This window comes from Grammomys surdaster, unplaced genomic scaffold (genome assembly GCF_004785775.1).
Source record: "Grammomys surdaster isolate TR1022 unplaced genomic scaffold, NIH_TR_1.0 125368, whole genome shotgun sequence".
Taxonomy (NCBI): domain Eukaryota; kingdom Metazoa; phylum Chordata; class Mammalia; order Rodentia; family Muridae; genus Grammomys; species Grammomys surdaster.
This window is the reverse complement of record NW_021620240.1, coordinates 169289-239697: the sequence shown is the minus strand read 5'-3', so window position 1 is coordinate 239697 and position 70409 is coordinate 169289. Positions and strand designations below refer to the sequence as shown.

Sequence of the window (70409 nt, the reverse complement as noted above, 5' to 3'; positions counted from 1 at the left end):
GTCTTTTTTTTTCAGTTTACATCCTGTTCACTGCCCTTCTTTGTCACTCCCTCCCACAATCCTCCCCCTTCCTCTTCTCCTCTGAGAAAGTGCCCCCCCACCCCCCTCTCCCCACCCTGGCACATCAAGTCTCTGCCAGGTTAGGTGCATCCTCTCCCACTGAGGCCAGACAAGGCAGCCCAGCTAGAAGAACAAATTCCATATACAGCTGTATAGCCCTGGCTGGTTTGGAAATCACTGTGTAGACTAGGTTGGCCTTAAATTCACAGAGATCCTCCTGCCTCTCTATCTCTGCCTCTGTGGAGGGTTGGGATTAAAAGCATGCATCATCATGCCTGACCATTTCCAGAGTCTTAACAAGCTTACTCCAGGATGGAGTCTTTCAATATGAAGAAAACTGTGATACTGCATGCCGCCCCTTCCTCCAGCTCTAACATCCTTTTTGCCACCTCTTCTCCGATGTTACTGAGTCTCAGAGGGCGAGAGACAAGCTCGTTATGTAACTTTTCCTTGGGAGGCATGAAAAAAGCATCTGTTTGCAATGGATAGAGCACCAACAACAGGTAAAGGTTCTGCCTGTCATAGAGGTTGGAGTATTTTCCACCATCTTTGCTGAGTGTTGCTCTGCTATGCCCTAGCTATAGACAGCCTCAGGAGCTTGGCTGCTCAATGAGTCCATTTATTACACCCTCATAGTGCAAAGAAGAAGTGTCCTTCTGAAGTGGGTGGAGATATCTTAAGGCAAGGTGGGAATAGTAGAACACTTGTGCTATGAAAGGGGCGGGGTTTCTGGGAATGGATGATTTAAGTGGGGATCAGAGTGGGGAGAGTGTGGAGGCACAAGGTTAACCAAAACTAAGAATGTATCAGAGCTTCATGGAAACCTACTACATTATAAGCTAATAAAAATGTACAGCTAAAACAGAGTTTAAGTGGAGGAACCCTGAATAGTGGATAATGCTGATCCCAGAAATCATACATTACTAAATGAAAATCCTGATACTAGGTATGGAGACCTCTCTGTGAGTGGTTGGCTAGGAAATCCCCAGAGTCCCCACTCCCCAAACAGCATGGGTCATTACTATTGCTCTTGGTTTTCTACCAGAACTAGATCGTAAGACTCTATTGCTGAAGATACCACACGCTTTGGATGCAGCGCTTGGAGACGTCACGCTGCTGTCTGGAAGCTCCCTGTCTGCTGGCCAGCTTCTGTAGTGATGCAAGTTGCCATGAAGGTTTGTGAGGGCTAAATTTCACAAAAAGTGGTTTTCGGTTTGTTTGGTTTTGGTTTTAGACTCAGTGTCATATAGTCAATGTTCTCAAACTCACTGTGTAGCCAAGGATTGTTTTAAACTTCTGATCCCTTTGCCCCTTCATCCTAACTTACAGCTGTTCCAAATAATTGTCCTGTATAGTTTTTGCTAGTTTCTGAAGCATTTACAACCAGGTTAATGAAAAGGAATCTACTAAGTTTTTTGGTTTTTGTTTTTTTTTTTTTTTGGAAATCTTTCATTTGTTACCTGTTTGCTTTTTCTTTTAAAAATATTTATTTATTTCACTTTATGAGTATGTGTGTGTACTTGCCTGTATGTAAGTCCACCAAGTGCATACAGTACCTGAGGAGTCGGAACCCCAGGAACTGTAGTCACAGGCAGTTGGTTTTGAGCTGCCATGTGACTGCTGGGAACTGACCCAAGTTCTCCGCAAGAGTAGCAGACGCTGTTATGTACTGGGGCCTCTCTTCAGCCCTAATAAGTATAACTGTTTGCTGAAACTAATCTTATTTAACAGACAAATTGGTTTTCCTTCTGATTATCAAATTGGACTTCTTTTTTAATATACAATTATAGAGTGTTTATCTTGTAAACACACTCTGTCTGTACCACTTAAATAATTTTAAATCATATTTATTCTTCAGCATATAATAGCACAGACAATTACTTCTATTTAAAAACTCAAAAACAACACAATAATTTGGCCCTTTTTTCCACAAAAATGGGAAATATTTTAGTTAGGTAGAATTTTAAGTGTGTCTTCATGCCAGTTGTTGTGACTTATAAATTATGATGCTAACAAAAATATTTAACAACAACTGATAGTAAGTACTGAAAGGTAACTAATCAAGTTACAGTGATGTGGTAAAAGGAAGGGACAAAAGCTCTTTAGGAAACTACTTAAAGTATTGTCAAATGGAAAATCCAATATAGTATAGTTGGTCCCTAACAACAGGGAGCCCATTAATAGAGCAGTTCCAACTCTACAAAAATATAACAAATGATACAATATTGATTGCAGCAACAATAAATTAAAGGCTGTCATAATGTATGCAACTTAGATTCCCCTCTGCTTGATAGAGTGGCTTCTTATTCCTTAGACAAAGACACTCTGTTCTTCAGTAGGAATATGAAGTCTTCTCATGAAAGGCACATTCTCATTGTCTTAGTTACAGTTTCATTGCTGTGAAGAGACACCATGACCAAGGCTGCTACTCTTATAAAGGGAAACATTTAATTGGGGCTGGCTTACAGTTTCAGAGGTCCAGTTCTTTATCATCATGGTGGGAAGCATGGCTAAATTAGAGGGACATCTGGGACAACTTCATCCTCCCAATGGAAGGCAATCAAACTCTTTGTCAGGACTTCATCCTGATTCTGAATTCTGGTTTAAAAATACTCCCTCAGAGACAAGGGGAGGGAGAAAAAGTACACATTTTCAGGATTACCAAAGAATAAATGAGGAGAATGATAACTGTTATAAAAGATGCTACCTCGATCAGAAGTTTTTACTGGCCAGTTTGAGCCTCATTCAACAGACTTGCTAAGGCCTACATCTTGAATTTTATTCAGATGGGAACAGTTTTAGGGATGAAAGCCTGTTGCATGTACCTTTTGCTAACCCACCTTAACTCTGGGAATGGACTGTGCAACCAGCCCCTCCCCAGAGAATGTTGAATCTGTGGATGAAAAACACAGACACACATGCCAATTAATTTTAAAATGCCTTTGCTAACTCAATGATTAGGCACTGCTATACCTCTCCTGCCACCCCATGCATAATCAGATAGAGTGGCCATTGGCCACTCAAAACCAAAAGCTCACATGACTAGTTGGCTTTATCTCCTGGCTTCTCCCCTCTCGAGCAACCCTGCCCTCAGTCATTGGTTGTTGGTATCTTTATTGATGGATAAAGAACCAATTGGGGTACAGGACCTTAGCATCAGAACCAACCACTACAAAAGACACCATGGAATAATCCAGAAAAAGACACTGCAAAGTTACTTCTACGAAGTAACTACATGGCAGACATCACTTGCAGCTCTGTAGGGCTCTCCTTATAGGTATAAACTATACAATGTTCATTTTCACAGATTCCAAATATGTTGTCTTTCCCAGTGGTCCAAACCTGTGGAGCCATTTACTAGAAAGAGAGGTCCCTCCCATGATTTATCTAATTAGATGCTTTCTGGCTTTGGCAATCTTTTTTATTCTTACAATTTATAATGTGATTTGCTTTGTATCCTAGACTGGCCTCAAACTTGCCACCCTCTTACCTCAACCCTCTGAAAGCTGGGCTTACCTGTATCCACTATCACATCTGTATTATAATGCTATTGTATATTTTTAACTTTAGGCTTAAGTATCTGACATTGTTTCATCTGAGACATGTTTTGATTGCCCAGGCACAGTGACAGACACCCAACACATCCTGTCATTGTAATGTAAGCATCAGTCAAATCATATAAGAAAACAATGTAGATTCAAGTCCAGCTACTCATGCCTAGGACATGGCTGAGAGAGTGTTGCCAGATGTGGTGGCTGGGATGAGAACGGCCCCAATAGGGTCATATGTTTGAATACTTGGTTGGAACTGTTTGGGAGGATTAGGAGTGGGACCTTGTTGGAGGAGGTGTATCACTGGTGGTGGGCTCTTGAGTTTTAAAAATCTCATGCTGTTCCTAGTTAGCTCTTTTTTTGCCTTGTGATTGTGTCTTGAGATGTAAGCTCTCAGCTCCTCCTCCAATAGCATGCTTGCTTGCTCGCTGCTATGTTCTCCACCATGGTGGTCGTGGACTCTCTGAAATTATAAGCCTCCAGTAAACTTCTTGGTCGTGGTGTCTTATCTCAGCAATAGAAAAGTTACGAAGGTAGCAGCCATCACCTGGTTTCTGCCTTTTGTGATCTCTGTGGTGATCTTGCTCCTGTCCTCCTGCCTCAACTGTCTTCTTGCATGAGTAAAAGTTTGGAGCCCATAAAGTTACAAAAACTGCAACCATTCAGGGAATAGAAAAAGACACTGGGTGATATCTATGTGTCTATCTGAGAGAACTAAGCTCAGATCCAGGCTGACTCCATGACAGTCTGCAAGATGACAGCTTGGGAGACTAGGCCTAAGTTTCTGTTTTCCAGAAATGAGAACCCAGATCCAACCACAGCTGTGGGCAACCAATCTGAGGACACCTTGTCATCTGGCCTGAAGTAAGAATCAGTAGCTAGAATGAGTAAGTGACCCCTCAGGGAGGTCTCCAGAGCCTATCCAATGGTAGAATTAGTCAGACTCCTAGAGATAGAGCTAACCAATCAAGGTAAAAGGCACATACCCCTCCCTGCAATTCCCCTAACTGATAATAAAAGCCCACTCGGTGTCTCCATTCCCAAATGGGGAGACCCCCTGCATGCAGGAAATTCAGCTGAATAAACACTTTTTACTTTTGCAAGCTATTTGAGTCTGGGGTATCATTTTTTCTGGTGATTTTGGATCCTAAAATATGTCTGTCTGTCTGTCTGTCTGTCTGTCTGTCTGTATGCATGTATGTATGTATATGTGATAACCAGAGATACTTAAAGTTAAATGGGAAAAAAATGTCATTCTTCCATCAGGCACCTTACAGGTTCTCTACTTGAGCTTGAAGTTGTTGTAGAACACACCACACCCTAACCCTTCCGCTCCTCTCAAGAATGAAGAGGAAAAGTAAGGAGAGGCACCATTTGTAACTGCCATACAGCCCGAGTGAACTGAGTCTGCATTATTATTTAATCCCCTAAGTCTTCTTATTTCCAAGGACAGGATAAAGATGGACTAGAAGGCCCTTGGGACTAAACCAGCTAAAAATGGTTGGATCCAAGATGATTACCTGAATTGTAATAAACCTCAAATGCTTAGAATTGAGGGATGAACAAAACGAAGAAAGAAACTGTTACTGATGGGGAAAAAAAAGTCCTGTCCAAGCCCCTGTGGCTAAACTCCATAATTGGTAGGAGGTAAGACATTCATTATCCACAGGACCTTACTCCAAAATGGCTGAGTTTAGAGGCTGGAGAGATGCTTCAGGTGATGGACACACACTCCTCTAGCAGGGGACCAGAGTTTCGGTTCCAGCACCTATGGACAGCTTGCAACTGCTTGTAACTCCAGCTCCAGGACATCAGACATCTCTTCTGAGCACCAGCAGCACGATCACTCACACATGTTTGGGCCTTCCCACCCCATGCACACATACTGAAGTTTACACGGAGGGGAATAGTTCTGAGAATAAAAATTAAAAATAAACATTAAAATAAATAAATGCTGAAAACACCTGAAAATCTTAAGAATAAACAAATCTTTTAAACTACTTTAATAAAACAAAAAACATTTGGCAGAGCACCCTTGCAACGTGTAACAGAATAATGTCCCATATTGTTACCAAGGGGAAAAAACCTAAATAAACCTAATGACTTCATTTACTCTTAGTTGATTTAAAAATCACGTATTTTATAGGTCACAAAGATGCACCAAAACATCATTAGTCTCCCACTAACATTGCTTTTGATAACACCTCTGATGTGTGGATTGAGATGATAACGGTTGCCTAGGTTACCTTTCAATAACTCAAAGCTGTTTGTGCTGAAAATACCAAATGTTCACTTGGACCTGCAAGCAAACGCAGCTAAATGGGAGGAAACACTCAGCCCTCACAGTGTGTCTGTCTCGTCTGCTGGCCTAACCAGTGGGTGAGATTCTACTTAGCTTTTTATGTAAACATGTTGATCATTTGAGAAATGTTTTGTCCCAAACTCTAAATCAGGGTTAACCTGACCTAGGCTTCCTCAGTCTGTCTCTCTCTCCTTCAAAGGTTAAAGGTAAATACCAGACATCACAAATGAAAACACTAGACTCTAAAAGCATCAAAAAGAAGTAGCACTGAGCTCCTGGAAGACCTCTACCCATTTCTAGAAAAGATTTGAATATTCCTCATCTTTATCAGCATGTCTCTCTTCTTCGGTATCTATATCCCATGTCCATGACCTGTCAACTCCCTGGAGAAGAAGGAGGAGGAGGAAGAGGAGGAGGAGGAGGAGGAGGAGGAGGAGGAGGAGGAGGAGGAGGAGGAGAAGGAGAAGAAGAAGAAGAAGAAGAAGAAGAAGAAGAAGAAGAAGAAGAAGAAGAAGAAGACTTTAAAGGGTCTTACTATGTAGCTCTGGCTCTCCTGGAACTCACTATGTAGACCAGGCTAGCCTTCAACTCCAGAGATCCACCTGCTTCTGCTTCCCAGTGCTGGGATTAAAAGTGTGTACCAGCATGCCCTGCTATGATTGACCTGTGAGCAAAGCTTATGTTCCTCTGTTCTTCAGATACTGCCTTAACATTCAGTTTCAGATACTGTTCCCCCACCCCCACCCCATGGGAAGAAGTTCCTGATGGAGGGTGTCCTGGCTAGTTTTATGTCAATGTGAGACAAGCTTTAATCATCTGAAAGGAGGGAACCTCAATTGAGACAATGCTTCCATAAAATCCAGCTGTAGGGCACTTTCTTAATTCGTGATTAATGGGAAGGTCCAGCCCATTGCAGGTGGTATCATCTCTGGCTGGTGGTCCTGAGTTCTATAAGAAAGCAGGCTGAGCAAGCCGTGGGGAGCAAGCCAGTAAGTAGCAGTCAGCTCCTGCCTCCAGGTTCCTGCCTGTCTGAGTTTCTGTTTTGACTTCCTTGAATGATGGACTGTGATGTAAAAATGTAAGCCAAACAAGCCTTTTCCTTCCCAAGTTGTTGTTGTCGTCGTCTTTCTTACTTTTTTCTTTCTTTCTTTCTTTCTTCCTTCCTTCCTTCCTTCCTTTCTTTCTTTCTTTCTTTCTTTCTTTCTTTCTTTCTTTCTTTCTTTCTTTTTCTGGTCATGATGTTTAATCACAGCAACAATAACTCTAAGTAGGACAATGCCTACATGTCTTAATAATAACCAATATACAATTTTGGTGATTAAAAAATAAACCTTAAAAGAATTTCTAGGGGGCTAGTGAGATGGCTCAACGGTTAAGAGCACCAACTGCTCTTCCAGAGGTCCTGAGTTCAAATCCCAGCAACCACGTGGTGGCTCACAACCATCTGTGATGAAATCTGATGCCCTCTTATGGGGTGTCTGAAGACAGCTACAGTGTACTTACATATAATAAATAAATAAACTTGAAAAAAAAAGAATTTCTAAAGTGTTCTTTCTCTCTGTCTCTCTGTCTCTCTCTGTCTCTCTCTGTCTCTCTCTCTCTCTCTCTCTCTCTCTCTCTCTCTCTCTCTCTCGTTCTCCCTCCCTTTCTCTCCAGTAAAATAAGACTATAGTGTGGCTCCTGAGGTGCATTGGATAGGCCTGTGGCTGACAAAGCAAAACCACAGGGTTAGTAAAATCATGTACAAAGAGTTCCTGCAAATTAGTCAATAGAGACAAACAAACAGGTGAAGGACACATGGTTAACACGTAGAAGCTGGGTGTGGTGGCACACGTCCCTGCAGTGGTGGCACACGTGCCTGCAATCCTGTAACCGCAGAACTCAGGAGACTGAGGCCAGAGAGTTATGAGTTTGAACCAAGGCTAGTGTACTGGTTTGAATGAAAAATGACTCCCCATAGGCTCATATCCCCAGCAGTCAGAACTCTTTGAGAATTAGGAGGCGGGGCCTGTTTGGTGGAGGTGTGTCACTGGGGGTGGGATTTGAGGGCTTTAAAAGTGCGCTCTCTGGCTCCTATATGTGGGTCACAGAGGTGAGCTCTCAGCTGTTCTTGCTGCCATGTCCTCCCTCTTCTGTGATGGACTCCCACCCTCGGGAACCATACAGCCAGTTAAATGTTTTCTTTTCTAAGTTGGCAAAGGTGGGGTTTTTTGTTTGTTTGTTTGTTTGTTTGTTTTAAATCACAGCAATAGAAAACTAACTTAGACAATGGGACCACCTAGTGGTTCTGTACCTATGTGCTCTGTAGACCAGGCTGGCCTCAGACTCAAAAGATCTGCCTGCCTCTGCTCGCCTAGTGCTGGGATTCAAGGTGTGCACCACTACCACCCAGCTACTCAACAAATGTTAATTGAACACTTTAAAAATAAACATTTATTTATTTTTATTTTATGTGTATGACTGTTTTGCCTGAATCTATGTTAAGAGTAACCTACCACCTGCTCTCAGACTGTGGAGATCACAAGAGGACATCCTCCAGAGTTTGGGTTATAGGCAGTTGTGAGCTGCTATTTTGCTCCCTCTGCAAGAACAACCAGTGGTCTTAACTACTGTGCAATCTCTCTAGACCCTAGAACACATATTATGTACCATTTATTTGACCTTAGTGCCAAATAAATAAATAGTATAGCATTGCCAGTCATTTACACAGGAGTGCTCTACGCACTGTATACTCTCAGTAGTAACTATATTTAACTTTTTCCTTTTGTTTTGTTAGATTAGGTTTCTGTGGGGGTTTTTTGTTTGTTTGCTTTTTTGGGTTTTTGTTTGTTTGTTTGTTTTTTGAGACAGGGTTTCTCTGTGTAGCCCTTGCTGTCCTGGAACTCACTCTGTAGACCAGGCTGGCCTTGAACTCAGAAATCCACCTGTCTTAGGAGATGGAAACCAAACAATGTAGAAGAAGAAATGAATCCTTTCAGGGTGTTTGTTTTTAGACAGGATCTCACTGTACAGCTTTGAACTCACAGAGATCCACCTGCCTCTGCCTCGAGAGTGCTGGGATTAAAGGTGTGGATCACTGTGATGGTTAGGCTAGGCTGTCAACTTGATCACATCTGGAATTAACTAAAATCCAAGCAGCTGGGCACACCCATGAGGGATCTTTTCTTAAATCATTTGAAATGGGAAGACCTACTTTCTTCTTCTTCTTTTTTGTTTTGTTTTATTTATTTATTTATTTATTTATTTATTTATTTATTTATTTGAGACAGAGTTTCTCTGTGTAGTACTGGCTGTCCTAGAACTCACTCTGTATACCAGGCTAGCCTCAAGCTCAGAGATCCACCTGCCTCTGCCTCTACCTCTTATGTACTGGGATTAAAGACTAGAGGACCCACTTTCAATCTGGATGTTTTGAGGTGTGAAAATACAGCTTTAATCCAGATCTTTTGCTGTGGGAAGAACCAACTTTAATCTGGGCCCTACTTTCAGTTGGAAACCTGTATAAAGGACATGGAAGGAGAATGCTGTTGATCTTTGCCTGCTTGCTCTCACTTTTGCTAGCAAGTCCATTCCTTCACTGGCATTAGAGCCTGCTTCTTTGGGATTCCGGCATACTGAAGACCTGATTCGACGTTCATTCTGGACTGAACGACTGCTAGATTCTTTGACCTTTCACTGATAGACAGCCATTGTTGGACTAGTTGGACCACAGACTGTAAGTCATTCTAATAAATCCCCTTCATGAATGCATGCATGCATGCATACATACATACATACATACATACATACATACATTTCTTAAGTTCTGTTCCTTGTGAATTTGTATTTAAACACTAGAGATTGTCAATCAATTAGAAAGTAGTTTAGTCCCTCCTTCCCTTCATCCTTCTCCTTCCCTCCCTTCCTTTTTTCTTTTCTCCATTTCTTGAGACAGAGTTTCACTCTTTTCTCCTGGTTGGCCTTCAATTGGTGGGCAAATGTGACCCTCCCACCTCAGTCTTCCAAGTTGTAGGGACTACAGGCACTCACCACCAGATGTAAATATGTTTCTATTAGTAATATGTGCTACAGAAAATTTATATGGTTGGTGGAGAGACAGCTCAGTGGGTAAGAATGCATACTTCTTTTGCCGAAGACCCCAGTTCAATTCTTAGTACCTATGTTGGATGGTTCACAACCTCCTATAACTCCAGCTCCATGGAAATCTGCCCTCCAAGACACCTCTACTCATATGTACATACCCACAGACAGACAGACAGACAGACAGACACATATACAAGTTAAAAATAAAAAAATCAAATAATTAAAATAAAAAAGAATATTCATATGATACATTTGAAGAAAAGCCTCTTTAGCAAATAGTGCTGGGCAAACTGGATACTTACATGTACAAAAGTGAAACTAGATCTCTCTCTCTCTCTCTCTCTCTCTCTCTCTCTCTCTTACTCTGAACAAAAATCAATTAAAAATATATCAAAGCCATCAGAGAAAAATGTAGGGAAAACACTTCAAGATGCTGCTAAGCATAGGCAAGGACTTTCTGAACGCAACTCCAGCGTTAGTGAACAATGGGAGCTGATGAATGGTGCCAGGTGTGGGGACTCATGCCTTTCAACTCAGCCCTTGGGAGAGTGAGGCAGGAAGATCCGGGCTTCAGGGTGCTCTTGGCTATACAGTGAGTTCAACAAGGCCAACCTGTGCTACATAGGACTCCTGACTCAAGAAGGGGATGGATCTGGAGAGATGGCTCAGCAGTTAAGAGCACTTGTTCTTCCAGAGGACCTGGGTTCAGATCCTAGCACCCACATGGATCCCAGATCCCCACATGATGGCTCAAAGCCATCTGTAATTCCGCTTCCATGGGATCTGATGCCCTCTTATCACCTCTGTTGGCACCAGGTATGCATGTGGTACATAGACATACATGCAGGCAAAACACTCATGCACATAAAATAAAATAAATCTCAAAGTCAGTCTGCTGGCGATGGTTATGGAGTTAAGTGCACTTGCTGGACAGCCATGAGGACCTGAGTTCCGATTCCACCAACCAAGCTGGGCGTGGTCTTTCACATATGGTAACGCTAGAGCTGTGGGCACAGGAGGATCACTGGTTGCTAGACTTGTGTCGGTTTGGTGGTGGTGGTGAGGCAGGCAGTTAATTCCAGGGTCACTGAGAAATCTTGCTGCAAAAGAATAAGACAAAGTGCTGGAGGAGGATGCCTGCTCTGGCCTCTGTGAGCTTGTGAATACACACACCTAAACACATGTGAACATACACCCCACATAGCAACCAAACACAAATAAATCACAAAGAGATTTAACTACATTATAATACTTCTGCACAGCTAGATGTAGTGCCACACATCTTTAATCCCAGCAGTTAAGAGGCAAGGACAGGTGGATCTCTGTGACTTTGAGACCAGCCTGGTCTATGTAGCAAGTTCCAGGTCAGACAGGGCTATAAAATAAAGGGTTTCAAAAAAGGAAAGAAAGTAAAGCTTCTACACAGAAAGGAAAACAACAGAGTGTGATGTCCACCGGACACTCATTTGATAGGAGTTTACTATCAGGAATATACATATAAGACCACCAAGCTAAGAGCTGGGGAGATGACTCAGTGGTTAGGGGCACTGGCTACTCTAATTTCGAACCTTAATCACAAACGTCTGTAACTCCAATTACAAGGGATCTACCGCCCTCTTCTGGTCTCTGTGTGCACTGCATGTATGTGGTGCACAGACAAAAAGTCAGAAAACCACACAAATTAGTTTCCCAGCCAATCAGTAGGAGTAGAGAGGGGCCAAATTGGAGACCTCCCTCGGTCCCTCCCCTTGGAGCTCGGGAAAGTCCATGGCAAAGGGGAAGGAAGAATTGTTGGAGCCAGAGGGGTCAAGGACACCAGGAGAACATGGCCCACAGAATCAACTAAGCAGGTTCATAGAGACTCACAGAGACGACATTCAAGCAGCCTACATGGGGCTGCACTAGGTCCTCTGAATATACATTATGGTTGTTAGCTTGGTGTTCTTATGGAAACCCTAACAGTGGGAGTGGGGCTGTCTCTGACTCTTTAGCCTGCCTTTGGAACCCTTTTCCTCCTACTGGGCTTCCTTGCCAGCCTTGACATGAGGGTTTATGTCCAATCTTATGTATCTTGTTATGCTGTGTTCAGCAGACATCTCTGAGAGGCCTGTTCTTTTCTGAAGGGAAATTTCAAAGGAGGAGTGGATCTGGGGAGAGGGGAGGTGTGGAGGGAAGGGAGAAGTGGAGGGAGGGAGGCTGCAGTAGGGATGCACTGTATGAGAGAAGAGGAGGAAGAAAAGGAGGAGGAGGAGGAGGAGGAGGAGGAAGAAGGAGGAGGAGGAGGAAGAGGAAGGAGAAGGAGGAGGAGGAGGACCCTTAAGCTGAACAGACAGTTTTCAACGGCAGATAAATACCAGAATAGATGTTCAGCCTCTTAAGTCATTAGGGTAGCACAAATTGAAAGAGAGGAGAGGTGTCCTGAATGCCTATAATTTAATCAGTGAGGTGGTAGAGGCAGAAGAATCAAGGTCATCCTCAGCTATGGGAAGTTCAAGGTTAGCTTGAACTATGTGAGCCTCTCTCTCTCTCTCTCTCTCTCTCTCTCTCTCTCTCTCTCCCCCTCTCTCTCTCCCCCCCCCCACACACACAGAGAGAGAGAGAGAGAGAGAGAGAGAGAAACATATGCACACTACCAGGACCACCACCACCAATACCCAAAGTATCAAAACCTTACAACAGTGAAAATGTATTTCATCCCAGTCCAAATAGTTATTATCAAGAAAGCAGCAAGCCGGGCGGTGGTGGCACACGCCTTTAATCCCAGCACTTGGGAGGCAGAGGCAAGTGGATTTCTGAGTTCAAGGCCAGCCTGGTCTACAGAGTGAGTTCCAGGACAGCCAGAACTACACAGAGAAACCCTGTCTCGAAAAACCAAAAAAAAAAAAAAAAAAAAAAAAAAAAGAAAGCAGCACACGCCAGCATGCTGGCGAGGAAGAGGAGGAAGGAAGTGTGCAAGTGTACCCTTAAACACTGCCAGGAAGGAATGTAAGTTAGTCCAGCCATTACTGAAATCCACACAGCGGTGTTTCAGAAAGTAATAACACAACTATAAAGTGACTCAGCTGTACCACCTCTGAGCACACACACACTGCTGAAAGCTGTGGCAGAAGAGCTACCGGGAACCGGCATGCACCATGGCACTCCTCACAGTAGCTAAGTCACGGCATCTAGGTGCTCATCAAGGAAGGATATTCAGCCATGATGAAGAACAAAAGTATATCGTATGCAGGAGTCAGACCGGAGATCATCATGTTTAGTGAAATAAGGCAGATCCGGAACACGAAGGTCACGTGTTCTTAGAATTTAGGTTGTTGTTGTTTTTCCAAACCATGAAAGTCATTGTAGCTGGGTGGTGGTGGTGCACGCCTTTAATCCCAGCACTTGGGAGGCAGAAGCAGGCGGATTTCTGAGTTCAAGGCCAGCCTGGTCTACAGAGTGAGTTCCAGGACAGCCAGGGCTACACAGAGAAACCCTGTCTCGAAAAAAAAAAAAAAAAAAAAAAAAAACAAAAAAAAAAAAAAAAAAGAAAGTCATTGTAATTGGGAAGAGAAAGGGGACCAGTGTTTAGGAATAAGAAAAGAGAAGGTGATATTTGTGAATATAAATGAAGAACATCGTTTATAGAGAGCCGGGTATGACGGTACATGCTCGGAGTCCCAGAACTTGGAAAGCTGAGGAGAGGGGATGCTGGTGAGTCTAGAGTAGGATTTATAGTAAGATTCTGTCTGAGGCACTGGGGGCAGGCTGAGAGCTGGGTGTGGTGATGGATCTTTTAATATCAGTACTCAAGAAGCAGAAGCAGGAAGATTGTATTTTTACCAGCAAATGAGAGTAAAGACTGTTATCCAAATTCTTTTAGTTGAGTTGAGCAAGGTTGTATTAGCCCCACAAACTCCAAGAATAGGGGATTTTCATGGGGTTTTTGGTTGTGTAGGAACTTGCCAGAACATTTCAAAACTATTTGGCAGAACATCTCATCAGGGTGGAGATTAGGGTATAGGGTGTGGAACATGTCAAATTTCAGAAAATAGGTCAAGACATGGTCAAACCCAAGACTTATAGAACACAAGAGTGAATTTATTTTGACCTTGTAATAAGATGGCTCTTAATCTTAAGATGGAGTCAGGCTGGCTCATCAATTGCTGCAAGTTTGAGGCCAGCCTGGCCTATATAGAAAGACCTTGTCTCAAAGTACTTCCAAAATAAAATCTCTAAGTGGTCATGAAACCATGAAATATATTATGTTGTAAATGTAATATATACTAATTTTAAAAAGAGGGAAGAACCAGCTCAGCTGGTAGAAGGACTCACTGAGGTGCCTGTGGTGCCCAAAGTTTTCAGACTCCACATGTGCACCATGGCACATCATGGGTGCTTCTTCCTGTCTGCATACCTCTCTCTCATTCTCTCTCTCTCTCTCTCTCTCTCTCTCTCTCTCACACACACACACACACACACACAAACACACACACACACACACTAATAGAGTCAAAAATGAGGACCAGGATTTAGCTCACTTTGTCAAATGCCTACCTAGCATGCAGGCCCTGGGTTCCATCCTCAGCACAGAAGAAACTGGACGTGGTGGCACAGACCTGGGATCCCAGCACTTGGGTTGGGGGGAGAGGTAGGAGACTCAGGAGTTAAATGCCATCCTTAACTTCACAGGGAGTTCACCAAGGAAGGCTACCTTGACTTTAAAAAGTGTGTGTGTGTGTGTGTGTGTGATGGAGATTGCCATGGAGCTAGTTAAAAAGACTTTTCTGAGTATGGCAACAAGCCTGTCAGCAAAATTGAAAGTCTGTGCAAAGGCCTTGAATTGGGAAGAGATGTTGCTGGAGGAAAGAAGGCTAGCTTAGTGCAAGATGAGGGGAAGACCAGAAACAAAACAACCTCAAACATCTCCCCAACCCCAAAACAACAACAACAACAACAACAACAAAAACAAAAACAGAGGAAGAAAGGAGAAGTGGGACTTGAACATGTTGAGGTCGGGTCATATAGATTCTAGTCTGTGTAAGAGAATTTTCTCATCTTTAGAAGCCACTGAAGGACTGACTCTAAGCTGGGAATGACAAGCTGTGGTGGCTCCAACCTGTAATGCCAGCATTTGAACTTGTGAGCCTGAGGCAGGAAGATTACCACAAGTCTGAGGGTCAGCCTGTCAAAAAGCAAAAACAACAAAACAAAGAACTGGTTTATATCAGAAAAGCCTAATTTGGCTTTTGTGTGGAGTGCTGACCACAGAGGGAGGAGATAAGGCAATGGAGAGGCCTTCAGAAGCCATAGGTTATTCCATCACCAGTGAAACGAGCCAATTCCAGCCAGATTAGATTATATGAAAAGCAGGTGTATTGGGAGGCTGCTCCTCAGAATTCACTAGCACCAAGGATTGAGGCCAGGGGGGAATAGCCATGGGGAGAGGGGATGGGGAAAAGAGAGAGAAGGGAAGGAGGAGAAGAAGGAGAAGAGAAGACAAGTCAAGAGAGTCCAGGAAAGAGCTAGAGAGTTTAGGGTTGTGAGCAGGGTATGACAGGTAGAGATTGAGGGATGCTGGGAAAACCAGGAGGCCAGGTCTGTTTTGATGTGTGAAAGATGCACCTCAGTTCCCTGTCTCTGGTATCAAAACAAATGTTCTAAGAGTTCAGGAGGAAGAGGGTGATGATACAGACAGGAGTGGGATTAGAAAGAGAAATGGAAAAAATTCAGAAGTGCATTGCTTTTGATAATGCATATTCCAAGAAGGCATTCTTGGCAGAATGACCTAAGACAGGCTCAGTCTTGTTTATGAAATAAAAAAGGGGGAGAGGGAGAGAGCTCTTGGGGCTGCTTGGCAAGAATCTGACATGGCCCCAGGACAAGGAAGTGGGCTTCAGGCAGGAATCTGACTTTAGGCTAGAACAAAGAAGTAATTTCAGGCAGGAATCTAAATTTTAGGCTAGAACAAGGAAGTAGACTTCAGACAGGAAAACGACTTTGGACTAGGACAGGGAAGTTGGCTCAGATATGTTGTCCATCCTGATAAGCCCTTAGAAACAGTGATCACGGAATTTTGTTTATTGCCTCGCTTGTTCTTTGACTATTTGTGTTTATTGTCTTGCTTGTTCCTTGACTATTTGCATCTATTGTATTGCTAGTTCCTCAACATAGAACTGATCTTAATCCTTGCATGTAATTAAAATGGTATAAAAGCAAAAAGGAGGAGGGGGGGATGGGATAGGAGGTTTCCAGGGAGAGAAAATGGGGAAAAGGGATGGCATCTGAAATGTAAATAAATAAAACATCAAATAAAAAAAGTACATTAAGCCAGTGTGGGGAGAAGAGAGAGGAGAGAAGTGGAGGCCAGCCATGACCATGTGGAGAGAGGGGGAAGGGAAGGGGGGGGAGGAGAGAGGGGGCAGAGAACCTGCAGGCAGGGATCAACGGAACAAGAGAGAGAGGAGGAGGCAGGCAGCCCCTTTTATAGTGGGCAGGCCTACCTGCCTGTTGCCAGGTAACTGTGGGGCGGAGCATACCTGGCTGCTGCCTGTGGAGGTGGAGTTTAGACAGAATACTAACATTTGGGGTGTGTGAATTGTGTGAGCTTCTTGTTTTAACGAGAGTTCGGGATTGAACACAGGGAGTCCCTCATGATAAGTAAACACTCTACCACGATTGAATCTAAATCTAGCAATCGTTTAGTGCTCAGTTATTAGGGAGTTGGCTAGCACATTAGGGAAACCTGGGGCAGCAAAATTCAGGGATGCAATGATTAGCTCTTGGCACAGCCAGTGAAATCGCCAGTTCCATATTACGTGAGTAAAAGAAGCCAACAGCAAAGCCCACTCTTGCAAAAACAATATTTATGTTTGTGGACAGACTAATGTAAATACATAAATTGTTGTGGGAGTGTCTTGGGGACAGAGTGGCACTTCAGCTACTTTGTGGCATGTGCACTGTTTGAGCTTGTTTTCCCATTGTTGGAAAAGCAGTTTAGAACGTCCCAAATTTCAGACTTGGGGTTGGCTTCTTAGGATTACTGAGCCAGAAGGGAAGGTGACCAGAAGTCACGCTGGACTAAAATCTTTCGGACTCCCGCGCCTTTCCTGCAGACCACGTGTCAGGCCAGCGCAGCACCGCCTCCGCCCCGCCCTACAGCGCTTGGCCTGGGGCTAGCAGCTTGCAAGCCGCCCAAGCCCCAGTTCCCGCCCACATTGCGCATGCTCCTTCCTGCCACAAGGGAGTCAGTCCTCATTCATCCAGCGCGTCGGGCCGCAGCCCCCTCCTCAAGACCCCTCCCCGAGCGGCGTGCGTCGCGCTTATGTTACGTCATCACGCTACGCCATCGCTCGAGCCTGTGAAGATGGCGGCAGCCGTTCTTAGTGGGCCCTCCGCGGGCTCCCCGGCTGGGGCTCCTGGCGGGCCTGGGGGTCTCTCTTTGGTGGGATCCGGCCCGCGTCTGCGCCTGCTGCTGTTAGAGAGCATTTCTGGGTTGTTACAACCGCGAACGGGGTCCCCCGTTGCCCCTGTGCATCCCCCAATCCAGTGGGCCCCACATTTGCCAGGGCTCATGTGCTTACTGAGGCTGCATGGGACAGCGGGTGGGGCTCAGGTAAGTCCGTGGCTCGCGTGGTCACCGTGGGAAGGCTGGTGAGGCAGCTGGGCACTGTGATCCCGCCTTCCTGAAGCCGTGAGCTTGAGGAGAGCCGAGAGTCGAGAATAAAGCTGCTTAACCATTCCGGACGAGATTCACGTATCTCATTACCTGCGGTTTCCCCAGGGAAAAATTAGGCTCCGTTTCTGTTAGTTCATTGAAAGGCACAAAGCAGTGAAAGGACTCATTTCTATGCTAGATCACTTAACTAGTTGAATCCTCCTCAGCGAAACTTCTTTTGGCGATGTTTTCTCTAGGGTAATTGAACACAAATATTTACTAGCTCTTAGCCAAAGGCCTACTCCCCTACTCGGCGCTCCAATTCCAGCCATAATGGCGATGAGCAAAATGCTGTAACACAAGACTGAATCTAGTATGAATTTCCTAAACCGATATAAAGAAAGTATTTAGAGATTTCTCCAAAGGACCTGGAGTTTAAGATGAACGGGGGTTAGGTAGTGAAAGAATGTAGAAGGGGTAGTTAAAATGTTAGAGGGACCCTCGTGTAGGAAGGGGTGGAAAATAAGGGCATTGTTTAGGTTAGGGGTTTAGGTGGTTGAAGAGAGTGGGTAGAGTTGAGGCTGGTAAGGTAGGTAGGCCGGCCGGGCGGTAGTGGTGCACGCCTTTAATCCCAGCACTTGGGAGGCAGAGACAGGCAGATTTCTGAGTTCGAGGCCAGCCTGGTTTACAGCGTGAGTTCCTGGACAGCCAGAACTACACAGAGAAACCCTGTCTCGAAAAACAACAACAACAAAAAAAAAGGTAGGTAGGCCGTAGACAATATGTTGTCTACCTGGTTAGGAGCCTGTACACAAAAAACCTCACATGCATTCAGCCCTACATGCTAGTAACCCAAGTGTCTTCCTCAGCACGTGGTTCTTACACACTTCCATAAGCAGTCTGTGAAGTTCTGCCTTTTTTTTTCTTTGTCAAGTCTCACTGTGTGGTTCTGGCTGGTCTAGAACTATGTAGACCAGGCTGGCCTAAAACTCACTGAGATCCAGCTACCTGTGCCTGAGAGTGCCATGACCCCTACACAAAGGATAACAAAATGCATGTTCAAAGGCCAGAGTGGTCAACAGCTATCTGCCATCTTGTTCATCTGTGTGTATGTTTATGTTGGTGGTTGTGGGCAAGGGTAGCACAGTGCACAGGTCAAAGTCATAGGAACTTAAAATTCCTGTATCGCGACAAGGTTCCTTGGCTGTGGTGGACTAGCTAGGCGGAGAGTTTATGTTGATGCACTTTTGTTTTACCTCGTGTTTGTCAATAGGGGACACTGGGATTGTAGGTGCTTATACTACTGTGGTTGGCTTTTGTGTGGGCTCTGGAAGACAGGATTGTGTGGCAAGTGCTTATATCCACTGTACTATCTCTTCAGACTGTTGGGAATACTCCAGTTGTCTGTCTTGCTAATGGCTTTTTGTTTCATTTGTGTGTTTTAGAAATCTCTCTGATTTTTCCAGTGACCTGAGTTTTTGTTCTGATGTACATTGACTAGCCCTTCAGTAAGCCCTGCACACATGTTGCCCAATTGTCAGTTGGTACGTTTCTATAATGTTATGTCCTCTTCATGGCTACCACTGGTCTACTATGGCTATCACCTGGGCTGTGGGTGGCCACCTGGGCTGCTGTCTTCTTACTGGTGTTGCCTTTAGAGGTGTCTGCAGCCTCTCTCTTTCTCTTTCTCTCTGACACACACATTTATGCCACAAAGCAGAGAGAAGGAAGAAAAAAAGCAATTCATAGTGAATAATGCATGCAGGGCTTAGATGTATGTGATGCATTATGGGGAAGTAGCTGTTGACCACTCTGGCCTTTGATCATGCATTTTGTCATCCTTTGTGTGTAGGGGTCATGGAAAAGCTGTATCACAACTAAGGGGGCTGAGTGTGAGCTTGTGGTTTTGTTTTTATTTTTACTTTTTAGATTTATTCATTTTCTGTGTGTTTTGCCTGAATGTGGTGCACATACAAATGTGTGTGTTTGTATACTTGGTGCCCATGGAGGTCAGAAGGGCATCAAATCCCCTGGAACTGGAGTTGCAGATAAGTTTGAACCCCTACATGGGAGCTGGCAATTGAACCTGTGTCCTCTGCAAGAGCAACAAGTGTTCTTAACCACCACCTGTCTAGCTTTTGTTTATGCATTTCTGGCTGGGATTATGCCTGGCTTTGTTTTGTTTTTTCCTTTATTTTTTCTCTCAAGACAGGGTTTTTCTGTGTAGCACTGGCTGTCCTGGAACTTGCTGTGTAGACCAGGCTGGCCTCCTGGTGCTAGAATTAAAGACATGCACCACTACCACCACCTGGCTTCACCTGTGTTGTAATGTAAAGTCGGGTGTGGGGTTTCCACTTGAGTTAGGTCCCCGGAACTCAAATGTTTTGGGTTTGGGCATTTTGGATTTTCTGATTATGGATGCTCAGCCTGTGTTTACCGTATGGATTGGTTATTTACACTCTCCTCCATCTGGGAGATAAGCTACCTGGCACCAAAAGCAATGTTTCTCCTGGAATAGACTACTGAATGTGTACTGAATAAACGAATGAACTATTTTTGCCACCTGACTAAGGACCTTCCTTTTTCCCCCCTTTTTTTTTGTTTTTTGTTTTCAAGACAGTGTTTCTTTGTGTTAACAGATGCCTGGTTATCTGGGACTTGGCTTTGTAGACCAGGCTGGCCTCAAACTCATAGAGATCTTCCTGTCTTTGCCTCCTGAGTGCTGAGATTAAAGGCATGCATCACCACAGATGCCTTTTTAAAAAAAATTTAGAAGTCACGTTTATTTATTTATTTTGTATACATACAGGAGTATGCATGCACAAACGGAGGTCAGAGGACACCTTTGGGAGCTGGTTCTCCTCACGTGTGGGTTCTAGGAATCAAGTGCAGGTTGTCAGGCTTGATGGCACGTGTCTTTACCTGCTGAGCCATGCCACTGGTTGTGGAATCTTGTTTTATTCAGTTGTACCTTTCTTTATCTGACCAGTGCTGATGTGGAATTAGAAAGAATGGATGATTTCTGGCCTTTGGGAGATGTAGGTAACCTGAGAGGAGTCTGGTGCTTGGGTTACTTGTAAAGGGGCTGATGAAGGAACATGCCTATGTGTGAGGGAGTGCTTGGAAGAAAGATAGGTTGAGTCAATGTTGGTGTGTTCTTGCCTGTAAGGAAGGCAGAATCAGGAGGAAGAGAGTTGTTTCTTCCAAGTGACTGAAGAAGGGTTGTGATGGATCTGATGTTCATTCAGCACGTATCTGGAAGTCTTTATGCTAAGGGAGGTCTGCTGAGGTGAGCAAGCTTTATTGTTGAAATCTAGTAGATGAGTTGGGGTGTCCTCTTGTTAGCTCTGAGGTTTATGCTCCCTGCCCCCTAACTGTGGGACATGAGGGAGGAGGTCAGCAAGATAGAATTTGAGAAAACAGACTGACAGATAGCTGTAGTACAGGGTGATGGCTTTTTTGTACTTAGAAAGTGCACCTTGAGAAAGCCTTCTCAAGAGCAACAAGGGATTGGTGAATTTCTTGTGCAACTTTAGTGACCTTTGCCTCGTTCACTCCTGTTTTTTTTCCCCTCCACTTCTAGAATCTTTCAGCTCTTGGGGCATTGGTGAATCTCAGTAATGCACATCTTGGCTCCATCAAAACTCGGTAAGTCTTTCATCCCCTTTCTTCAGAACAATGTGCCTTTAGACAGTTGGTTGAGTGTATATTTGCCTATCCTTTGTCTCCAACCCAGTGGATTCAAGAGATTTTTTTTCCATTCCAGGAGCTGCAGGGAGTTTTCTTTTTGTGAGCTCACCATTTCCATCTCCTAGGTTTCCTGTTCCCACCTGAGATTGGCCCTGCTTCCTTCTTTGCTTGATACTCCTACCTCTCTCTGAGTCTTCCATGTCTTGTGAGGTAGAAACCATAGGAAATCTGGGGATGGAGTCTTAGGAACAACAATGAATATACAAGGAAAGTAAAAGGACATCAGTAGGCTTCTGAAGTCTAGCCCACATCCTCGTCACCCACCCTCTTCTTGCTTGTCAGGTTTGAAGGCCTGTGTCTGCTGTCCTTGTTGGTAGGGGAGAGCCCCACAGAGTTGTTCCAGCAACACTGTGTTTCTTGGCTTCGGAGCATCCAGCAGGTGCTGCAGGTAAGGATTTGCTCTACTCTGTTCTGCCTAGTGTGGGTCAGGTATGGACATTTAGCTTGGACACTTAGCTCTCAGATAATTGAGAACAGTTTTCTACTTTGTGGACAGAGGAGGTTAAGCTTCGAATACAGATCTTTCTGAACTTGCTGATGGTTTTATTTGTTAGCTTACTTTACTTCGTTTGCCGTTTCACACGGTATAACTCTCAGCTTCACCTGGTTTCCTTGCCTAAGGAGAGACATCTCTGAAGTTCCTTCTGTAAGGACATGTGTGTGTCTGTGTCTATTGCTTTGTTACTCTTTTAAAGTTCTAGTCTCTCTCCTAACATCTGCTGTGCTTTCTACACTTAGTTATTCCATAAGCATTTTCTGAGTACATTGGCAAACTACTAAGCCCAGAGTTAAGAGGTGTTGGACTCCACTTGGATGGCTCTTAAGTCTAATACAGGAATTGGGATATCTTCTTTTTCTTTTCTTTTTACAATGTACAACATTTAATTGGGGCTGGCTTACAGGTTTAGAGGTTCAATCCATTATCAAGGCAGGAAGCATGGCAGTGTCTAGGCAGACAGAGTGCTAGTGAAGGAGCTGAGAGTTCTATACCCCACCCCCACCCCCACCTCCACCCCCACCCCATCCCTTCTCCCTCTCGCTCTGGCCTGGCTCGCTCCAGCCCAAGGGTTTTTATTTATTTATTATATTTATTATATGTAAGTACACCCCATAAGAGGGCATCAGATCTCATTATGGATGGTTTTGAGCTACCATGTGATTGCTGGGATTTGAACTCATGACCTCTGGAAGAACAGTCAGTGCTCTTAACCTCTGAGTCATCTCACCAGCCCTAGTTCCACATATTGATGCAACTGCAGCCAGTAGAGAACTATCTCCCAGGCAGGTAGGAGGATCTCAAATCTCACTCTCACAGTGACACATTTCCTCCTCCAACAACAAGTGGGATATTTTTGTATGAACTAGGAATTTGCAGATACTGATTTAGAGTTATGAGCCATGTGGTTTCCATTAAATGTTATTTTTTATACATTTAAAAATGGAAAAAAAAACATTTGTAGCTTATGGGCCATGCAAAACCAGATATTCACATGTTACAGTTGGCAGATTCTGTTCTAATGGAAGTTACTTGAACTGAGAATGACATAACTAACTGGAATGATACCTGTTACAGTAAATAAAGACTGGAAATCTATTCCTACCCAGGATAGTGTAGATCAGCAATTACAGCCATCATTTTACAAAATGCATTCTATTCTGAGCAATACTTAATTTGGCTGTAAAATATTCTAAGAATGTAAAAGCCCCATAGAGGAGGAAGTTGGTCATTTGAAGAGTTGTAAACATGGCAGATTGATGAGGTTAAGATGGGGTTGGGAAGCTGGTTGTAGAAGAGCCAAACCATGGATTTTTTAAATAAGAATTTTGGCTTTTATTCTTTGAGTAGTGGGAGTTCATTAGAGGTTCTATGTAGATTTTTCTGCTGTGATAACGCAGTGCCACAGATTGAGCAATGTGTAAAGAACAGAGCTGTCTGAATCGTGACTCTGGAAGCTGGGACTACAAGTTAAGGGGAAGCATCTCTTGAGGATCTGCTTGCTCCATTATAACATGGAGGACATCGGTGGGAATGAGTGTGTGCCGTTTTCCTCTTTAACAGACCTGCCCCTGCAGTAACTGTCTATATGACTTAGGGAGAGGAGATCTCAGCACTATTGTGTTGGGGATTAAGAATCCAGTAGAGGGAATTTGGAGATTATGCAAACCATAGTGGTGACAGTGAAGTAGTAGTGATGACATTGTCACATTTGAAAGGAGAGGCCTGAAGCAGAGAGACCAGATAGATGGCTTTAAAGGTGGTAGAGGAGGACACTGGCGGTGGCCTGGAGGAGGGATACTGATAAGAACTGATGGGTGGCTGGGGTTGAAGGGGCCAAGTGAGCAGTCTCATGATTGCTTGGCTTTTGGGAGAAGACATGACCAACATGATTTGTGGTCTTCAGAACATTGGAAGACAGCCAAAGCTCGGGGAATAAAGGAAAACACTGTGAGTGTGACCTGGAGTGTTGAGTAGCAGCTCTTTCAGTAGACATCCTCTTGTGTGACCATGACCTGAGGAGGGCTTCTGTTGGTATGTTTTGCTAGGGGAGTTACCAGTGCTTAGCCAGCAGTGGATGGGGTGGGTTTTCGTGTGTGTCCCTGCCAGAACTGAGCTTTATGTGCATACTGTGCTGAAGGGTCACTCAGTGTGGGAGGAGGAGTTCACTGCAGAATCTGAGCCTGACACAGAGCAAGCCAAGGAGATAACTAGGATTGAGACTTGGATGGAGTCCAAAGGAAGAGGGAGGAATGAGTGAGATTGTGGGGTTGGATGGGTTCCAGGGGGAGTACAGGAGGAACAAGGGAGGGGTGCCTTCTGTTTATACTCAGTGGAGCTGGAGTAAGACTGACCTAGAGTCATTTCCTGTCAACATAAACTTAGACTGGTGAAAGTGGTGTTTGAAGAGCTGGGAACTAAGCTAGACTGGATTGGGATGAGAAGCAACTGGGAGAAGAGGGATAGACGTAAGGGTCCAGAATTGGGTAGCTCGTGGGATTTGAGGGTAGAGGTTTGTATTGGCTCGAGGAAAACATTTCTAAGCTGGGAGCAAAGTAAGCTTGTGCCCATGTTAGTGGGAAGAGAAGAAGGGACATAGTGAAGCCCAGTGAAGGGATCAATTACAGACAGAAGGAGGGGTCTATAAGCCAGGAGGAAGGGAGGCTGATCAGGGAGAATGAGGGAGAATGAGGGTACCTAAAAACCTCAGGGTTTTGTTTTGTTCTTTACCTACATTTTCAGGTTTGGGAGTTAGAACCTAAAGTAACCCCTGTCTTTAGCTTCAGCTCTGGTGGGGGAGTTGGGATTTGCAAGTTCATTGGAGAAAGCTAGCTGGGAAAAAAAAAATGTAGGATTGCTGGACAGCGTTGAAGACCTATTTTGTAGTCCATGGCCCCAACTATTCTTTCATTTTAAAATTAATGGATTGGTCAAGATGGCTCAGTGGGTAAAGCCACTTGCTGCCAAACCTGACAACCTTAGTTCAGTCTTGGACATGGTGGGAAGAAAAACTGGCTCCTGAAAGATGTCCTCTGAGTTCTGTGCTCCTGCCTTCACTTATAAGTAGATAGATAGGTAGATAGATAGATAGATAGATAGATAGATAGATAGATAGATAGATAGATAGATAGAAGACAAAGTAAATTAGTTTTGAGGTAAGATATATAACCCAGGCTGTCCTCAGAGTCCTGGGCTCAAGCCACCCTCTTGCCTTGCCCTTTGATAGCTAGGACACAGGCAGGACGATAAACTCAGCTGCTTATGTTTTCTTAGTAAGCATTCCTGTATATGCTGTTGGGACATGGCCTCCTCTGGTTTAGAGGGAGGTATATACCAAATTATTGTTTCCCTTAGGTTCTTGTGAATTTTCCAGAAAGTCCTGAAACCAAATAGCTTTCCCCCATGAGTTCCAGGGTGGGTGTGTATCAAACTTGGAGAGATGAGGCAGAGAAATGTAATATGGGAGAATAAAGACCACTGCAATCTCCTATGCACTTAGATCTTTTAAGGTGTGCTTTGTTACTTTTTTTCTTAAAACAAATTCCTGGGACCCAGATACATTCTTATTTTATAATTTATTCTTATTTTTTTGAGGTTCTAGACATAGAACCCAGTGCCTCATGTATGCTAGGCAAATGCACATCCCATTTTCCAGACATGAGGTACTAAAACGTAAATATGTCCTTTCTGTAGACACATAGGTTCCTTTTGTAGCCTCCTCATTCTCTTTCCTGTCTATGGTAGATGTGATGATAATAGTGACATTAGCTGTGGTATTTCCATTTATTTGTCTCTCCATCCATTCATCTATCCATCTGTTTAATGTGCACTGGTGTTTCGTTTACATGTATGTCTGTGTGAGGCTGTTGGATCTGGAACTGGAGTTATAGACAGTTGTGAGCTGCCCTGTGAATGCAGAGAATTGAACCCTCTGGGAGAGAGAGCAGCCAGTGCTCTTACCCACTGAGCCATCTCTCTACCAAGCTGTGGTATTTCTTAAAAGCCCTGTGCTGTTATCTCCTGTCCCTCTTCTGGTGACAGTGAAGGTAAGGTTTGCAGCATGGGTGCTATTGTTTTTAGTCTCAGGACTCACCATCCACCATGGAGCTGGCTGTGGCTGTCCTGAGGGATCTGCTCCGATATGCATCCCAGCTTCCTACCCTGTTTCGGGACATCTCCACCAACCACCTTCCTGGGCTTCTTACTTCCTTGCTGGGCCTCAGACCAGAGGTGAGACTTTGCAGTTTTGGTTCTTGTTTATACTGTTTGGATTAAAGAATGTTATGGGAACTGCTTAGGGATTAGGTGTAAGGATAAGAGAATAGTGACTGACTGGAGAAGGGGCCTTGTGTGCCAGGGATGGGATGGAAGTATATGGGCTGTTGGTGTTTGGCCTCTCCCTTCTGATTTCTACTTTTCCCATAGTGTGAACAATCAGCTTTGGAGGGAATGAAGGCTTGTGTGACCTATTTTCCTCGGGCTTGTGGCTCTCTAAAAGTAAGTACTTTTGAAACTTTTAAAGTTCTCCTTAGATTCCATCCCTGGGATTTCTAAGTTCTTATCATAACAAGCATAGTATAGCGATACAACCCTGGAATAGTATCATTTAGTCCTCACAGTGAAGATATTGACTTAAATTACCTGCCCCCAAGATGAGGAGGGCTTGTAGCTTTGTCTGTCTGATTCTAGGTCCTTTCTCTAACCCATAAACTCCTTTCTTCATCTCTCCCTCCCTCCTGGCCCCTTTTATTTATTTTTAAATTTAGATTTTTTTTTTAAGTTATATGTACATTTTGCCTGTATGTATCTCTATGAGCCTCGTGTTTCTCTGGTGCCTGCAGAGGTCTGAAGGTGTTGGATTCCCCTGGAACTGAAGCTAACAGATGATTGGCTGTGAGCTGCCATGTGCGTGCTGGGAATCAAACCTGAGTCCTCTGCAAGAGCAGCCAGTGTGCTTATAGTGGAACTGTCTCTCCAGCCCCTACCACCCTCACCCCCTCTTTTTAATGATTACCCTACCACCCAGCTACACTCCAGGCCCTATCCCTCATGCACTCCAGGCCCCACCCCTTAGCCTCTTTCTCTTTCTGTCTTGCCTATTTTGGATCTCTAGACTACCCTGCTTGTTTTTCCCACTGTCCTGACTTTGTTCTTGAAGCACTAACGGTTTCCTTCAGGAAGAAGGTGCTACAGAGTCTTATTACCCCCCACCCCAATTTCTGGTTTTGTTTCTCGTGCTTTTATCTGCCTTTGTTCTGGTAGCAATAATAGCATGGATCTGTCATGGGTAAGAGACTTGCCACCAAGCCTGACTTGTTTTTCCCTGACAGTTTCACTGATACAAGTTTTATTCTTACAGTCACTATTCAGCACTTGTTTTCCTTTCCTCATTAAGTCAAAAACTTTTCAACTTTTCACTTTATGGCTTCTCTTTACTTTAGCCTGCCTGAATTGACATCACTTGAAGTCAACATAAAGTAAAGGTTGTTTGAACACAAGCCCTGTGCTGCTATAATTGTCTGGTAATGGAGGGAGCAGCTAAGCTGCTGAAAGAGGGTAAACTGTGTCTCACTCGCAAAGTAGTCTATTATTATAATTTTTCTGGTTTATTACTAAGTTGTTAAGCTCTTTCTGTACCCAGCTTGTGAGTTAAACTTTATGATAGGTCAGTGTGTATAGGAAAAATATAGGCTGAGGTGGTAGTGCCCTCGCAGGGCTGAAGCAGGAGGATGTGAGTTTGGAGTTAAGCTGTATAGTGAGATTTTAAACAAAACAAAATAAACATGAAACTTATGATTTGGAATTATTTATGGTTTCAACCATTTGCTGGAGATGTTGATACATATCCCTTGTGGATAAGGGTGTGTGGGTCACTGTTACCTCCAGTATGTGAAGCCTCAGAGCAGGTATTTTCAGTGAATGTATGTGTACTGAGTCTTCATTTTCAAATGGCTGCTCTTCTCCACAACTAATAGAAGTTGTGAGTGGTCAGGACAGGATTTCTGTTTTTTTTTTTGTACTGTGGAGTGAATTCAGTCCAATCACTGAGTTCTATCCTTAGCCCCCGCAGAGTTACAATTCAGTTTCATAAAACAAAAATACATGGGATCACAAACTTTCTGTTTGTATTAAATGTTTCACTTAGAGCGTTTCAGAAGAGTTTAAAAGTATTGATAGGGCTGGCAAGATGGCTTAGTGGAAAAGGCACTTGCCACCAAGCCTAATGGCTTGAGTTTGATTCCCTAGGACTTCCAGTATGTGGAAGTTGCAGATGATCAATCACTCTGTGGCAGTTCTGTGCCGTCTGCCCGTGTGAGGTCGGCAGGGTCTTGGGTCATGCAAGCTAGATCTAGGGAGCTGGTCTCTAGTAAGAAGTTATGGGAAGAAAGTATCAGGATTGACAACATTAAGGAACTAGGAGGGAAGGGAGAACTGGAAACTCTGAGGGTGTCTGAGCCCTGCTTCTGGTATGATCAAGTCTAACATACTCACAATGGGACCATTACAGCATAGCATTAGAATTCACTGTAGAAGTAGGTGGTATTAATTCTTTGATTTGAGTCTGTGGTTCATGTAACTGGTAGGGTAAGGTGTTCCTCTTACGCTGTGAAAGGAACAAGTGAGCTCATCACTGACAGCCACAGGTCCTGCTCATAAGCATATTTGTTTGCATTTAAAATTGAGAGATAAACTACATTTTACTTACAGGTCACCGAAACTAATAGTGGACTTTTCCTCATTATTATTCATGGGTTCATGAGCCCCTTTTGTTCTCCCATGAAGAAATGGTGGACCTTAGGTTGAACACTTACTCCAGGTCTCCTCGTATCAGGCAGAGGTTTGCTGATAGACAGTGGATACTCTGAGATTTGTTGCCTTCATTTTGCTGTCTAGCCTGTGTTGTGACCAAGTCCTGTACCCATACCACTGGGCAGTGCATTCATTCTAGCTGGGCCTCATTGGTGTGTTAGTGTGTAGAGTTGCTCTGGAGGGAGTTCTGGTTTTCAGAACTGTCATTTTGGCTTCAGAAGGAAAGGTGACTCATTTGCAAAAACTAGCAGAGGGAGCCCAGTTGTTTTTATGGCAGGAACCAGGCCCTTTCTCCCAGGAAGGAGGCTCAGAACCAGAGCTCAAGTGCAGGATCTGTCTCTACCACAGAAATATCCGTTAATAGCTGTCATCACCCTATGAATGCAGCCTGCTTCCTGTGTCTAATAAAGCGAAAGACTCAGGTAGAAAGACTGCTACTGACAGTCTTCTTGGCATTGTTCCATGATGTTTTCTTTTCTTCTCCCCTCCAGGGAAAGCTGGCTTCCTTTTTCCTGTCTCGGTTGGATTCCTTGAACCCTCAGCTCCAACAGGTAAAGGGAAGGGAGAGGCACTAAGTATGGGGATCTGGTCTGAGGCATCTTTTACGGCTTATTCTTAGCTGTCAGTTGTACAGCGTTTGGACGCTCTTCTCGGTTTCTTCCTCTTAACATGCACAGTTATCGGCTTTTGTCCTCTTACGGACTTCTGGACTTGTGCCTCGCTGTTCTTGAGCTTGTTGAGCCGTTCTTCTGAGGCATTAGTGTGGTGGGGGGCCCATGGCTGAGCCAGCTCCTCTCTGACCAGCTCTCTTCCCTTTTGCAGCTGGCCTGCGAGTGTTACTCCAGGTTGCCCTCCTTAGGTGCTGGCTTTTCCCAGGGCCTGAAGCACACTGAGAATTGGGAACAGGAGCTGCACAGTCTTCTGACCTCACTGCACAGCTTGCTGGGGTCCCTGTTTGAGGAAACAGAGACTGGTAGGGAACAGGGCTGTAGTCAGGAGCTGGGTTGGAGAGTGTGGCAGGAGGAAACAGGAGGTGGTCTGTGGAGGCTGGGCAGTGGGTTTCTGGGCGACATGGATGAGAATATCAATGGGTAATGTAGCACAAATGAAAAAGGGTGGGTACTGGAGAGGGGGTTCAGTGGTGAAGGACATTGGCTGTTCTTCCAGAGGACTGGGAACTGATTCTCAGCACCCACATGGCAGCTCATACAAAGGAAAAAGGAGGGATGGGAGAAAGGCAGAGTGTATATGGTTGTATTGCTGCCCAGCTCCTGTGCAGAGTGAAGGCCCTGGAGTAGAGCTGCTGCTTTCCCCCTCAGAAGATGGTAACATTCATGTCCTCCTCCAGCTTCGGCAGAGGTTTTCAGGACTGGCCCGTTGCCTGGGGCTCATGCTCAGGTGTGTATATATTAAACAGAATGGGCATGGGGCTGGAGAAGTTGCAATGGGTATGTGGAATCAAGCTGGGTAACTGCTCTGAGGTTCTCTTTTCTCTGGTTCTCTAGCTCTGAGTTTGGGGCTCCTGTGTCCGTCCCTGTGCAGGAAATCCTGGACCTCATCTGCCGGATCCTTGGTATCAGTAGCAAGAATATTGTGAGTGGGCTTTGCCTTTTGCATTGTAGCCTTGCTTAAGACCCTGGTCGCCTGGACACCACTCAGCTGTCATCTCTGAAACTGTCCCTGAGGCATGTGCAACTGTCAGTAGACTCACACAGCAGAGGCACCTGTGGCCAGTGCAGACAGAGTATTTAAGGATGAGCCAAGGCATCGTTAAAGGGCTAGGTCATATTCCAGGTCTCCTCTGCAGAATGGGAGATGGGTTTGGGTTGAGTTGGGCCAGGGAGTTGGTTCATGTTACACAATCTGATATACCTACTCTTTTTCTGTCTTTCTCTGGTTCTTTTCCCATCTTACTGTTGCTGAATTTTTCTCCAGAACTTGCTTGGAGATGGTCCCCTCAGGTTGCTGCTGCTGCCCTCTCTCCACCTTGAAGCCTTGGACCTGCTCTCTGCACTGATCCTTGCGTAAGTGAGTTTGGTTATGGTGTGGAGAAGGGGATGAACATATTGGAAATGAAGGCCACCGTCCATTCTCTGCCCCTAGGTGTGGAGGCCGACTCTTGCGTTTTGGTGCCCTGATCTGCCGGCTGCTTCCCCAGGTTCTCAATGCCTGGAGCACTGGGAGGGACACTCTAGCTCCAGGCCAGGAGAGGCCTTACAGGTGATTGCCCACGAAGGTGATGGAGTGGAGAGGATGGGTGAGAACACCAGGGGCCCCAGGGCTCTGGGATGTCAGCTCTCTGTTCATACCTTGCTTTCCTTACTCCTTCTCCAGCACCATCCGCACCAAGGTGTATGCCATCTTAGAGCTATGGGTGCAAGTTTGTGGGGCCTCAGCAGGTATGCTTCAGGGAGGGGCCTCTGGAGAGGCCTTGCTCACCCACCTGCTCAGTGACATCTCCCCTCCAGCTGATGCTTTTAAGGTGAGTGAGACCTGGGCTCCTGTTCCCCAGGCTCCTGTGCCTGTTTCCTGACTTACTGTCCTGACTTCCTGTTTGCCTGTACATGTGACTATGTTTCCTTTTACCACAAGCTGTGCAGTACCAGGGGAAGCTCCGATGGAGGTTTGCAAAGTGGGAAGCCAAGTGCTCCTAAGAAGCTAAAGCTCGATATGGGGGAAGCTTTGGCTCCACCCAGCCAAAGGAAAGGAGATAGGAATGCCAACAGTGATGTGTGTGCAGCTGCACTGAGAGGTGGGTTGATGTGAACTGATGAGCCAGTCGGCAGAGTGGAGCAGTATGAGCAGACAGCCATGTAGCCTTGAGCACTCTGCCGCCCTGCTTTTAGATTGGGGATCTGGTAGTTCTCCTGATCTTCCAAGATCTCAGTTTAATTTAGTCAAGCACTTTACATATGGGCTGTGTGTGGCAGGGACAGGATGAGCACTAGTGGGTGAGATCCACGGATCCATGCCAGTGGGATTCATGTGCACTGTAGCAGGATGCTGGTGGGGATTCCCTGCATCTAGTGCGTCTGAGAATGGAGCCAGAAGTTAAGTGGATGCCATGCTGTTAGATGACTCTCCTTCAGGTCCCATGTATTTTTACTACCTGCTATCTCATTGTCTAAGCTGAGGCCAGTTCTTCTCAGTATATAGATGTAGCACATCACCTGCATTATCTGTCATCCCCATTTTACACTGGTGGAAGAAACGGAGAGTAAATGCCTTGCCCAGGGTAGGCAGTGGCAGACAGAACTAGGTGCTCCCTGCCGGGCTGTGTGCTCCCTGATGGGGGCTGTGTGCTCCTGCTGCTGGGTGTCCTTGCCTTCCTGTCTGCCTTTGACACATCTTTCTCTTCTCAGGCCTTAGCCGGACCATCCTCATGTGTGGGCCTCTCATCAAGGAGGAGACGCACAGGGTTAGTTAGTAGGGACAGGTCCTGATGGAGGGGGGGGGGCTGCTGTTCTCTGCACTTGGGAGTGTTTACCCCAAAGGGGGATCCATTGAAAGCTGGGAAGAAGGTTCTGGCCTTGAAGTTGATGTTTCTAGACTCACACGATTTTCTTTTCAGAGACTTCATGATTTAGTCCTGCCCCTGGTCATGAGTGTCCAGCAGGGTGAGGTCCTGGGCAGCTCTCCTTACAACAGTTCCTGCTGTCGTCTTGAGCTCTACCGCCTGTTGCTGGCTTTACTGCTGGCACCTTCCCCTCGCTGCCCTCCTCCTCTTGCCTGTGCCCTGAAAGCTTTCTCTCTTGGCCAATGGGAAGATAATCTTGAGGTAATTGCTGGCAGGGTCAGATCTCTGATTTCTGGGTTCTCTGGTTCTGATGCTTGCCTCGTGAGACCTTGTGTTCCTGATGCTCTTGCCCTTTCTTCCTTCCTCAGGTCTCATCTTTCTGCTCAGAAGCTCTGGTGACCTGTGCTGCTCTGACACACCCCCGAGTGCCTCCTCTACAGAGCTCAGGCCCTGCCTGTCCCACACCTGCCCCCGTTCCTCCTCCTGAGGCCCCATCTTCATTCAGGGCACCAGCCTTCCATCCTCCAGGCCCCATGCCCTCTATAGGTGCTATGCCATCTCCAGGCCCGATACCTTCAGCAGGCCCGTTGCCCTCAGCAGGCCCCATCCCCACAGTAGGCTCCATGTCCTCAGCCGGCTCTATGCCATCCACAGGCCCAGTGCCCTCTCGCCCTGGACCTCCAGCAACAGCCAACCACTTAGGTCTCTCTGTCCCAGGCCTGGTGTCTGTTCCACCCAGGCTCCTTCCTGGCCCTGAAAACCACCGTGCAGGCTCTGGTGAGGATCCTGTCCTTGCTCCTAGTGGGACCCCTCCGCCTAGCATACCCCCAGATGAAACTTTTGGGGGGAGAGTGCCCAGGCCAGCCTTTGTCCACTACGATAAGGAGGAGGCATCTGATGTGGAGATCTCCTTGGAAAGCGACTCTGATGACAGTGTGGTGATTGTACCTGAGGGCCTTCCATCCCTGCCGCCTCCACCACCCTCAGGCACTCCTCCCCCTGTGGCTTCTACTGGTCCACCAACAGCCTCTCCTCCTGTGCCAGCTAAGGAGGATTCTGAAGAACTGCCTGCAACTCCAGGGCCTCTACCTCCACCCCCACCCCCACCCCCACCTGTTTCTGGTCCTGTGACACTTCCTCCACCCCAGCTGGTCCCTGAAGGGACTCCTGGAGGGGGAGGACCCACAGCCATGGAAGAAGATTTGACAGTTATTAATATCAACAGCAGTGATGAGGAGGAGGAGGAAGAAGAGGAAGAGGAGGAAGAGGAGGAAGAAGATGAGGATGAGGAAGAAGAAGACTTTGAGGAAGACGAAGAAGAATATTTTGAAGAGGAAGAAGAGGAAGAAGAATTTGAGGAGGAATTTGAGGAGGAAGAAGGTGAATTAGAAGAGGAGGAAGAAGAGGAGGAAGAAGAGTTAGAAGAGGTAGAAGATGTGGAGTTTGGTTCAGCGGGGGAGGTGGAAGAAGGTGGACCTCCACCCCCAACGCTGCCACCAGCTCTGCCACCTACAGACTCCCCCAAAGTACAGTCCGAGGCAGAACCTGAACCTGGGCTCTTATTGGAAGTTGAGGAGCCAGGGGCAGAGGAGGTGCCTGGGCCTGAGACTGCTCCCACCCTGGCCCCTGAAGTGCTCCCTTCCCAGGAGGAGGTGGAGCAGGAGGGGGGAAGCCCTACAGCAGGGCCACCTCAGGAGCTTGCTGAAGAGGAGTCCTCTGCTCCTCCTGCCCTGCTGGAAGAGGGGAATGAGGGTGGAGGTGACAAGGTGCTGCCCCCACCTGAGACACCTGCAGAAGAAGAGATGGAGACAGAAGCAGAAGCTTCAGCTCCTCAGGAAAAGGTGAGAGGGTTAGTTGTGGAGGACCCTGGGTGAGGCAGTGGAGCTGACAGGTACTACAGTCAGGCTCTAGTTGTTGGGGGACCCACGTGGAAACTGAGCTGCATGTTTGCTGTGGTGGGGGACAGGGCACCCTCTCATAGGAGAATGTGGTGGGGGAGGGGCTCTAGGGGAGCAGCTTTTGGGATATAAATAAATAAATTTAAAATGGCAAGGTAGGGGCTGGGGGGTTGCTCCAATCTGACATATTCTTCTGTGTGTGACTTTGAATTTTGTGCCTTTGTCCCTAAAAGGAGCAAGACGACACAGCTGCCATGCTGGCTGACTTCATCGATTGCCCCCCTGATGATGATAAGCCACCACCTGCTACAGAGCCTGACTCTTAGCCCCTTTTGCACCCTGTCACTTTGTATCCAATAAAGTTATGTCTGTAGACACTTGTGCTGCTTTGGCTCCTGCCACACTTGTCAGCCTCGCTGGAGAGGGTGCTAGTTTTTTTGCATGTCTCCACATGTCCCCACTGTTGTCTTCAGTGACTTGAGGAAGAGCCACTGGCTAAGATGAGTACCCAGCCAACTGCTTGTCACTAAGTTAGTGTTGGAGTTTTCAGTTCTTGTCCTCTGTTCTTTTCTGCAGGAGCTTGCTATGTAGCCCAGGCTGGCCATAAATCCATATTCTTGTGTAAACCTTCCTTGTTCCAAGGGCTGAAGTTGTAGTTGTGCCCCACCCACAAGCATATCTGCTTTTCTGTTGTTACTGAGTTGCCTCTGGGTAGGGCTGTGGAGAGGTGTGTTTTGCTTTTTTTTTTTTGTAGTGCAAGGCTAGCATTTTGAGGAGGTTAACTGTTGAATTAATTTTTTGAAATGTGAATGGGTTCAAGGATAAAATGCTCCCCTAGTTATTTTGAAAATTTTCAAGTTTTTAGAGAAGTCGTAAATATGTAACGTTTTTTATTCACCATTGTCAGTATTTACTCACATTAGCTTTCTGTCTACGAAGATGTCTACAGATAGCCCTATATATACTTAATGTAACCTGTGTTGCCATGTTGTGTCTTTGATTCAGAGAGTAAGTTGACACCATGGCCTTTCTCCCCTAGGTCTTCAGTGTTATCTGAGATTGAGAACTTAGTACTGGGGCTGAAGAGATGCCTCAGCAGTGAAAGCACTGACCGCTCCTCCAAAGGATGCAGGTTCAGTTTAACAGCTGCATAGCAGCCCGCAGCTGTCTGTAACTTTAGTTACATCTGACACTTTTGGTCTCAGTGGGTACCAGGCAAATGGTACACAAACGTGCATGGAAAACACCTATACATGTAAATTTAAAAACACACATACTGACACTACTCCCCCACCCCCTCAATAATCATACAACCATGGCCTGGAAATACATACACTCGGTGAGTACTTACCTGGCATGCATGAAACACTGGGTTCAACCCCAACACCACAAGTGAGGCATGGGAATGCATCAGTACTCGTGTGGAGGATCGGAGTTGAAGTCACACTTTAAACTCATTGTGAATTTGAGGCTAGCCTGAGATACAGGAGACTCTATTTCAACCCCCAACCCCAGACAGAATAAACCCAGACAATATCATCAAGCCTAAGAGACTCCATGACTCATCAGATTGTTCCGATCTCGGAGCTCGACTGTGTTAGAACAATCCACGACTCATCAGTCAGATGGCCCCGACCACAGAGCTCGACTGCGTTAGGACAGTTAGGATGACTAGCTTTTCACCTTTAGTTCTTATTCAATAAACTATGTGAGGTATTCAGACTTAATTTATGCTGGATGCTTTTCCCTAACTGTCAAAGTGAGTGTACATGGGTGGGCCACCCATGTGGGTGGGTTAGCTATAGTTAGTGCAGTACTTTGAAGTATACAATAGGTTTATTGGGGTGTAATTCCATTGTAAGGAAAGTTTGTATTGCCCAGATGGTGGCAGGTTGATTTATTTGTAAAATTTTATGCCTGGGCATTTTTCACCGCTGAGAATCAAGAATCGTTTTTATTAGATGAAGACAACCCCGTGAGGATCACTGATGTCAAGGTTCCTAGTACTGCTATCAGGTCTGGAGACTGTGTTTAGGGTACCAACCACAGGACGAGGCTTGAATAGGGTTTTTTCTATTACCCTGAATATGTAACAATGATAGCTAATATATTTACAGTTCAAAGATCCAAAAAGGTTTGCAGAGATGTGCTCTGATTTCTGGGCTAGCTATAACGTTATCTCCCAGGAACAGAGTCTGTGTGGTCAGTGTTAATGTATTCTAGAGATAATTGTGTGTATTTGTAAGCAGTTTTATATAAACATGCTTTTTAAAAAAAAAAAGTAATATGACTAGGCCCTAAGATGTCCCCTCTTGACACTTTCATTGTGTCTTATTGGTAAATACTCATAGTTACAAGTATGCCATAGCCAGTTCTCATAGTTACGTATAACAGCAACTTCTACTGATAATATATGTATTTTTTGGGGAAAAAAAAAGATCTACTCAAAGTCACAAAGATGGCACAGATGAGTAGAGGTGACAGTGGTGCTCCATCCAGTTCTCAGTGGTTCTGTCTACTAGAATATAAGTGTTAAGACTCCATTTGATGATGTTGCAGTGAACTCTGCTTTCCAGGATGGGGATAGACAAAAGTTCTTGCCCAGCCTTTGTACTGTTTGCAGACTAGAGATGTCTGGATATGGCTGTTGACAGATATTAAAATCTATGTTAATGCAATGGGAAACTAAAATAAGGGAAGGTGCTATATAGTTTTGTATGGGAGTGATTTTGTTTTTCAACATTGATGAAAAAATTCAAACAAATTGAATTACAGATAACATGTACTACCTCTCTCTCTCTCTCTCTCTCTCTCTCTCTCTCTGTGTGTGTGTGTGTGTGTGTGTGTGTGTGTGTGTGTGTTGGGAGAGCTGGGCGGGGCTAAAGGTTAATACATATTTAACTTGCTGTTCTGGGAAAATTAATTTTCTAATTAACACAAGGATACAAGTACAAAAGTTCAGAAACAGAAGCATTCCTGTGTTATCAAAGAAGTTAGTTTAAAAGGGTGGATATGGGGCTGGGGAGAGGCCAGAAGGGGCTGCAAGGTCTGTGGTGGAAGCTGCCCGGGGAGCAGGCAGATGACTGACATCCTGTGACTTATGTTTTAACATCTGTTGAATGTACTTGGAATAGTTGAAATGGAATAAGGGAGGTAGCAGAGACACAGGTAATTCGTTTAGGAAAGTTGATGCTTCCCACCAGGGTTGGAGTCGGGGAACTTGTTAATTCTCCACACAGAGCTACCTCACTGTCTTGACGGCTGCCTTAAATTCTTTTAAAAATTCAAGTCTGTCCTGTCCTGTCCTGGAGGTGGCTGATTCTGGTGCCCAGATCAGTGGGCACACGAGTATGCAGAAGCTGGCTCACACTATTTTCACGAGTTTACCAGGTGAACTCCTGGAGAAGGAGCTGCTGAGCACGTCTTGGAGCTTTGCCAGCCTCTGCTTCCACGCAGGACGAGCATGCCCAGTGTCATCTTCGCTGGCCTGCTTCCACGCAGGACGAGCGTGCCCAGTGTCGTCTTCAATGGCCTGCTGCGTGACACATCATGTAGCTTTAAACTGCTTTTTTCTTGTAGATTGGGGAAGTTGACATTTTGGCAAGCCTTTTTTTTTTTTTTTTTAAGTTTGTCTTTTGACTAGTTATGTTTTCTGTTTGCCATGTTAAAATGTTTTATCTGATTTTTTTTTTTTTTTCTGCTGAGGATTGTGCATACTAAACCATAAGTAAGCTTGCTACCCCGGAGTTACAGGGTAACACTGCTGCCTCTGGAGTTTAATTTTTATTTATTATATTTATCAGTCTTTACAGTCCTGTTCCCCTCCCTCCCCTCTGTGTGTGTGTGTGTGTGTGTGTGTGTGTGTGTGTGTGTGTATTGAAACTAGGGCCTGATACATCACATTTTGCATGAGTTTTACAACTATATCCCTAACCTGTATGTATGTGCACGTGAATGCAGGTGACTATAGAGGCCAGAAGTATAGGATAATGTGCAACTGGAGTTAACCAGGGAGGTGACGTGAACTCTGGTCCTCTGGAAGGACAGTAAGTGCTTTCTCCAGCATGGCAGGATTTTATAATCCTTGGGTCAGATTATTGGATGGGCTTCATTTGTTTTTCCAAAGACTTCTTTATAATATTAAATAAAAATATTTTTGTGGGTTTTTTTGTTGTTGTTTAAATTTTGATTCATTTTTTTCATGTATGTGAGTACACTGTAGCTGTCTTCAGACACACCAGAAGAGGGCATCAGATCCCATTACAGATGGTTGTGAGCCACCATGTGGTTGCTGGGACACAATTGAACTCAAGAACTCTGGAAGAGCAGTCAGTGCTCTTAACCACTGAGCCGTCTCTCCAGCCCCCATGTTTTTTTTAATATGAAAACTTTAATGGTTTTAATTTTTTGCTTTTAAAGTTTTTACCCTAGTGTAAAATATTAGGTACAAATTAAATCTTAGTATTTTATCCAGATTCCGTTTTGGAAATTTGCCATGTTTTTATCCAGTCGTGATTCCTGTCTGGGTTTATTGTCTCTTGTGCTCTGTTTTCACTGATCTGACTGTATATACACTTGTGCCTTTATCGTGTATCTGAATGTCTGGTAGGAAGAGTAGTTTATTAAGGTGTGACTTTGCCTTGGTTTATGGGAGAAAAGGGGTAATTGGTAAGGGGCAGAATGGAACAATCATTGTCCAGACTAGTCCGGATTACTGGGTAGTCAGTGAAGGGAGTAGTGAGTCTACATGGCCCGCATGGAGCTCTTCTTCAGTATTCTAGAATGTGCTTCTGGCCAGAGGAGTGAATGTTCGGATAGCCAAGTGGTTCAAATGTCAGTGATCATTCTGAGTGGGTTAACAAATCACTTCACCTAGAGAAGGGTTCCTTGCTGCACGCTTGTCAAAAATCATTTGTTTCTAAGTCTTGTCAACTATGAGTCACAACAACATTGGAGGTTAGAAAGGCTGATCTTTAGACTCTTTGGGCATGTAAGGATTTTTTTAAAAATGCATGAGGGTGTAGTTTAATGTAGTTTGCCTAGCCTGTGGGAGGTCTTTTGCTTAATTCCATAGTACCACCAAACCAAACCAGAGAATAACTATCTGCCTACAAGAGTCTAGAATCAGAATGCTAACTTAGGGCCCTTCAGCTTCATCACCACAAGAGGAGGACATACTTTATAGAAGTAGAGAGATGCAGAAGGTTCAGTGAAGGAGGTCCAAGGAGGAGTTGGCTGGTGTTGGGGGTGGTACAGGGTTTGGAAATCTTGTGTGGTAGTTGTGGCCTTATTCCAAGAAGCAGGGATTCTTTTAAAATGTTCTTGAGGGAAGTGACTTACTTCTATTTTCAGTGAGCCTTGGGAATCTGTGGAGGCAAGTTGGAGCTCAAGAGACCAAGCAGTCTAGGGAGGTCCAGCTGCCCTGGCATTTGCCATTTAATGTCTGGGATCAGCTGCCATGAGCTATGCACTTGTTTTAGGGACTCTCACTGAAGGCTGCTGGGGCAAGTAGTCTGACTCCCTGCTTCTCCCCAACAGATAGCCTCCCAGCCTCAAGAGCTCTGTGGCCACTCAGCATGATGAGTTAGCATCTCCATTGCTCACAATCCCTAGAGATGGGGCTTTAGACAGAAGGTAGCTGGAACCTGTAGATAACCCAATCAACTAGAAAGGCCGGGGTGGGGGTTGGGGGGGGGAGGTGTTGGAGAGAGTAAAAGATTTACATACTGAGTACTTACATTGCATCAGCAGTGCATCAGCAGGTTTGAAGCTTTGGGAAACATACAACATGCCTCTGGGCTCAGTCTATTAATAACATTACTTGAATGAACAATGCCTCTGGGTAGCAGCAGCTGGGTGTGGGCTCTGAAGCTCAGGAGAGACCCCATGGTTGAAGATTTGGGGAAAGGATAAATCACCCAGGGAGTTGAACTGAAGAGAAGTGATGTGAAATGGAACCCAGATAACATCATATTCAGGGGCAAAAGGAGACATTAAGGGAGAGCAAGGTGCCAGAGAGGGCTGGGTCTTGGCAAAGACAACTAGGTAGGAGGGAGATGCTTCTGGCTGGCTACGCATGACCATTGGGTGTGTCCATCCCCCTTCTGTGTGTGTACTGACATGCGAGTACATGTGTGTACACATGTATGCTGCCGTGGAGGTCAGAGGACACTCCTATGGGAGTCAGCTCTTTTCTGGGGATTGAACTAAGATGGCTGCCTGGTGGCAAGTGCCTTTACCTTCCTGAGCCACCTTCCTTGTCCAAGTTCTTCATGATTTTACTTGGTCTCAACTTGTGGTGTTCTAAGGTTTCCTTTTACTTGAACCTCACTTCGCATTGGATGTCCTTACCTTTCTGTTGGCAGCTGTCAGGTTTACTATATCTTGTTTGTCCAGCTTCCATTTGTTAGCCTAGAGCTTAAGCCACATGTTTGGGTCTCAAGTACAAAGACTTTAAACCCGCTTTCACTTTGATAGGCTCAGCCCATCAACTAGCCTGGAGGGGACTTTCCTCTTTCACTCTGCCATCTGTTTACCCTTGAGTCATTCATTCTCAGGTTCCCTTCACAGAAACAGTCCTTCCTGCAGGCTCCACATGCTGTGTGCAGAAAGAGGTAACAAAGATGAAATCAGTCACTGCCTCCAAGCACCTGTAGGTCTTGGGAAGGAGAAAGGTAAGTGTAACCCCAGGGATCTGCCATTTCAGAGCTCAGGCCAGAAGGAGAGAGTGCTCCACCAGTTTTAAATGGCTGGAGACAAGAACAGTATATATTTTCTTACTTATTTTGCTTAAAACAACAACAACGTAACATTTTTGAAACCATTTGGTGGTTTCACACCTTTAAACTCAGCACTCGGGTGCAGAGGCAGGCAGAGAAGTTGGAGGACCCCTAGGACTACACAGACAACCCTGTTTTGAAAAACAAAACAAAACCTCAATTTCTTTGAGAATTTCTTGCATGAGTACTTTACACAATTTCCTCCCCTTCTCCCTCCCAGCTCTTGCTCCTCCCTGGCTCCTCCGTTCCCTCCCAAGTTCATGACCTCCCCTGTAATTATTATTGTTACTATTGCAGAATATGTCAACTGAAATTTTATTTCTCAGAAATTTCCACATCTGTAGAAAGGGTAACAGTGTACCAGATCCAGATACTGTAAACGGAGATTAAATACGTTACAGGCATATTCTTTGTGGTAGGTAGTTGTGATGTTATAATACTTAATTTCTTTATACTCCTCATTTCTTTCCTTTTTCTTTTGAGACAGGGTCTCATGTGTTGACCAGACTGGTCTTGAACTCAGAGATCTGCCTAACTCTTCTTCCCCAGGAGTAAAGGCACATGCCACTAACAGTGCTCACTCCTACATTTTATTTAAACATTTTTTTGTTTTGTTTTGTTTTGGGCAGGGCAATTCCTTGGAAGAGTAAAGCAGGAGGATTATAAATTGGAGTCCAGCCTGGACTCCAACAAGAGACTCCTAAAACCATAAACACCCAAAGAATTGTTGCAATTGAAATCTTTCCAGCTATCCCACTAGTGTCGTTTTTTTTAAAGTTATTATTTTGTTATTGTTTTTGTTTCTTTGAAACAAGGTTTCTCTGTGTAGTCCTAGGTGGCCTGAAACTGAGTCTGTAGACCTGGTTGGCCTTGAACTCATCAATCTGCCTGCCTCTGCCTCCTGAGTGCTGGGATTAAAGGCATACACCACTATGCTTAGCTACACTGGTGTCCTTTAATGCTGTTTGTGGACTTAAAGTTTCTATGTCACCTCATGGCATATACTGTGTCCCATCCATGACATAAACTTCCTAATCCCATTTCTGAGCGTCAACTCGTTTTGGACTTCTGAGTCCCTTACCCTGATCTCCACTGGGGGCACCTCTGGTAACTCCTGCTTAGCTGCTAAAGTTTATCATTGGCATCATCTAGACTAGAGATTGTATTTTCTTTTCTCTAGTTAAAAACAAAGTTGGGGGCAGGAAAGATGGTTCAGTGGTTAAGAACACTGACTTCTCTTCTAGAGGACCTGGATTCAATTCTTAGCAACTGTACATCAACTCACAAACAATTGTAACTGTAACTCCAGTCCCAGGGATCCAACTCCTGGTCTCTGTGGGCATGGCATGCATGTGCACAGACATACATGCAGGCAAAACACCCATACACATAAAATGAATAAACACAAAAAAATAGAACTATTAGATGGCTCAGTAAAGTGCTTGTCATGCAAACACTAGAACCAGAGTTTAAAGCCCAGAATCTATGTAAGAAAGCTGGTTGCAGGGACTGGGAGGTAGCTCTGGGGTTAAGAGTGCTGTATCCTCCTCCCTCTTTCAGAAAAGCCAGCACTCATGTCAGGGTGGCTCACACCCACCATAACTTCAGCTCCAGGTACAGCTGATGTTTTTGATCTCCATGGCAACTACTCATGTACATATCCACACACAGCCCTATATGTGTACATGGAGAGGTGAGAGGTGGAGCCAGCAACTGACCAGATTACAGACTGAAGGAAAAGAACTTTTGCCATGTCACTAATTGGCGGTTCAGTAGAAAACTGAATCAAACTATTATAAAGCAGGATTTAAAGAGAAACTGCTCTATTGTCCAATGACTTAAATATCTTTACATTTTAATAATTTATGTTTTATCAAAAGGAGAGTCATGCATTTGTGTGTGTGTGTTCTTTTGAGATGATCTCACAATGGTCTAGAATACCATGTAGAAAACCAGGCTGGCCTTGAATTTACACAGATCTGCCCTGGGCTGAAGGTGTGCCCTACCACAGTCAGCCCTTCCCTTGAGGCTGCTTGGACACATACCTCTTCTACCCTCCTGGCTGAGATAGATCTTCCTGTCACCCAGGAGCTCCCTTTGCCAAGGTCCTTGTTTGCTTCCACTTTTTCTGCTTCCTGGACCCTGCAATCCTCTTTCTTGGTTTATTTTGAGTGTGTGTGTGTGTGTAACCTCCCTTTCATTAACTTCTTGAGAAAGGATGTGTAGGCGGCAGCATGGCTCAGTTCTCACTCTTCTGGGAACACTGGCACCGCCATGTCACGTTCTCTGACAGCTTCGTCAGGTGCAGGGGGACGTGGTCAGAAATTATTACCCCTCAAGAGCCTGTAGATGTAGCCCCGTTTTTCTAGTGTCCAATGTTGCCAATGAGAAGTCTGCTGTCATTTTGGCTGTTTTCATGTTGCCTGTTTTCTTTTGGATGCTTTTGAATTTTTTTTTGTTTGCCATGGCAGTGTTCTGAGAATTCATGCTGTTGGCATGTGATGGGTTAATTCAATCAGAACTGATCTTCTCAGTTCTGGAAATGTTTCTGACTTAGAGTTCCACACCCTCCCCTGCTTTCTCTCATCCAGGACATACTGTCACTTCAGTGTTTTACTTCTGGGGCACTCCTTGGTTTTTCTTACTGTTTCTCCCTTGTTTTTCTACTTATTTGTCTTTTTTTGGGGGAGATTTTAATATTTTTCCTCTGAGGCATCTTTTGAAATGTTAGCTTCTGCTATCATAGTTTTATTTCTGAGACTTGATGCAATTCTCTCTGGCGGTCTTCTCCCTCCTTTCCTTCATCCCTATCTCTCCCTCCCCTTCTTGTTTCTGTAATACCCTCTTCTCTGCAATGTCCTCTTTTCTTATCTCTTCATGCTTTAATGGTAACTTAAAGCCTTGTCCTCTGCTTCCCATCTCTCCAAGGCCCTTTCTGCCTGTGTTCTATACTTCAAATTTCCTAGCCTATTTCCTGATGTTTGCCTTTTATTTTTAAAGTGAAGCCCAATGCCATGGTTGTTGTTGTGTGTGTGTGTTGTTGTTGTTGGAACTTTTCTATTTACATTTGTGTGTGTGTCTATCTGTCTGTGGCTGTGTGTCTGTCTATGTGTGTTTTCCAGGTATCAGTCATTGTGCCTGGCTGAGGATATGTGACATCCATATCATATGAATATGGATTCTTAATTCCCCAAAATACAAGACTTCACTCTTAAGTCAGATACTGCACAAATGATCTTCTTTGAGGTCTAGGTGAGGAGAGGGGAGGCCAGAGCCTTCACCTGTGAGCCTGAGCAGTATTTAACTCAGCCTGGTGCTATTCACATTCCTCCAGGAAGGTTGCATGGGACCTTCTCTAGGGCCCTTTGGAGTAACATTTCCTGGTTCTTTCTGGTTGCTTAGAGAACTGTTCCTCACGCCCTATTCTTTCCATAATGACTACTGTTCAACCTACACAATCTATATCTCTAGCTTTTGCTGGGTGGGGGCTGGGAAAATGTTGAAGGGTAATCTGAGGAAGCAGTCTACCCTCACACTTGATTTTACCTGCTTGCTTCACATACTGCTACCTCCATAGAGTGTAAGACCATTGGCCAGACAACGCTGTGTGCAGCTGCCATATCTTGTGTTTAGGATCTGTTTCCTGCAAACCAAGGAACCTGTGGTTTATGTCAACACCTTTGCAATAAGAAGTAGGTTTGCTCCTGTCTCCATGTTTTCTCTTGCTTCCTGTTTTTATTTTTTGCTTCTGTATGTCTGTTCTAGTTATCTATTTTGTGATAAGTCATCCTAAAATTTAATGACTTAAAATTTTCACAGCTATTTAATCATTGTCTTGTAGTTCTGATGGTCCTGGGGCTCAGCTAAGTGGTGACTCTCATGTGACTGTGCTCACAGTGGCCAAGGGCACAGTTGACTCAGAGGCTTCCTAACTCACAGATCTGATGGTTGATACTGGCATTCAACTGGGATCTTAAGTTAGTATTGTTAGCTGGAACGTTTATATGTTCTTGACATAAGGTCTGTGTGTCCTCATTGCATGGTGTCTAGAAATGTCCTCATTTCAAGAGTGAACATAGTAAGATAACAGGATGAAGGGGATTGGCTGATTGACCTCGGAATTCATGTAGCCTTCCTTCTACTGTATACTGACTGAGAGTTAACAGGTCTACTCTGGCGCACGAAGAAGGGGAGATAGAGTGTCTTCAATGAGAGGAGCATCAGCAGCATGCAAGGGAACACAAGGTGCTATATACATGGTCATACATGGAAAATGATCTGTCACACTCCTGTCTCTCACCCGTCACATCCCTGCCACGTGCAAACTATGTTTAATTTCTTCTCAAAGTCATGGCCTGATTGGCATCAGTTTAAGGTCCAGGGTCTCTTCTGAGTGCAGACCAGGATCCCTGCTGTGTCTCTTAGGTAAAGCTCTTTACTTCCTGTGAGTTCTCTATGGCTCCGGGCTTCAGCTTTTGGGATTCCACTTATTTGTGATATAAGTATGTGTGTGTGTGTGTGTATGTCTGCTTGTGATGCATGGATGACCATGGCATACATGCAGAGATCAGAGGACAACCTTGTTACCCCTCACCTTTCTGCCTTGTCTGAGATGGTCTATTCCCATTGCTATGTAAGCCAGGCTGAGCGGCCCAGTAGCTTTGGGACACTTGGGCCTCTGGTCTCAGCGTGGGTGATTAGACTGTGGGCAAGTGCCCTGTCTACTGTCTCCCAGCCTTTAGGACTTTAGTTTCTTCTTGTGGGTCATTTTTCTACTGTGCTCATCAGTGACTAGTTCTCTTCCTGAGATTCTTGGGTACAGAAGTCTACAAGTCCAAAGCTTGCTTTTGTCTTTGTACTATTTCTGTTCCTTGCAGTTCAGAACAAACAATAACAAAAAGTCATTTGTACCTGTTATATGTTTCAGCTATAATTCAGTCTATCAGTTAAAATGCACTCACTTATGCTTTTTTTTTTTGTGGTATCCTTTTCTAGTTTGCATTGGAGTTATCTTTAAAAATGTGAGTGAGCTAGCATCTCATGCAGTTCAGGCTGGATCTTGTTATATAGCAGAGGCTAGCCTTAAACTCATGGTCCTTCTGCCTCTTTGAAAGTACTGGGAAAATACAAGCAAGCACCACCACGCCAGGCTTGTTGGCCTTGCTTTTCCATAAGAGGTATGGGTTTTGTCTGTTGCAAGCATCTTCTGGAAGCATTCTGGGTTTTAGCAAGTTTAGCAAGCGACTTCACAGATTTGGGCTTAATCTTTAGATCCTGTTTTCTGGAAATGTTCTGAGCTTTATGTGTGCCCAGAACAAGGTTCCTAATTGTGTCACCACCAGTCCTCAAACCACTTTTACAAGGGGGAAATGACCATTTAGCATTTAGAATGTTTTTATATATATATATATCATTTTATTTTAACTCATCTTTCACCTCTCATATGTCATCACACTGAGAATCATATGACAATTTGAATACTGTGTCTTGAAATTTCTTTGAATCATTGAGTTTGTACCTTTCCATATTCCATGCAGGGGACAGTAATGTTCACTATTATGTCGTAATGTTACATATATATCCATAATTGCCACTGAATATGTAACTGTAGCTTTAGAGTTTTTAGACTTATTAATGTTATGTATATGAGTATTTTGTCTGCAGTATATGTGTGTATCATGTTTGTGCATGGTGCCTGTGGAGGTCAGACAAGGTTGTTGGATCCCCTGGAATTGGAGTTGTAGATTGTTGTGAGCCACTATGCTAGTGCTAGGAACTGACCCCTGGTCCTCTGCAAGAGCAACAGGTGCTCCTAACCAGTGAGCTGCTACCTCAGTCCCAATATTTCTTAGCTTTTGACAACGCTTTCCTTTAAACCCTCAATACAGCCTTCTCCAGTGCTAATTCTGGAATAAATTACTTCAGAAGTTGAGGGTTTAAAATATTAACAATTGTTATGTCAAATGGCTTTTGGGATTACTGAGGCAGTTGTGTACCAAGGGAAGTGCTTCTTGGTCAGTCTCTCAGGTGAGCGTGGTCACCCTGTGCCTAGAGCTAGCCTTGTCTTCCATGCTTGCATGCAGTGCTGGCTGCTGATCACTGGCTGGCAAACTTAGACATGTTATCAACATGAGGCATGTTCTCCTGCAGTGTGGTAGCTAAGTTCCAGAAGGACAAGGAGATGTGGGCTACAGTGGTACATGCCTGCAGTTCCAGCCCTTGGGAGGATGAGGCAGGAGGAGCAGGAGCTCAAGGCCAGCCTTGGCTGCATATTGAGTCTGAGGCTACAGGAAACCCTATCTTAAAAATATCAACAATGAAAGAAAAACAATTAAAAAGCAAGGTGAAAGTGCACGCATGGAGCTTTAATGGCTTAGTTTTAGGAGGCTGCAAACTTGCTTCTGACGTAGTCTACAGATGGAGGACGTCAACACTAGTTTGAAATCTATACTAGTCAGTGGGAGAGAAGGAGACTCTCCAGGTGCTGGGAGACGGCTCACTGGGTAAGGCTCTTCTTGCTGCACAAGTATGAGAATCCGAATTAAGATCTCCAGAACAGCCGGGCGGTGGTGGTGCACGCCTTTAATCCCAGCACTTGGAAGGCAGAGGCAGGCAGATTTCTGAGTTCGAGGCCAGCCTGGTCTACAGAGTGAGTTCCAGGACAGCCAGGGCTACACAGAGAAACCCTGTCTCGAAAAACAAAACAAAACAAAACAAAACCAACAAAACAAAACAAAAAAACCCACGATCTCCAGAACAGATGCAGAGTTGAACACATCTGTGCACATCTGTAGTCAGTGCATACTGTGAGCTGGGAGGTGGGGACAGGCCACTCTCTGGAAGCTTGAAGGCCAGCCAGCTGTAACATGTAGTGTCAACAAGAGAACATATCTCAAACACTATGCAAGGAGAGGACAGATGCCCGAGGTGGTCCTCTGACCACCCCATGTTCACAACGCATGCATATACCTGCAGAGCCCTACCCAAGGATAAAGAATCTGTGTGGGATGGGGCATGTGAGGCCGCCATGTCTGGAAAGTATAGTCTGTCATCATGTTAGGGTTTTATTTTATTTCACCTTTTAAAGGTTATGTTTTGTTTTGTGTGCATGAGTGGTTTGCCTGCATGAGTGTGTGTGGCATATGAGTGCCTGGTGTCCATGGACATCGGAAGAGGCAAGAGCAACAGATGCTCTTAACTGCTGAGCCATTTCTCCAGCTCCCAAGGAGAAGTTTTACTCACGATCCTCATCATCCTTGTTACATTAAAACTAAGAAATGGGGCTTGGAATGTAGCTTAGTGGGTAGAGTGTTCGCCTAGCATGCCCTCGGTCTCCAGCATTATAAAAGAGTTTTAAAAAATAATTATAAATTCTTACTCTCAAAATGCTATCAGTGTATTTCTAGGAAAAAGAAAAGGCTTATATGTACCTAATTCATTAACTTATTTTAATTAAATACAATGTATGTTGATCATGTTTCTCCCCTCAACAATGCTATAGGATCCCCCACCCCACTGTGCACTCAACCTCAAGTTTTCTCACTTGAAAATCACAAAATCCCCCAAATCTCCAATCAAAAAAACCCCAAAACTCAATAAGACAAAATGTCCAAATGAAACAAAAAGCACCTTCCTCTGAAGAACCGTGAAATTTCTATTGTGTTGGCCAAAACTCCTGGGGCCTGCTCTGTAGTGAGGTTGATGTGGCCAGTGACACTCACCTGAGAAAACTGACTTGGAGATGTGCCCTGCACTGAGCAAGAGGGTGAAGACAATAGAGCTCTGGAGGTTGGCAAGATTAGGTAAATACTGAACAGGAAAAAGCTGGAAAGAGAGACCTTGATTTGTGTGTATAAATTTATATAAATCTGGGGCTAATTGCAGAGATATGTATGCAGAGAACGTTCGCACAGCAACCGATGCCTTTGAGAGGCTGAATTATGACACACACTGCAATTTGGGTTCCAGACCACAAGAAAGGAGTGTGCAGGGCAGATCTGAAGCCACTTAGGCCAAGGTTTTGACACTGAAACCACAGAAAGCAAGATAGAGGGAGACATTGAATCTCACTGTTGTATGTCTTCCCCCACAGAATGGGGATAAATATCTAATCCCCTGACCCCGTATACCAACCAAATAAATCATTCCATGGAAGCTTGGGAAGTGGGGTTAACTAAAAGGCAATGCGTTAGCATGGTGACAACTCACAAAGACTGTGATCTTTTTTTTTAGTTTAAAATGCCATGTTTCTGTCTGTCTGTCTGTCTGTCTGTCTGTCTGTCATGTCTGTCTCTGGATGTATCATGTGAAATTCAGAGAATGTGGTTGTTGAAGTTAATTTTCTTCTTTCAACATGTGGGTTCTATCAGGACTGGCACCTCTACCCACTGAGCCATCCAGCCTACTCGGAAATGCAGCTTTCTGACCAACTTGTCGGTACCTCAGCTGAAGAGAACTCTCTCCAACAGTTGTTCACTATGTTCTATAGCTTTGGTGAGAGACCTCATGAACCTTGTGACATTCGAGAACTCCTGAACTTTGCAGATTTCTTTTACTTCTGAGCCTTTTATGTTTCATTTATTTCCTGAGTCTTATGAGCTCCCTTTCTCTCTCCAGGAGAGAGTATTTTAGTTTGAAGGAACTAGGTCACAGAGTAAGACGAAAGGAAACAAAACAAAACGAGACAAAATTGACATTCTCCAGAAAATTTGATGGTGGCAAGAATCTCTCACTATAGCTTTCAAAATGTTCAGGATCTAATTCAAATTATTAATTATAAAAAGAACCTGTGAATTTCTGAGTTCGAGGCCAGCCTGGTCTACAGAGTGAGTTTCAGGACAGCCAGGGCTAAACAGAGAAACCCTGTCTCGAAAAAGAAAAAAAAAATCTGGAAGATTGTTCTCTTTCTCAAGAAAAAAGCAATTAACGGAGGTCAGTCACGAGTGGCTTGGTTACTAGAATTGCTAGACAAAACTAAAGCAGCCCTTAAAACCATTGTTCTGCCGGGCGGTAGTGGTGCACGCCTTTAATCCCAGCACTTGGGAGGCAGAGGCAGGCAGATTTCTGAGTTCGAGGCCAGCCTGATCTACAGAGTGAGTTCCAGGACAGCCAGGGCTACACAGAGAAACCCTGTCTAACCCCCCCCCCCCAAGAAAAAGAGCCTGTATAAAATAAAATAAAATAAAATAAAATAAAATAAAATAAAATAAGATAAAATAAAATAGATGGATAGTGTTCTTGAAGAGTGATATCAGATGTTATCCTATGGCCTCTTCACACATGCACATATGTGCATATGTATCTGCACACACATGAAAATACAGTAGAGGTCAGAAGCTATATGGATGAGTAGGGTCTTCTTTGCCTTTGACTTGCTTGTGTCATCTCTGTTTAGTGTCCAGGAACCATGGGGAGACAGAGGAGATAATACAGAAGTGGCTAGTGGACCTCACTTATACAGAAAGCTATGTTTGTTTAAGCCTGTGCCCTTGACTGCAGCCATCGTTACCTGTTGACAGTCTTCCTTGAAAACTTGCTTCAACTGTCTGACCATCACAGGTGTCGGCTCTTCCTTCTATGTAGTATTATTTATCAATTGCTTTGCTGATGATTGGTTCTTGAATAAAGTTTATGTAGTCTCCCACTGTGCTTTTGGTGCTGAAGACAGAGCCCAGGAACTTACAGATGCTTCCCATCTGAGCCAGAGCACCAGGCCTAAGTAATCTGTCTTGCTAAAGACTCATGGCTTCACTCTGCAGCTGATGGGATGGACAGTGTTGGGGAAGACTGGTTTTTATAAGTGGTTGGTTGATCATGAATGCTTTTGGTAAGCTTGTGAGGTTGAGGATTTGGAAAATAAGGACATAGATCATGTTAACCAGATGGCTATCATTGTATCACCATTACTCAAACGTGATGGGATGGTGTAAACCAACAAACCTTATTTTACATAGCTTTGAAGGCCAACCGAGTGGTTCCAGCTCATGTCCCTTACAAGGTTTCAGTCAAGATAAAAGCTGGGAATTCAGTCATCTGAAGAATTTACTGGAGCTGGCAAATTTGCTTCCAAGAGTCTACACTCCCAGGTTGTTGGCTGGCCTCTGTCCTCCATGGTTCTGGGAAGAAGAGCTCAGTTCCTTGTAGTGTAGAGTTTCCTGAGTGTCCACATACATGGGGCTGGTTTCTCCCTGGTAGTTTGTGGTACTTCGAGTAAGAATGGCTCCCATAGGCTCATATATTTCAATGCTTATTCACCAGGGAGTGGAACTGTTTGAGAAGGATTAGAAGGATCAGGAGGTGTGGCCTTGTTGGATGTAGTATGTCACTGTGCCACAGGGTGGTGGTGGTGGTGCTGATGGTGGGCTTTGAGGTTTTCAAAATCCCATGCCCAGCCTAGTGTTTCTCTCTTTTTCTCAGCCTGTGAGTCAGGATGTACTACTCTCCAGCTCCATGCCTGCTGCCATGCTTCCCGCCAAGATGATAATAAACTAAATCTCTGAAACTATAAGCAATCTCCCAATTAAATATTTTCTCTTATAAGAGTTGCCTTAATCATGGTGTCCCTTCACAGCAATAGAACAGCAGCTAAGACACAGTTGCTGAGGTGGGGGTGGGGAGGTAGAGTAGGTAAAGAATTGTACTGTCTGAAAGGCCAACTTGGGAAGCCATCCCGGCCACTCTGCCAGAGTCTCCAGCTATCTAGACTAACCATGACACAGTTTGGGAGGAGACCATTGAGACCGTGACATAATAATCATACCTATAATGCTATGAATATCATGAGATAGGGACCACCAGGGCATTGAGAAGACTAGCTGCTACCAGTATGCACTCTGGCTCTGAAAGATTCATGTTCCTCTCATGATAGACATAGCCCTCTTGTGGTGCCCCAAATTTAATCTCATAGTGGTGCCAGCTTGAATTTCAAAATCTCATCTAAGACAGATGAATGAGGTGTCTCAATTCTCTGCCTATAAGTATAGCTTTACAAGTGAGAGGGAAACCACCTCTCTTTCTCTTTCAATCTCCCAGCAAACGAGACGCAAAAGATACTTCTAGTTATAAAGGAAGACATGGCTGGGTTTATTTCTCTCTCTCTCTCTCTCTCTCTCTCTCTTTTTTTTTTTTTTCAAGACAGGGTTTCTCTGTGTAGTCCTGGCTGTCCTGGAGCTCACTCTGTAGACCAGGCTGGCCTCGAACTCAGAAATCCGCCTGCCTCTGCCTCCCAAGTGCTGGGATTAAAGGCGTGCGCCACCACTGCCTGGCGGGTTTATTTCTCAATACCACACTTACATCAGAGTTTTTTGGGTTTTTTTTTTTTTTGTTTGTTTGTTTTTTAGACAGGGTTTCTCTGAGTAGCCCTAGCTATACTGGAACTCACCCTGGAGACCATGCTGGCCTTGAACTCACAGAGGTCAACCTGCTTCTGCCTCCTAAGTGCTGGGATTAAAGGTGTGCCCCACCACTGCTGGGTCTCTTACATCAGAACGTTATCTCATGAAGGCTGCCCGTAGCCATCGTGAATAGCGTTTGGAGAGCTTCCCAAGTCTTTAATTATTCTTTAGGGTTTGCATCATATCAAGAGAGAAATAATTTTATTTATGATGTTTTGATTTTTCTGAATTTTATTTGTCTATAAGAGGAAAGTTGGACATCAGTTTTCAGGCTCCCTGTACCTGTGCATGTTTCTAGTGGATGCTTGTGTGATGCTGTGTATGACCTTGTGTTTTGTCTAAGGTTAAGTATTTGAGATTAATGAGTAACCCATGCTTCTCTGAAACATTTTAAAATTCCAAAGTTTACAGGAAACGAGAGTCCCTACTTTGTAGAGCCAATCATTACTGAGGCTAAGTGTGCACCCTTTGGGTGTTTAACTGTGTGCATTGCAGACACAGCTTATGTTCATCATTGGTAGAGACTTTTCATGTGAGGCAAGCTCTTAACACTGACCTGTATCCAAAGCTGTCTTAGAGTTTCTATTGCTGTAATAGAACACCATGTCTGTAAACAGTTTGAGGAGGAGAGGGTTTATTTAATCTTACAGCTTATAGTCCATCATCCAGGGAAGTCAGGGAAGGAGCCTGGAGGCAGGAGCTGTTGCAGAGGCCATGGAAGAGTTCTGCTTACTGGCTTGCTCCTCGTGGCTTTCTCAGCCTGCTTTGTTATAGCACCCAGGACCACCAGACTAGGGTTGGCACTGTCCATAATGAACTGGACTCTCCCACATCAATAATCAATCAAGAAAAATGCAACACAGGCATCCATCCCAATCTAGTGGGGACATTTCCTCAATTGAGGGTCTCTCTTCCTAAAGGACTCCAGCTTATGCTAAGTTGACATAAAATTGGCCAGGACACAGCCACCACCTCTGCCATCCTTTTCTTTTTCTCCTCCTCCTCCTCCTCCTCCTCCTCCTCCTCCTCCTCCTCCTCTTCTTCTTCCTCTTCCTCTTCTTAACTTTTTATTCAGTGACAGGGTCTCATTAAGTTGCCAAGGTTGGCCTTAAACTTTCTATGTAACCTGGGGATGCTTTAAACTCAGAAATCCTACTACCTCAACCTACTGAGCAATTTTGGGTGACAGCCTGTGCCAGGAGGCCTAATGTTGATAGAGGCTTTAATGTTTAAGGATATCTATCACTGTCTATGGAGAGAACATCGACAAACACACATTTTACCTAATGCTGATTTTATGAACATATTCACAGAACGTGGAAGAGTAAGGTCTCTTTGTTATGTAAATACTAATGGCAAACTATTAAGCTTCTTAGGTCTTCAGTATTTAAATATCAATTGCAAACTTCATCAAGCTTCGCTAACCAGGGCTGTAGATATGGCACAACTGCCTTAAAATAATTTAAAGCATTTAACCTGTAGTTACAAATTTAATATGATGATGATTCTTTCTTAGAGTTTCATATATGACTATAATGTACTTGATTGTTATTATTGTTGTTATTTTGAGACAGTGTCTCACTCTGTATCCCTGACTACCCTGGAACTCTCTAAGTAGATAGAGCTAGCCTCCAGCTCAGAGTTCCCCCGCCTAGGCCTGGTGTACACTCTTTTAAGCACTTTAAACAACGCATAAGCAGATGCACTGTGACTTAAGTGCTCAGCCGCCCGCCCACCCGGCACTCAGCGGTTCCATGCTTGCCTGCCAAGCCAAGAAAATAAGCCTTACTATAGGTAAGCTTAAATCTGCCAGGTAAAGTGACGCTCAGGAGGCTGAGGCAGGAGGATCACATTTTTTAGGTCATCCTGGGATACACAGTGGGAACCTGTCTCCAAACAAATCCCAAATGATACTTGTCTATTTTAAAACACTAACCATATGGGTTTCATTCGTTGCTCCATTTGGTTTTCTTGCTCTTGCTTTTCCTAGGAATCAGATGCATTTCTTTTAAAAGACAAGGTCTCAAGGTATTGGCACACTGAACCCAAACTTTTGGATTTCTGTGAGCCTTCTGCTAGGAACCACTATGCTTGACAAGAGTCTAACATCACTGAAATAGTCCCTTTAGTGTGTCTCTATGTTACTGAAGTCTTGTCAGATCTATTCTACCCCCTTAAGGAATAGTGTCTAATATCATCTGTCCTCGGTTCCACTGGGGCTCTAGAATCAGACTCTTTAGGAGACTATTTTGTGGTTGGGGATCTGGTATTTTCAATAAATCTTTCGCTGCCTTAGTGTGTGTGTGTGTGTGTGTGTGTGTGTGTGTGTGTGTTTTCTTCCACATAAGCTTTTGTTTTTTACTCCACTTTCCCTCTGAAGTGATGTATTCTTTTCTGTTTGTGTGACCAGGGTTACGGAACCCCTCATTCTGTCTCTGTGATGTGTGTTATAGCATTTTACTTTTTGAGTATCATGAAAGACAGCTGTGAGCCTAGTTAATGCCTCCTGATAGCTGATGGGGGATTCGCCAGGATCTTCTGAGAAAGGAGGGCTGGTTTTGCACACTGTTCCTCGAAGAGCAGTTGACTACCTCAGAATCTTAGGAACGCCTTTCTTCTCAGTAAGGGTGTTGAAGCAGCAATGCTGGTTGTTTAGAACTCGGTTCTGCTCAGTTATCATGTGTGAGCACATGTGCCCTCCAGTCCTTCTGGGTTTTGGAAGTCTTCCAAAATTTTCCAAATCTAGTTGGATCACATACAGGTCTTTGTTTTTATCTATTTACCAATGGAAATAAGTGTGTTGGTTTCTATAAACAGCTGAAAATTTAGAAGGAGTACACACATGTAATAATACTCCCTTTTAATTAAAACCCTATAAAGATGCCAAAGGCCCTAATTAGTCACTCACTGTTTTATTAAAATATTTTAAAAAAAGATTTACTTAGTTTATGTGTATGACTGCATGTATGTATGTATGTATGTATGTATGTATACTATGTGTGTGCCTGGTGCCTGAGGAGGTCAGAAAGAATGTTCAACCCCCCTGGAAATGGGAGCTATGGATGGTTGTGAGGCACACTTTGGGTGCTGGGAACTGAACCCAGGTTCTCTGGAAGTACAACAATTACTCTTTTTTTAAACTTATTTTTATTGGATATTTTATTTACATTTCAAATGTTACCTCCTTACCCCATTCCCCCCCACTCCCGATCCAGGAACCCACTATCCCATCCCCCCTCCTGCTTCTATGAGGATGTGCCCCCCACCTCCCCACCCTCGAATTCCCCTTCCCCACTGGGTGTCCAGCCTTCATGGGACCAAGAATTTCCTCTCCCACCTATGCCTGACAAGGCCATCCTCCCCTACATATATAGCTGGAGCCATGGGTCCCTCCCTATGTGCTCCCAGGCTGGTGGTTTAGACCCTGGGAGCTCTGGTTGGTTGATATTGTTGCTCTCCTCATGGGGTTGAAAACCCTTTCAGCTCCTTCAGTTTTCTCTCTAACTCCTCCATTGGGAAACCCTTGATCAGTTCAATGTTTAGCTGTGAGCATCCGCCTCTGTATATGTCAGACTCTGGCAGACCCATTCCACCTGGGTATTCATCCCATGTGCAGTCACCAAAGGTAGACGCTGATGTGGATGTCAGGAAGTGCATGCTGACAGGAGCCTGATATAGTTGTCTCCTTAGAGGTCTGCAAAAAGTACTCTTAACTACTGAGCCATCTCTCCAGCCTCTTGGTATACCTTTTTGTTGTCAGCCTAGCCTTTAACAGTTAAGCTACCTCCAGTCCCACAATACCCTGCTGTGAAGGCTCATGATAACTTTCCCTTTTGAACGTTATTGTGAATTGAGGCCTTCACAAGCTAATCCCAGCAGACATACTTGGTGTCTACCCCCCCCAGTTCTTTATCCCAGCCTTCTTGCTTGTGGCAAGCAGCCTGTGGTTATTTGGGTGTCGGTTCTTGTTCTGCGTTCAGAGCTGAATCCTACCAACGGTGAAAGAATTATGATGTTTCTGCTTCTCTTTTTCATTTAATGGTTTCAGTCTGTGCTCTCAGTTTTGGCTGAAAAAAAAACCAACCAAACAAACAAAAACAACAACAACAAAAATAAAACTCGATAACATGAACATTTTCAGAATGAGCAAAGTTGAGAGTCTATGGAAGGAGGAGCCCCAAAAATGTTTGCTTGTCACATGAGACCTTAGTTGACTTAAAATGGCTACCAGGAGAATCAAAAAGGTAAAAAGAGGATGAGTCTCAAATAACAGGAAAAGAAGTGAGAAAAAACAATTCCAAGGAAAACCACAGAATATACTGGCTGTATGCCACATGCCACTTATGGCTTACATAACCCATGGTATGCATTGTCCCATCAAAAATAACTGACTGTATATGCTTGAGTGTGTTTAACCAATAGATTTAGAAACTACTTCAGTTAACCAATCCAGCTATTGTTGCTGAAGTTTGCCCAAAGAAATGGTATAAAAGGTGTGTGCTTTTTGGGCAGGGGGTCTCTCCTTCCTGGTTGAGGGGGTGATGCTGGCATGCTGGAACAATAAAACTCTTGCTGCTTGCATCAGTCTCAGTCTCCGTGTCTCTGTGCACTGTGTGTCCTGGAGTTGAGACCCACAGGTCCAACAGTCACAGGAACTCTTGTCACAGAGACACTTGCCTGGGAGCTGCCTGCTTCCCCTGTGACCAAAGCTACCTTTTTCAGAGTAATTGTTTTTAAACAACTCAGGTAGCTGTCTTCGTTTTGTCCTTAAAGACATTTGTCTTAGATGCACACTGTTTTCTGTCTCCGTGGCTCTGCCTCGGGATCCTTGTGGCTTGCCTGTGGGGACTGCAATCCATGGTCTTTCTGAGTAAACTCTTTGGAGAGCTTCTCTCTCTGTTCCTTACTTTAGGTCAACAAGCAGCTGCTGAGTAGTTTCTGAAACAGCTTTCCTGGCACCTAAACAAGGGGGCACAGAAGGAATGGTCCCTCTCCCACTGGATGTTGACAGGTCTGTGTGGGATTCCTGGAATGATAGCAGCTTTTGTACTTCCTGTGGACACAGTTATGGAGGAAAGTGATTGGTCCAAGTCTTAAAGAGTGGAACAGGCAGGTCTGGAGGGACTCAGTGGTTAAGAGCACTGGCTGCTCTTGCAGAGAATCCAGGTTTGGTTCCCAACCATCCACGACTCTCTTTCCTGGGAAACCGTTGCCCTTTTCTTACCTCCCCTGGCACCAGGAACATGTGTAGGAAGTGTACAGAAAGGTGAAACAGCCAGACACAAAAGCTATAAATAAATATAAAGTAAAAACATGACAGAATAAAAAAATGAAAAAACCAGAGCACACTGTAAACTAAGAAGACCGGTACCCTTTGCAACCTTGGTGCTTGAGGATCGGGTTGTGTTGCCGACCTAGCCTAGCACACAGGTTGTAGGTTCCTAAGATATTTTTTTCTCTATTGCAACAGAAAAAATTTTGGCTTTATACATTAATCAATTACAAATGAGCTTAATTACTATTGTGGTTTTCCACCTAGAACATCAAGTGTTGTCAGTGGCAGTCTTGGGGTTAGACATCTTGCTCTTTCAGCTCTGCCTCAGACCTGCTGAACAAGCATCCTTACCTTGAGAAGCAACAGAATGTTCCAAGATTATCCTATGTTTTATCCACTGTCAGACCTGAAATCAGCTTCACTCTAAGGGTCCAGGTTTCTCGTAGGGAAGAGCAATGTTATAGAAGAAAAGCAAGACCACGACGCTGGTGTAGGCAAGAAGGAACATGTAGCTAGCAGCAGTAAGCCCGTGAAGAGCTAATTTTCCTAGTGTATGAGTTGTCTCACAAACAATTCAGAAATAGACCTAGACGCAATGGGAAACTGGGGCAGCCAGTCACAGAAAATAATATGTGAGGCCATTAAAAAAACAAAAAAAAAACACCAGGCCGGGTGGTGGTAGCACACGCCTTTAATCCCAGCACTTGGGAAGCAGAGGCAGCCGGATTTCTGAGTTCCAGGACAATCTGGTCTACAGAGTGAGTTCCAGGACAGCCCGGGCTATACAGAGAAACCCTGTCTCAAAAAAACAAAAAAACAAAACAAAACAAAACAAAAAAACAAAACAAACAAAACAAAACAAAAAACAAAACAAAAAACAAAAAAAACAAAAACAAAAAAATCCACCAACCACTAGATTATCTAAGGTAAAAATGGTTATCCCACAATGAGAAGAGTAAGGGAGAAGAGACATTCTCATACACTGCACACTGACAGAACCATAAACTGGTACATCTTTCTAAAGCAGGCAATTTTAGTTTCTTATATGTGAGTTCATTGCCTGTATGAATACGTTTCATGCTCACAAGGGTAAGATGGGGGAGGATTCCCTTGAACTGGAGTTAATGGGTGGTTGTGAGCCACCGTGTAAGTGCTGGGAACTAAACCAGGTCCCATGCTACAAAGCAAGTGACATCTTTCCAGCCTATGGTGGGGATTCCTTACTCTCTGCCAAAATTACACATGCATTTGCCTTATTAATTGCATCTCTAGGATTTTGTGCTATTGACGTATTTGCCTGCGAGGAGTGATATAAGCACTGGATTTATTGCTATAAACAAAAATCGTCACAGGAGATTGCTAATAACTTGAATATCTATGTTTAAGGAGCTGGTAAGACTATATTACAGCAAAACAACAGCAACCTTCAAAATTAAGGGAGATCTACGTGCATTGCTGTGAAACAACTTCCTGATCTGTGTTAAGATGCGGGGGGAATGCAGAGCAGAGAGTGTATGAATTATGTTACCCTGTGTACCACAGAGACAAACATGGCATTGTAGCAAGGCTGTTCTTACCCAAGAGGAGTCCAGGATGAGCTTTTTATGAATTTGAAATTTTTGTTGAGCCACACAGATCTATCCAGGGATACACACTGTTGTGACTATCAAGCTAGAGGAAGCCCTGAGCTGACTGAGCTGGGGTGAAGGTGAAAATCACAAGTTTGGTCTCTCCCGTTGATGTAGTTGTGGTGCCTGTTAGCAAGCATGAAAGAATGTGAACTTTTAAGAATAGAGCACACTTGTGTCACCATGGTATTTCTATTTGATCCCAGAGCAGAGAGCCTTGCATTTACAGAAGCAGAACAATTCAGGTTAGCAAAAGTTCCTGTAAGTACCATACGTGCCTGAGAGTAATGCTGACCTCAGTTCTTTCCCGCCATCGGGTCAGGACAAATATGTGATTCTCATTTCAGTGGGAGGTGTGTATTAGCTTGGGAATGTGCACAGAACTGACTCATAGTGGAGACCGCTATTCACCACCGACGCATTTCTTTATTTGTTTAATTCAGTTTATAACACTCCATGACAGAATAGCACCAGGTTATTTTGTTACTCCGTATTAGTCACATGGCCTGAGAGTCTCTGTGGACCCGTGTTTCCCTAGAGGAAGGATGTAAGTACAGTTGCATCCAGATCAATGGGTTCTGGGTTTAACAATAATAACAACAAATGACTAAGTTGAGCTGGATGTGGTCTTGGCCTAGGAGGAGCTCCTGTGAGCTGGTGATACAGACACACAGATGATCAGGGTGCAGCATTAAGCAGGGAGCAGCAGAAGCACCTCTGGGGGTAGGCAGTGTAGAAGATAGTTATCTCTGGGTGGGTGTAGAAGGCACTTGAGAAGCTAGAGTCTCTTTAGGATTTGGAAGGATGAGTACAGTTGACCCTGAGTACACAGTTCTCCAGCAAATAATACAGAGTCTTTGGTGGTGGGTCTGGGGAACAAAGGGCTTCAGCAGGAATGCAGTGTGGGGAGGGAGAAAATCAGGTTTCTGAGGGCTTTGAAGGCCAGGTAATTTGGGGTTTTATTATGCAGACATCAGGAGATGTCTGTATGCTTTTAAACTTAAAGGGATGAACCCAGAGCCTGCCTCAGGATGGACCAAGTGTACAGAGCTGGTGGAATTAATTGGGTGGATAAAATGTGCTGCCTTTAAATGCTGCACAGCACCTGTAACCTTAAGATTATCCGTGGGCATGGGTGAACCCACTAGTGATGCGCGCACTCACGTGTGTATATGTGTGCAAGTGGGTATGTGTGCGTGAGAGATAGCATGTGCGAGTGTGTGTGTGCGCGCTGCGCGGGGGGTTGGTGGTGAAGGGTGGGGGGTGTGGGAGGCTGGACCAGATATTGATTCTTTCTTACATGTTTTCTTTTCAAATCCCCATCTACTTCTCCCTCCTATCCTCCTCTCACCAAAATGACTTTTGGGAGCTCTGCTTTGCCCAGGTCCCCGCCTTTTTGGGCTGGGCCCCTGTAAGGGGCAGAGGCGGGGTTGATTGGAGGGGTTGTTTGGCACCTACTGCTTAATCCTAAACTAGACTTCTGAAGGGGCGGGGCCTCCGCTTTCTTATTTAGCTCATCTTCCCCTCTTGATTCTCAGAAGGGAGAAAACTTCATCTGCAAGATGGGTGTCTACCGCATCCGCATCTCCACCGGGGACTCCATGTACGCGGGCTCTAACAACGAGGTCTACCTGTGGTTGGTCGGACAGCATGGGGAGGCATCTCTCGGGAAGCTGCTACGACCCTGTCGGAACTCGGTGAGCTGTGTAGAGCTGGGCCTGAGCTGCCCGAGGGTGGGTGGAGGGGTATTGTGGCAAAATCAGAGAAATCCCTAGGAGCCCCGATGCGGGGAGGCCCCTTAACTCAGAGGAAGGCGCTCACAGCCTCGGAAAGCGGAAAGGGCGCACAGAGGCATTCGGTGAGCGCTCAATAACTATGCTGCCTCCTGGCCACACTGAGTGGGATAGTCCTGTGTGTCCCTCACTTCACAGAACTGTGTTGTACAGTAGTGCCAGTGTTAGTAGTGCCAGCTGCCAGGATGTCTCTATTTTTTAAAAGTTAGGATGTCCCATCTTCTCTGCAGATCCTGGATCTCTGGTCTTAGGGTTGAGTGGGTGTTGAGACAGGAAGGAAGGTGGGAGGCGGGAAGCAAAGGCTCCCTGTTTATATGTGGCTGGTCTGGATCCCCTCCCCTTCCCTCCCCTCCCTTCCCTTTCCCTCTCCTCCCTCCCCCTCTCCTCCCCTCTTCTTTTTTCTTTTCTCACTCTCAAATTCTTTCAGATCTCCAGATCTGCATTTTGGCTTATGGTCACTTCAAAGAAAGATATAGATATGAGGGTCTTACTGCGCCCTCCTTCCTTAGTCTTCATCTATCCAAGAATGGAGCAAACTTAGTCAGCTCTACCTCCTAAATGTCTTACCCGATGTCTGCGCAGTCCTTGACCAAGGTCTGCTAGATGCTCACACTCTGAGTCACCTTGAGCTCTCCTTAGTTCATTCCCACTGTTAAAGCCTTCCGACATCTCCAGCTGCTTCCCTACTAACTGCAAAGCCTCTAGCTTACTCTCCATCCCTCCGGAGCTGGTCCTGTTTGGCTCCCCAGCCCCCATGGTTCTCTGTGCCCTAGCTTCAGGAAGGAACTGGTCCTTTCAGCCTCTACAATGTCTGTAGACTCTGCCCGGTGTCTTCTCTGATTTCATTCTCTCTCACCAACCCTGACTCTCCAAATCCAGGTTTCTCCTTAGAGACCATCCTCTAGAAACCCTGGCTCAGGCCAAACGGAATTCCCATGGGCCTTCTGCCTTGGTGGGATCTTACCTGTGTCCTCACTGGGCTTCAGGCAGGGTTTCCAGTGTCCTCCCCCCCCCCCCCCCCGCATCTAGCCCTCACCCACGGAGGACAAAGGGAAGGAAGGAGTGTACCTTCCCATCTTCCATCCCTAATCCTCTCACTCTTGGTTGAGATGACGACCCTGAATGCTGTCACGGAGCCCCTTTTCATCACTGTCCCTGTGGCCCAGGGGAAGCAGAACTCAGCCTGAGCACCCCATTCTGTGTCCCTGTGTTTAATCTGCAGGAGGCAGAATTTAAGGTGGATGTGTCAGAATACCTTGGGCCACTGATATTCGTGAGGGTACAGAAATGGCATTATCTCACGGATGATGCCTGGTTCTGCAACTGGATTTCTGTGAAGGGCCCCGGAGATCAAGGATCAGAGTACACGTTCCCCTGTTACCGATGGGTTCAGGGCACCAGCATCCTGAGCCTCCCTGAGGGCACTGGTGAGCAGAGGGGTTGGAGGTGTGTGAAGAGGCATTGGGGGAACGGAGCCTCAGTTGTGTGAGGAAGAGGAGGCAGCGTGTGGGAGCTAGAGCCTGGGGAATGCTTGTTTGTTTGTTTGTTTGTTTGTTTGAAATGAGCTGACAAAGAAGAGAGTTGCTGGCTCAGGGGGTCATAGAGGTTTTGGGAGGGACATGAAGATGCATGCACAGGGGACAACCAGGGCTGCCTGAAGAGGTACAGCTGGCAGGGGCTAGAGAAGCTCTCAGTGGACATCCAGAGTACCTCTCTCTTCCCGGCTTCTAGGCTGCACCGTGGTTGAAGACTCTCAAGGCCTGTTCAGGAAACACAGGGAGGAGGAGCTTGAAGAGAGGAGGAATTTGTACAGGTGAGGCTGACCCAGGGGACCTGCACTGAGCTGACTCTGCAGTGCCAGGGCCTGATGTCACTTCTGCCCTCAGGTGGGGCAACTGGAAGGATGGCTCAATCCTGAACGTGGCGGCGGCCAGTATATCTGACCTTCCTATAGATCAGCGATTTCGAGAGGACAAAAGAATTGAATTTGAAGCTTCACAGGTTCTGGGGTAAGGACAAGGGTACCAGGCTTGAGGGACAGGGTGTGTGTGTGTGCTGGTCTAGTCTATGGCACCTTTCACTGTAATGTTTGGTTCTAAGTACAACTGCCAAACCCTTTGCCCTATTCTTCCCTAAAGGAAAATGGATGCTGTTATCAACTTTCCTAAAAATACTGTGACCTGCTGGAAAAGCCTAGACGACTTCAACTATGTTTTCAAGAGTGGCCACACCAAGATGGCCGGTTAGTTCACCTACTCCAAAATTACTCTTACCCCCAAACCTTTCCCAGTGCAAGGAGATTGAGAAAGCCAGGTTGAGGGTGGGTCCGAGCCTTTTGTCTAACATCTCTGGTCGTCTGGGTCAAGCAGGGATGGTTTGGTGGGTGTTGGAAGGTCCAGGAATTTGGATCTTAGACGTTCACCTCCCATCCTTAGAGCGGGTTCGAAACTCCTGGAAAGAGGATGCTTTCTTTGGGTACCAGTTTCTCAATGGTGCTAACCCCATGGTACTGAAGCGGTCTACTTGTCTTCCTGCCCGCCTGGTATTCCCTCCGGGGATGGAGGAACTACAGGCCCAGCTGAACGAGGAGCTCAAGGTATGGACATCAAAGTACCAGGAAGGCCAAGCAGGGAAGTGGAGGTGGGTGCCAGTGTCGAGTGTACTGCGCTCAGATTTACTGTTGATTCTACTTCCTGCTGGTTGTCAAGGGAGGATCCTGCAGGAGAAATCCTAGACTAATGTGGAGAAATGTCGTACCGTGGCTTTCCCACCACAGGAGAAGAGTACATAGTTGAAGAGAGGGGTCTTAGTGAGGTGGCAAGGAGAGACCTGACACCGTCCTGGAGACCATGGGTCCAGAGAGGTGCTGGGTGACGGAATCCAAGGCAGGGCTGGGGTTAATTAGGAATCAATGTAAGACAATGACAACACTCATGGGGCCAGATAGATTTGCGTCTGAATCCTGGTTTTGCTGTCCATATACTGTGTGATTGTAAGTACTCCCCGTCCTGGGTCTGTGAACTCGGGTCTTGGAAATCCCCAACCCCATTATTCAAGGTTCACAGCCAAGCGATACTTCTGGCCTCGTTGTACTTTCTCATTAGCTCACTGCGCATGCTCCACTAGCTCACTGTGCATGCTCCAAAGACCCTGTAACCGCACAGCCCTCTCCTCAGCCTGCTGCTGTCTCTGTTCCTGTTCAGAGGCAGTCGCGATTCTGTGTCTCTCCCCAATAAATCTCATGTGTGAGGTTTGTTGCATGGTGTGACTTCGTGGTAATTCCTTGGCCTCCGATTGCCAAGATACCAGTATGCTGGAAAACCCTTTCCGTTTCCTCTCCTGTAATCAGGAGTAATTTTAATGGAACATATAAGGACTACATGTGATAAGGCCAGTTAAAGTTACTTGCTGCCAAGCATAACAATCTTAATTGATCCCTGGGACCCATGTGGTAAAAGGAGAGTGCTACTTCCCATCAGTTGGCTTCTGATGGTCATACAATGTCATGACAAACACGTGTCCACATACATGAATACACATATACAAACACACACACACACAAACAAACAAATGTAAGAGAGAAAGAAAAGGGAAGAAGAATGAGAAGACTTTCATGAAGTAATAGGACAAACAGTGCCAGGTGACTGATGGAGACAGGCCATTTCTCTTCTTTCTCGGCTCCTTCTTGGGCACTCAGGGTGGGAGAAGATTCTCAATGCTGACAGAAGCTCCTGATATCTCTCGCTATGCAGAATGGCACGTTGTTTGAAGCGGATTTCTTCCTTCTGGATGGGATCAAGGCTAATACCATCCTCTGCAGCCAGCAGTACCTGGCTGCCCCTCTCGTCATGCTGAAGCTGCAACCTGACGGGCAACTCTTGCCCATAGCCATCCAGGTGAGAGGACCAGGGCTTGTACCCCAGGGTGGCCTCCTCAGCTGAGCCTATGGTTCAAGTTCTCTCCCATTTCTCTGCAGTGGCATTTCCCTAAGGTACCGAGGAGGCACTAGAGGAGGACATGGGCAGGCTTTGACTTTAAGGGTTTGTGGCTTTGCAGGAGAGACAGACTAATCAGCATGTCTAAGCTCCAATGCCAAGGACAGAGCCAGTTCAGGGGGGCTCCTGGGAGGAGTGTTGGGAGGATGGGTGGGATGTATCCCCAGAGTAAGATGAAGAGACTGAGGTGGAGAAGCCGGGAGATTTTTGTGGCTTGCACTGAGGTGGGAAAGGTTACCTAAACTGAGCTCAGGAGGAGCAATGTGGACAGCTCCTCTCCATAGTCAGTGTTAGAATGGAGAGAAGGGGATTACTAATGCTGGGATTAGGGTCTTAAGCTAAGGTTTCAGGGGATGGTGGGCTCTTGGGTGAGTAGTAGCCATAGGGCTGGAGAGGAGGGAGAGCAGAGGGAGAATCAACTGCCTTGGAGTGGAGACAGGAAAAGTGGAAGTCGGACAGGTTTCTTCAGAAACAGGACAAGTAAAGAGGGGCAGACACCCAGGTAGGCTTTGGTCCTGCCAATTTTGAAGTAATGAGGACATATACAAATCCTCTAAAACTAGTAGCTGAAACCCAGAGACTCCGACCTTTGTGGTGAGATGGTGTTGAAAGATGAGGGAGAGCCCAAGATGCCTGCGTGCGTGGGGGATGGAGGAAACAGATCGCTGAGCTGTTGACAAGCAGGTCTTCATCCAGCCCTTTCTTCACACTCTTGTTTTGCTCCAGCTTGAACTGCCCAAAATTGGATCTACTCCACCACCGATTTTCACGCCCTCGGATCCCCCAGTGGACTGGCTCCTAGCCAAATGCTGGGTCCGTAGCTCTGACTTGCAGCTTCATGAGCTGCAGGCTCATCTTCTGAGGGGACACTTGATGGCTGAAGTCTTTGCTGTGGCCACCATGAGGTGCCTGCCTTCTGTGCACCCTGTTTTTAAGGTAACACCTTAATTTTTTGTTCTATCTGCATCTCTCAGCCTACTACACACTCTTGCCTCTGAGAAGGTCTCTCAGTGGCATCTCAGGGTTCAGGACAATGAGAAGAGATGAGATGAACAATGGAGACGAGGGAGAAAGGGAGTGTGAGCTGGTGTCCTCTACACTTTCAGTGGCACTAATTCCCAAGGGGGTGTATACAAGTGATTCCTCAGAAAAGGGTGTAAAGATTCTATTCCTCTTATGTACAAAACATAGATATAATACATACAGTACAAAAGTTGGTGGGAATGACTTAAAGATTCCATCCAATCAGAGGGAACCATGCAAATAACACAACAGATTCTTTACAGCGGTCTTTGAAGAGTTCTGAAACAATGGCCTAGAGCAATAAGAGTAGCCTGGTTTACTCCAGCCAATCAGAGCAAAGAGTTCATCCATTTAAATTGGTATTAGATGCCTCTACATAGAACTAGTTTAGAAGCCTGTGGTAACATCTGATCTTTTGGGACTTTTATCTCCAGTAAGAGGAAACAAAACAAAACAACCACAAACCCCAATAGTGATTCTATTCAACATGCTGGCTGTGATGGGGCTGTAGAGAAGCAGAATGGCACTGTGTGTGTTTCTTTTGGGTGATCAAGAAAGACTGTTGAAAAGAAAACACAGAGAATAAAAGAGAGTGTCAGAAAGCAGTAATTTGATGCTTGTGGCACCAGTCAGGCAGCAAACAGCACATTATCGTTATTGAGGGCTACATAGCCTCATGACCATGCCCTTCCCTCAGAGCTGTAGCCTCACAACCATTCCCTTCCCTCAGAGCTCCACTTTTCCCTCATCAAGTCTGTTTGCTGTAGGGACCTGTCATAGACTCCTTCTGCCTTACCCCATCCCTTTTCTTCTCCCAGCTTCTAGTTCCTCACCTGCTCTACACCATGGAAATTAATGTCCGGGCCAGGAGTGACCTGATCTCAGAGAGAGGCTTTTTTGACAAGGTATGGGGACAGAAGTGGGTTCTAGGTTCACTCTGTCCTCTGGCTTCAGGGCAGCTTGATTAGACTTGATTGCCTGTCCCTGGTCCTTTAGGCAATGAGCACGGGTGGAGGAGGCCACCTGGATCTTCTCAAGCAAGCTGGAGCCTTCCTGACCTACAGCTCACTGTGTCCCCCTGACGACTTGGCTGAGCGAGGACTCTTGGATATTGAGACTTGCTTCTATGCTAAAGATGCCTTGCAGCTCTGGCAAGTCATAAATCGGTGAGGTCAACAGGGCTGCAGGACAGGTTTGCGTGCTGGTGTGGGTGGAGAAGGCCAGGAGAATAGGAGGTCTGTGTCTATGACCCAGCCGTCTGATCAGGGAGCAGAGGGCTTCAGCTTGCCCTGACCTTTGATGGCAGGTACGTGACGGGGGTGTTCTATCTCCACTACAAGTCGGACAAAGCCGTGGGAGATGACTACGAGCTGCAGACCTGGTGCCGAGAGATCACTGAAACTGGGCTGCAAGGTGCCCAGGACAGAGGTAAGAGGAATCCCTGGCCTTAGAACTAAGACATAAGCTCTGAGACTCCTCCAGAACCCTCTCTGCTTCTATGAGAAGCATTTCAATCTTTACGAAAACTCTCAAAGTTTTTTTTTTTCTAGGTAAAGTAAAGTAAGAACAATGTTCATAAAAGTTTAACAGTAACCTCACGCTCAAAGAAAACTGGCGTCCCTCAGAAGCCATCAAATGACCATAGTTCTTCAGTTAGGGGTGGGGACGCAAGAGCCCTTCCTATTCTATTCCACAATGTTCACTGATTTATCTTGCAGGCAGCCACGGTCACTGTCAGTTCATGAGTACGTAGGTCCTCACTCACCCTGGCTCTTACAGTCTATCTGTCCTCCCTTTGACAAGGATCCTTGAGCCACGGGGAAGGGTTATGACATAGGTGCCAGGGCTCCTCTCTTCCCTCGCCACCCTCTCTCTCATGCCAGCTTACACAGGGTCCTGAGATTTCCTGGCATCCCTTCTCACCTCTCCTTCTCCTCTCCAGGCCTCACTTCTAGTGGGTCTGGTGACATCACAGGCTAACTGTTCACACCTCTTGTAGGCTTCCCCACCTCTCTTCAGTCTCGGGCTCAGGCTTGCCACTTCATCACCATGTGCATCTTCACATGCACCGCGCAACACTCTTCCATCCATCTTGGCCAGGTACTTCCCAGAGGGAGACAGCTGGGGGAGAGGAGTGTGGTGGGGGAGGGGAATGTGAGCATGTGGACCAAGGGCTTCCTGTTTAGCCAGCCTTGACCCTCAATCACTGTCTCTCCAGCTGGATTGGTTCTATTGGGTTCCTAATGCACCCTGCACCATGCGGCTGCCACCTCCTACCACCAAGGACGCCACAATGGAGAAGCTGATGGCTACACTGCCCAACCCTAATCAGTCTACTCTCCAGATAAATGTCGTTTGGCTCCTGGGCAGACGCCAGACTGTTATGGTGAGAGTCAATCATTCAGGGTCCAGAGGAAATTCTGCACCCCAAAACTGATTGGGGTCACAGGCTTAAACTGCTTTCCCTCCTGCATTCCAGGTGTCCCTGGGCCAGCATTCAGAGGAACACTTTTCAAACCCTGAGGCCAAAGCTGTGCTGAAGAAGTTCAGAGAGGAGCTGGCTGCCTTGGATAAGGAAATTGAGATTCGGAATAAGAGCTTGGACATACCTTATGAGTACCTGAGGCCCAGCATGGTGGAAAACAGCGTGGCCATATGAGCATCCCCAACTCCTGCTTTGTTGTTTAGTCAAGACCACCCAAGTACATCCCTATGTTCTAGTGGCCGCAGTCCTGCCTTCCCAAGCCCCGCCCCCTGCTAGCCCAAGCCCCGCCCTCCACCTAACAAGCCCTGCCCTCTGCCCATGTGGGACCCTCCTCCAAGAGCCAGCTTTTCATTGTCTGCTATAGTGAACACATTTTGCTTTGGATGCATTACCCAGAATGCCACCTTTCATTCTTTTTTTTTTTTTCTGCTTTTCCTTCCCCATAAGGTAAATAATAGCCATGGTCAGGAAAAGCACGTTGGGAACACAAAAGGGAGATAATATACATTGTTACACACCGTTTATGAATCAAATAGATTTCAAACCTCATAGAGTCTAATAACGACAATAAAAGATGTTTTGGGCTAGTGATAGAAAAGAACACAGACCTAATTACTTTAAATAAAATGTTGCAAAGATTATAGAGCATCCAGAGGTTCTCTCTACCTGGGCAGGATTTGGGGAAAAAATAGTTTAACTATAGTAATTGCCAAGCTATTGAATTCTCAAGATTTTCATTTTACAAATCACATAGAAAATGTAAATGGTGGGAAACTGATCAAACTTTTAAAAACGTTTCTGGCTGGAGATATTTGGTTTCAAGGATTAAGAGACATATTTAAAAGCTGTCTTTCATTTGCCAATTGGGAAGCTCCAAATTGAAATAAGAAGTCTGGAGAGCCTCATGAGTCTCTTAGTACAGCAGGACTTAAGAACATCTAACTCGGGCACCAGACTAACATTTTGGAAGAATAAACTTGGGGGTTTTTCTTTCTTCCTATGACAACCTATGTGCATTAAAGACAAACCCAGTCCATGTTAAGGACAAAGTGTTCCCTTAAGAAAACAAAGCTGCTTGACTGTCTTAGCTAGGGTTTACTGCTGTGAACAGACACTGTGACCAAGGCAAGTCTTATAAGGACAACATTTAATTGGGGCTGGCTTACAGGTTCAGAGGTTCAGTCCATTATCATCAAGGTGGAAGTATGGCAGCATCCAGGCAGACATGGTACAGGAGGAGCTGAGAGTTCTACATCTTCATCTGAAGGCTGCTAGTGGAAGACTGACTTCCAGGTAGTTAGGATGAAGATCTTAAAGCCCATGCCCACAGTGACACACCTATTTCAACAAGGCCACACCTCCTAATAGTGCCACTCCCTGGGCCATATTCAAACCATGACATTGACCTAGATCTTAATTCCATGGAAGACATGTTTGAGACCTGGTCTGATCTGTATATGCCTGTGTGTTACTTGGGATGGACCCCAAGGCCCCAGCCTGCTAGGCAAGAGCATTACCACTGGGCGTTACCTTCAGTTCTTGAAAGACAAGGGAAGACCTTAGGTGTGGGGGTAGAATGTAATATTAGAAGCTGTGAAAATCTCCAAAGTCAGGAGAACACACTGTAGTTTCCACAGCAGAACTAAAGAGTCTGCTGAGGGGGGAAGTGGGGGTGGGGGTGTTCCTACAACGGAGCTACAGAATCTGGTGAGGGGTGCAGTGAGGGTGTTGGGGAGGGCGGTGCTAGGAGAACCTGTGGGAAGGGAACCTAGGACTATAAGACCAGAAAAGTGGACAATCTTTATGAAAAAGCCACTAGAAGATCTTAAGTAAGGGGATAGCAGGGTCCTGGATGCCACTCAGGAGAGATGCTCACTTTTCATTGGGTAGGAGAGGGTTTCCTCAGAAGCCAGCTCCCTGCACTGGTCCTTGCTCCTC

General features: G+C 45.3%; 2 protein-coding genes across 2 annotated transcripts; both read left to right on the top strand.

Moving 5' to 3' along the window:
- The first annotated feature begins 17325 nt into the window (after window positions 1-17325).
- Pelp1 (proline, glutamate and leucine rich protein 1) lies at window positions 17326-34475 on the top strand. The gene is made up of 17 exons (XM_028785955.1): window positions 17326-17587; window positions 21213-21277; window positions 21662-21767; window positions 25956-26105; window positions 26301-26372; window positions 29177-29236; window positions 29508-29658; window positions 29954-30083; window positions 30191-30278; window positions 30621-30709; window positions 30789-30905; window positions 31020-31167; window positions 31278-31437; window positions 32048-32103; window positions 32257-32463; window positions 32571-34043; window positions 34334-34475. The coding sequence occupies exons 1-17, from the start codon at window positions 17339-17341 to the stop codon at window positions 34424-34426; spliced, it is 3414 nt and encodes a 1137-aa protein (XP_028641788.1). The 5' UTR covers window positions 17326-17338; the 3' UTR covers window positions 34427-34475.
- Window positions 34476-40679: 6204 nt separating this feature from the next.
- LOC114637667 (arachidonate 15-lipoxygenase) lies at window positions 40680-69119 on the top strand. The gene is made up of 15 exons (XM_028785925.1): window positions 40680-40774; window positions 60714-60872; window positions 62191-62395; window positions 62700-62781; window positions 62855-62977; window positions 63107-63210; window positions 63404-63564; window positions 64721-64864; window positions 65690-65899; window positions 66805-66891; window positions 66983-67152; window positions 67293-67414; window positions 67986-68086; window positions 68205-68372; window positions 68466-69119. Exons 2-15 carry the CDS (start codon window positions 60738-60740, stop codon window positions 68643-68645), a joined length of 1992 nt encoding a protein of 663 aa, XP_028641758.1. The 5' UTR covers window positions 40680-40774; window positions 60714-60737; the 3' UTR covers window positions 68646-69119.
- Window positions 69120-70409: the final 1290 nt, after the last annotated feature.

Bases quoted from the DNA above. Each gene is read 5' to 3' on its own strand.
- Pelp1 (XM_028785955.1), top strand. From the start codon at position 17,339: ATGGCGGCAGCCGTTCTTAGTGGGCCCTCCGCGGGCTCCCCGGCTGGG. The intron at 17,588-21,212 runs GTAAGTCCGTGG...CTCCACTTCTAG, and splicing joins GGACAGCGGGTGGGGCTCAG to AATCTTTCAGCTCTTGGGGC. The intron at 31,438-32,047 runs GTGGGTTGATGT...TTCTCTTCTCAG, and splicing joins GTGTGCAGCTGCACTGAGAG to GCCTTAGCCGGACCATCCTC.
- LOC114637667 (XM_028785925.1), top strand. From the start codon at position 60,738: ATGGGTGTCTACCGCATCCGCATCTCCACCGGGGACTCCATGTACGCG. The intron at 60,873-62,190 runs GTGAGCTGTGTA...TTTAATCTGCAG, and splicing joins TACGACCCTGTCGGAACTCG to GAGGCAGAATTTAAGGTGGA. The intron at 62,782-62,854 runs GTGAGGCTGACC...TTCTGCCCTCAG, and splicing joins GAGAGGAGGAATTTGTACAG to GTGGGGCAACTGGAAGGATG.